At 30.0% G+C, this 72,089-nt stretch overlaps 4 protein-coding genes and 1 pseudogene across 7 annotated transcripts; 3 read left to right on the top strand and 2 right to left on the bottom strand.

Moving 5' to 3' along the window:
* The first annotated feature begins 11,068 nt into the window (after positions 1-11,068).
* Positions 11,069-11,928, top strand: LOC111315205 (protein SOSEKI 2-like; annotated as a pseudogene).
* Positions 11,929-14,769: 2,841 nt separating this feature from the next.
* On the top strand, positions 14,770-16,617 carry LOC111315206 (ankyrin repeat-containing protein BDA1-like). The gene is made up of 2 exons (XM_089749610.1): positions 14,770-15,450; positions 15,545-16,617. Exons 1-2 carry the CDS (start codon positions 14,806-14,808, stop codon positions 16,289-16,291), a joined length of 1,392 nt encoding a protein of 463 aa, XP_089605736.1. The 5' UTR covers positions 14,770-14,805; the 3' UTR covers positions 16,292-16,617.
* Positions 16,618-31,777: 15,160 nt separating this feature from the next.
* Positions 31,778-32,901, top strand: LOC111297623 (uncharacterized; the record flags this gene model as incomplete). Its single annotated transcript, XM_089749338.1, has 2 exons — positions 31,778-32,414; positions 32,678-32,901. Coding segments are annotated over 2 exons (861 nt in total), but the record flags the coding sequence as incomplete, so codon positions are not given.
* A 6,874-nt stretch (positions 32,902-39,775) lies between these two features.
* Positions 39,776-44,271, bottom strand: LOC111315065 (RING-H2 finger protein ATL7-like). Of its 4 annotated transcripts, none has more exons than XR_016330577.1 (5): positions 43,628-44,271; positions 43,474-43,556; positions 41,225-41,637; positions 40,872-40,981; positions 39,776-40,223 (listed from the first exon to the last, which is right to left on the bottom strand). XR_016330577.1 is itself a non-coding variant. In XM_089749044.1 (5 exons), the coding sequence occupies exons 2-5, from the start codon at positions 43,712-43,714 to the stop codon at positions 40,977-40,979; spliced, it is 588 nt and encodes a 195-aa protein (XP_089605170.1). In that variant the 5' UTR covers positions 43,715-43,791; positions 43,992-44,269; the 3' UTR covers positions 40,482-40,976. The 4 variants fall into 4 exon arrangements, 2 of the variants coding, with proteins under 2 accessions (XP_089605170.1, XP_022772419.1); XR_016330578.1 differs by having other exon boundaries at positions 39,776-40,208; XM_089749044.1 differs by lacking the exon at positions 39,776-40,223 and having other exon boundaries at positions 40,482-40,981; positions 43,628-43,791; positions 43,992-44,269.
* Positions 44,272-65,435: 21,164 nt separating this feature from the next.
* LOC111315066 (E3 ubiquitin-protein ligase) lies at positions 65,436-67,958 on the bottom strand. Its single transcript, XM_022916685.2, has 4 exons — positions 67,706-67,958; positions 67,512-67,617; positions 67,293-67,425; positions 65,436-65,726 (listed from the first exon to the last, which is right to left on the bottom strand). The coding sequence occupies exons 1-4, from the start codon at positions 67,836-67,838 to the stop codon at positions 65,562-65,564; spliced, it is 537 nt and encodes a 178-aa protein (XP_022772420.1). The 5' UTR covers positions 67,839-67,958; the 3' UTR covers positions 65,436-65,561.
* Between the last annotated feature and the right edge of the window lie 4,131 nt (positions 67,959-72,089).

Raw genomic sequence — 72,089 nt, 5'->3', positions numbered from 1 at the left:
AGCATCTTGCCAGTATTTCTTATTTCATTTAATTTTAGGTCCCCAAATGGATATAAAGGTAATCATGACAATGATCAGGGAATTAATTTTGAAAACTCAATTAATACTAATGAACTTAACACTAAAGAGGATTATGAAGAATACACTTTGCCTCTAGATTTAATGAGATTAATTGAGTAGGAGGATAAATCTATCAAGCCTCATCAAGAAGTTACTGATATTATCAATTTAGGTGATGCCGAGAACAAAAAAAAAGTTAAGGTCGGTATCTTACTCTTAGTAGTTGATAGACAATGATTAGACGATCTACTTCGAGAATTTATAGATGTGTTTGCTTGATCCTACCAGGATATGCCTAGCTCAGCACTGAAATAATGGAACATAGGCTACCCCTGAAGCCTGAATATAAATCGGTCTAACAAAATTTAAAAAGAATGAAGCAAGAGATGTTGTTAAAAATTAAAGAAGAGGTGAAAAAATAATTTGATACGGACTTTTTACAAGTGGCCAAGTTTTTTGAATGAATGGCTAACATAGTACTTATCCCTAAGAAGGATGAAAAAGTATGAATATGCATGGATTACCACAATTTGAACAAAGCTAGCCTTAGATAATTTTTCTCTACCTCTCATTGATACATTGGTGGACAATACGGCCCAGCATGCAGTGTTCTCTTTTATGGATGGATTCTCTAGCTATAATCAGATAAAAATGGCTCAGGATGATATGAAAAAAATCACATTCATAACTATAGGGGAACCTTTTGTTACAAGGTCATGCCCTATGGACTGAAAAATGCTGGGGCAACTTATCAGAGGGCTATGGTGACAATCTTTCATGATATAATAAACAAAAAGATTGAGGTATATGTGAATGAAATGATCACAAAATCTTGAAAATGAAAGGACCATGTAGCTAACCTTAAAAAATTGTTTGAGAGGTTAAAAAAATTCCAGCTTAAGTTAAACCCGTCCAAATGCACGTTTGGAGCTAAGTCAAGGAAATTATTAGTTTTTGTAGTAAGTGAAAGGGGAATAGAAGTTAAACCAAACAAAATCTGGGCCATTTAAAACTTATCCCCACCAAGTACGCCAAAGGAGGTTCGAGGTTTCTTAAGTAGATTAAACTACATCTCTCGATTCATTTCCCAACTTACTTTTAAATGTGATCCCACAACTTACTTTCAAATGTGATCCCATCGTTAAACTCCTCTACAAGAACAATCCTGGTGAATGGAATAAGGAATGTCAAAAAGCTTTTGATAAGGTTAAGTAATACTTGTCAAACCCTTTAATATTAGCACTAAGTATTTCAGGAAAGCCATTGATTCTATACATAGTGGTGTATGAGAAGTCGATAGAATGTGTGACGGGATAACAAGATAAATCTGGCAAGAAAGAAAAAGCTATTTCCTACTTGAGTAAGAAATTTATAGAGTGTAAGTCCAAGTATTCATTACTAGAGAAAATATGTTATGATTTGGCTTGGATAGCTAAAAGGCTCAGGCAGTATATGCTTTATCATACAACTTGGCTTATAGCTAAATTGGACCCAATCAAGTATATCTTTGAAAAGCCATCATTATCAGGAAGTATATAGTCTATATGAGCCAAAAGGTGATCAAAGGAAGTATCATTATCAAATTTCTTATAGACTGGGCCACTGAAGATTATAAGCCCATGAAACTTGATTTGTCAAGTGAAGAATTAATGGCAATCTCAGGGTTAGAAGAAGATAATGATGATAACAAGTCATGGAGAATGTATTTTAATAGGGTTACCAATGCCATAAGGCATGAGATTGGAGCAGTTTTAATATCTCTAACAGGACAATACTACCCTTTTACAGCAAGGCTAAACTTTAACTGTACTAATAATATGGCTGAATATGAGGCCTGTGTTATGGGATTATTCACTGCTTTAGACAAAAAAATTGAAGTATTAAAGGTGTTTGAGGATTTAGCCTTGGCTATATATCAGTTGAAGGGAAAATGGGAAATGAGGGACTCAAAACTCATCCTATACCATAAATACATCTTAGAGTTGTGCAAGCAATTTAAGATCATCCAGTTTGAACATTTGCCTCATGAAAAAAATAAAATCATAGATGCTTTGGCCATTTTGGCTTTAATAATGCGAATTGGTAATACTGTTGAAATTTAGCCTATCAAGTTAGATGTCAAGGACATATTAGTACATTAGGCCAGTTTAGAAGAGGAAAAAGATGAAAATCCTTGTTATTATGACATTATGCTATATCTAAAGGATTAGTAGTACACAAACCAAGCAACCGAGAATGATAAGAGAGTCTTGAGGAGATTGGCTATAGAATTCTTTTTAGATTGGGAAGTTTTGTATAAGAGAAGCAGAGATCAAGTGTTATTGCCTTGTATAAGAGCTTATGAGGCTAAGAAGATCATTGGTGAGATGCATGATAGTATATGTAAAACATATGTAAATGGACATATGATGGCAAGACAGATTATGAGAGCTAGTTATTATTGGTTGACAATAAAGAGAGATTGCATTGATTATACTTGAAAGTATCATAAATGCCATATTTATGTCAATAAGATTCATGCTATACCCATTACTTTACATGTTATAGCACCACCTTGGCCATTTTTTATGTGGAAAATGGATGCCATTGGTCTCATTACCTTGAAGGCATTAAATGGGAATAGATTCATTTTTGTGATGATTGATTATTTTACTAAATGGGTTCAAGTTGCTTCCTTCACAACTATAACTCTATTAGTAGTTTACAAGTTCATTAAGAAAGAAATAATATACAGATACAGACTCCTGGAGAGGATCATTTTAGACAATGCGAAGAACTTGAATAGCAAGATGATGTAAGAAGTATGTAGTCAATTCAAAATTAAGCACCATAATTCAACTCTATATCACCTAAAAATGAACGGGGTAATAGAGGCTGCTAATAAGAGTGTTAAGAGGATTCTAGAAAAGATGACTGAGACATATAAGGATTAACATGAAAAGTTGCCTTTTGCTCTGCATGCTTATTGAACATCCGTATGTACTTGCACTAGGGCAACTTTATTTTTCTTGGTTTACGAGATGAAAGCCGTATTGCCAGTAGAAATAAAAATCCCATCTCTGAGGTTCCTAAAAGAAGTGAGGTTAGAAGAAGCTAAATGGATTGAAGAACGCTATAAGCAATTGAACGTCATTAAAGAAAAGAGATTAGCAGTGCTCTGCTGTGGCCAATTGTACAAAAAAATGATAAAAGCTCATAATAAAAAGGTTTGACCTTATCAATTTCAAGAAGGAGAGTTGGTGTTAAAAAGAATCCACCCCGAGCTAGCATGATAATAAAAAAAAAATAGACTTCGAATTAGGAAGGCCCATATGTTGTGAAATGAGCTTTCTTAGGTGACACATTGATATTAGTTGAGATGGATGGAGATGATCTTTCTAATCCAATAAATTATGATGTCATGAAGAAATACTTCACTTGAACAAAAAAAATTCAAGTTAAAAACCCAAAAGCACGACTTGAGAAAAAAAAAAGAGTTCAAGTTAAAAACCCGAAAGGATAACTTGAGAAAAAAAAAGTAGTTCAATCTGAAAACCTGAAAGAGCGATTTAAACCAATAAAAAAAAAGAGTTCAAGTTGAAAACCTAAAAGGGTGGGTTGAACTAAGAGGGGTTGTCTAAGTTAAAAACCTATAAAATGGCCTAGATAAGGAGGATATGACATCACTTGATATGCATACCAAAGTCAGTGAATTTAGAAGAGATTTGAAGTGTTTGGGGCATTATATGGTTGAGTTTTTGAAAAAAATCTAAGATTTGTTGTTATGATTATCTAATTGTTTATCTTGGGGCATCGCTACCCTGAATAGCCATCCCTATACACCTTTAATCTATTCTTTTGCCATCATTTGTAATTTGCTTCTTCTTTACATAAATGATATTCATTTCACCCTGTTCATGTTCCACTTTCAATATTTGCCTTTTCTTTTTACCTTGCCATGAATAGAAAAAATGCATGATTTGCATCTCATATTTTGAAATTGAAATAATGATTAATAATTAAATAATGTCATAAGAGATTGTGTATTACTTTGAGAGAATTGAATGGGATGAGGGCCAATGATGAAATCCTTAAAATATGATAAGGTCATTGACTTCAAAAGCTCCCATTGGGATGGAGATAAGTGCTTATCTTGAGTAATGAAGAATGGTTTGTAATATCCCTACAAGAAATATGCAAAAAAAAGAATGCAAAAAAAAGTTGTTATAGCTTTAATACCACAATTGATGTTTCATTTGCATCTTAGATAGGGCATGCACTTGCATCATTGCATTATCATTCATCACTTGTTTTGATCTCAGCTCAGTTTAGATTATCTTTTTGACTTATGGTTCAATCGTTTGATCTCAACTCAATCCAGATCATTTATCCAAACTTGTGGTTCGATGTTAATCATTTGATCTCGGCTCTGTCTAGATCATCTTTTGACCATAGTTTGACCATGGTCACCTATTTTTGACCTTGACTCAATCCAAGTAAGCTTTTTAAACTTGCAGTTTATCTCGATCGTTCAATCGCAGCTTGGTCAAATCGTTTTCCAGACTTGTGGTTCAATCTTAGTTGTTCAATCTCGACTCGATCCAAATCATTTGTCTAGACTTGCGATTCAATCCCAGTCATATGATTTTAGCTCTATCTAGGTCATTTTTTTACCATGGTTCAACCACGATCATCTAGCTTCAACCTCAACTTGGTTTAGGTAAGCTTTCCAGACTTATGGTTCAATGTTGATCATTTGATCTCGGCTTAGTCTAGGTCATCTTTTTGACTTTCGACATAGTTTCAATCATTTTTGCTTACTAATTTGATTCTTGTTTTTGGACTAGAATAGAGTGGATGTCTAAGTCTTTGCATCATCCCTATCTAATAAGGATGTGCAAAGAGGGACACCTGTAAACATCCATCTATGTCCAGAGTCAATCAAGGTCAATTTTTATTATTACTATTAGTAGTATTATTTTTGTTATTAATAATAATTTTATTTGTTATTATTGGTATTATTAATATCATATTATTATATTATATTTTTTATATTTTTTTATTATTCTTCTTTCCTTTTCTTTTTAATTTGTATTTGAATAAGGAAATTGAATCTTTTGAATTAGAGGGATCCAATTTGCATGGTCAAGGATCACAATCCAAAATAAAATCAAAGGTTTTTAATTCAATGCAGACAAATCAGCTAAGACCTAGCCTAAAATCATGTTCAGGCAAAATCTAATCTCAAGATTCAAGTCTTGATTGGTTTTGTCCAATCCCTAAAATTGTTATTAAAGACAACCTATAAATTGGACACCATATGGTAGAACAAGACATAGTGGATTTTTGAAAGAAAATGGCTTTATGTTTAAAATTCTAGAAGAATTCCTCTAGTAAGGGTTTCTAAAATTTTGGTTTTTGGAATTTTTGGATTCAAAGTTTTGGTGCTTTAGAGGGGTTTGGGTTTTTGGTTTTTGTTTTGAAGTGTTAGGATTAAGGTTTTAAATTTTTGGGATCAAGGTTAGATTTCTGGAAATTTCTAGAAAATTTTGGGTTTTGAGGTTGAATGTTTGAATTTTCTGGCAAGTTTTCCAGTGAGGTTTGAATTTTTCGGTGAGATACTGGCCCATTTTCCAGAAATCGATGAATTTTTTCAGTTTTTGGTAAGTGTTCTTGGATCTTTTTAGAAAAAAGGCAGAGGATTTTTTAGGCTAAAAAGAGAGAAGACTGAGGGTTCTGAAGCAAAAATGAAAAGGCTTGCCTCTTATAAGGCTCCAAAATGACACAATTTCTGCGTACCCAGGATTCACATGAATCTGAATAGGATCTACACGCCATCCGTGGTTCGATTTGACCTGATCGTAGGTTTTTTTCTTTTTATTTTTTAATTTTAATTTTATTTTATCATTTTATATTTTAAGTTTTTATTTGATTTTTATTATTTATTTTATTTGGCTGATTTTTTTTATTGAGTAATTTATTATTTATTAAATATTTATAAAAATTCTTTTTTATTTATGAAAAATAATAAAATAAAAAAATCTTTTCAAACAAATTCATGAATCTTACCAAACTATTGGAGAATTTTTATGGATTTAAATTTTATGGAATCCACCAAAATATTGGGGAATTTCATAAATAAATTTCAAAAAAATGAAAAATAACTTTTATCTTACCAAACTATTGGAAGATTGCATCTTAAGTTAAATTTCACCAAACTATTAGAGGATTTAATGAATTTTCTCAAAGAAAATAAAATTTTATAAATGTTTTTCAAATAAAATCTCACCCAACTAATGAGAGATCTACCTTAAAGTAAATCCTACCAAATTATTGAAGGATTTTACTAATTTTTCTGAACAAAATACATTAATAAATTTGATGATGGAGCCTTTTTAGGGTGTGATACTAGTTTCCATGAATACTCCCAAGGTGAGAGAATTATCTTAAATTGCTATCAAACTATTGGTAATTTTAGGATTAATTTTTAATTTTAAATATTTTGATAAAATATAAACATATATAAGGCTTAGATAATTTGAAATCAAACCGGTATCATCATTTGGATGGGCGTTGTAGGGGTGCTATAATCTTTCTTACAAATAACTATACTCTCGAACCAAAAATTTGGTTTTGTGAATCAAAATCTACTATTTAAAGATACATAAGTCAATCTTAGGACTCCTCTTTAAATGGGCTAGATTCGATCAGGTAGTCAATCATATCTTAACAAAAAAGATTGGTGGTGACTCCTTTAATCTATGTTTAGTGGTAGGTCCATGGATTTATACATTATAACATTAAAAATAGGTGTCTATATCATTTCCCAAACCTTTCTCCCTCGAAATTATCATAGATAAGATAAATGACTGTTGCTTCAAGGCAATCCATTATGGCAAATTGCATGGAATCAATACGATTGGCCAAGTACTATAAAAAGTACTCAACATTTTGAGCATATTGAATCCGTCAATTGCTAGTCCACGCATAACATTTTGAGGATCAAAAGCAAAGTCTGAAAATCTAAAGTATCATCCATCAGCTTATCATGATGCCACCTCATAGAATCCATAGTTTTGAAAGACATGAAAAGTTGTTGAAAACTCGGTATTAATGGAAAATACTATAAAACTTTTACAGGCTTCTTTTTTACATGGATTTCATCATCATTCTCATTCAACCTTTTTTTGAGATTTGTGTCCACCTAATAAGAATTGCCACACACATGACAAGATTGTTGATTTTTTCTATCACCCTAATACAACATGCAATCATTGGGACAACTATGAATTTTCTCATATCCAAGACCTAAGTCCTTAATCATTTTCTTTGAATCTTTACAAGATTCAAGAATTTTTGCAAAAGGAAATATTTCTTTCATAAACTCCAATAATAAAGTCAAAGAGTTTCTCATCCATCCACATAAGCATTTCAAGTGAAAAAGATGCACACAAAAAACCTTGAATGCTTAGATCCCTCATAAAGTTCTTCATTCATATCTTCAAGCAACCTATAAAAGTTTGATGATTCTCCACTAGGTTGTTAGTCACCTGTACCTATCCCATATTCACCAAATTCATTCATTTCAACATTTGACTCATTAAATCCATCATTTTAGGAAAATAGATTATGGAAATGTTGGTTATGAATGTTGAAAGCATCTCACAACATGCCTTCCACGTCATCTTGTCTAATAGGATCATATTATTGTTAGAGAGCCCTTGAAGTTGAAGGAACTCTAGTTGATAGCCTTGATGGTTCAGATTCTCCATGAAAATATCAAGTAACATATCCTAAGAGAAATCCAATACACTCTAAATGTTTCAAAACAACTTCACAAATTTGCCAATTGATATTAGCACAACTAAAACATGGGCACAATATCATATTATCTTCACTTGCATTCTCAAATGCAAAATTAAAAAAATTTTCCACTTTATCTCAATACTCTTGACTCAATCTTGACTTTTGCATCTAGCTCTTATCCATTTAGTACTTGCTACATTATCAAACCAAAGTTATATAATTAATTATATGAAAACGAACTCTAACATAATTAATTAAACTAACCCTAAAACCAAAAATAATAACAAGTCTATATTACCAAATAAGATATTAAAATTTTTTGTATATTCTACATGATTTAAAGAAATGAGTTTGCACATCTATATTAAGCATGTAACATGACAAAATATGAAATGAAAACAAAAATATTATTCTCAAATCTATGAAAGAAAGTATATGTTTAAACTAACCAAGTATGGAATTTGAAATTTGGAAAACTGAGCAAATACCTGTGAAGACTATAAAAGTTGCACACACCTATATTTGCCTTAAGTAATAAATACTTTCAATTTGCCAAATCTAGATTAAGTTGCAAAAGGAACTTGTACCAATCACTTATTTGGGACAAAAAGATATTGTTTGTGACTATGAAAAACGTTGATGAACAAAATACTAGTACACATACTTTTGTTTTGCATTAGAGTTAACACCAACTTTTGTAAAAGTAGTACCTCATCACTCTTTCCCCTTATAAAAAAAGAAAAAGAAGAAAAAATACATAATTATATATACAAACACATGCAAGATTAATGTATAAGGAAAGTAACATAAATATATACAAACATATGCAAGATGAACAGACGATTGAACGATAATGAGATATTTTGTTTGACATTCTAAAGTTAACATCTGATGTGATTAGCAAGCTGGACTCCTTTTATCAATGGCTATATCTTTTCTTTTCTCACCATTAACTTTTTTTTGCCTTAGTTATTAAAATAAACAAAGAGGAATGCAATATACAAGGGAATCCTTTGCTTGTTGGCTACAATTCTTTCAAAACACTGATATTTATTGAAAAAATGATAAGTGTTAATTAATGTATTTAAAACACTGATAATTAAACATGTCTTGCTTTTACCACCATCACTTATTGTTAACACTCAATTTAACATGAATTTTAGTTAAATTTAACTTTTAAAATATTTTAAAATATTAAATATTAAAATAATAATTTTTATTTTTTACTATCATTTTGAATAATGGTCATTCAAACTTAAGTATATAGATTGATCCAAATCTTGACCAAGCTTTGAAAGTAAAAAACAAGTCTAATCTAACTTGACCCAATTCATGAACAATTTTTTAATTTCCAATGCATAGAAAAATATTGTTTAATAAAGTAGCATTAAAAGTACCTTTAAAGCATCGGTAAGTAAAATCTTTTGAGTAATTTATAGATTGATATGATCATGATAATATTTATAATAATATTCAACATATAAGGTAAAAAATTTATTCTCTTATTAAGTTTGCCTAACATATGTATGCATAGTTGTTTAAAAAATGTATTCATACTTAAGTTTAATAATAAAACCATTCCAAACCCAATTATAATGAACCAAGAATAATCATAAAATCCATTAGTATAATTAGAATCAAGATTGTATGAAGGAATATATAAGAAAAGAAATGACAAGCAAAAACGAGTGGTGGGTAGCTAAATAACAATAGTCACAAACATAATATTTTGTCAAAAATATCATTTGATCCTTCTTTTTTTGTCTTATTGTTTTTTAGTACATATGTGTTTCATAAGCATTATGATTATCAAATAACTACAATCTACGTCTAAAAGCTCTTGTCTTAATATAAATAAGATCAAATGGAATCTGGAAGTCTCAAATAAATCCAAAACATTAAATTCCATTTCCTTTTTGGCACTTTGTTTCTATTGCACTAATTCTTTCTCATAATTAACATAATGCATTTTCTAATTGTGAAAACCACCCTTTTGTCGTATCATGGCAACATGCTTAGCCATTTTCAACCCATTTTCAAACCCATATCTATGTCCTCTCATGCAAATGAAGTACTCTGGTAGTTTATATAACACCAAGCATTGAAAATACATCTATAAATGCAACATTTTAAGTGCTTGTTTGTAAATATTTTTAGTAAGAAAACTTACCCTTTGTTAATTGGAATAAGTACATATACTTTTTGAAAAATATTGATACCTTTCCACCACTTTCTAAACTTGATGAATAAATCTTTGTTACTCACTATATAGTATAAAGGATAATAATCACCTAGTAAACATGAGTTGGAGAAGTTCCAATCATAATAATCAAATAGTTTCAAAGTTTAGAGAATGATACATAGACCTAAATTAAAATCACTGATCTAGAGGAAGTATCCAAAGTTAAAACTATTTTTTGCACCTTTTAATGACCCTTTTGTCCCAGTTGTGCAATGAATGAAATAAAGAATTTGTCAAGAGCAAAGAGGAAGGAGTAAGTGGGTGAAGGAAACATAGATGTGAAAAGTAAAAGAGCTAGAGAAACTAGTCCAAATAAGGCTAAAGTATGCATACAATCGAAGGTCGTGAAGCCCATAAGAAAAGTTCAAGTTGTTTACTTTCTGACTAGAAATAGCTAGCTTGAGCATCTTTATTACATGGAAGTCACCCATTTCACTAATCAACCACTTTGTTTGAAAGGTAATCCACACATTCATCTGCCCATTTGGCTACTTTTCTCTTCAAGTCTAAAATGATCACCTAATTGATTTTCTCTTATTGTTTCATAGATGTAATGGACAGACTTACAGCTTTCAGAGGCAAAGGAATGCCTTTTCTTTACTATTAGTCTTGCAAAAGGTGCATTTCCATTTTTCTTTCTAAAACCATTAAATGACTTTCTTTTCTTTTTTGTGTTTGTTTTTAACTAATTTTAGTGTTTGATTATCAGGAGTTACAAGAATGGTTATTTATGGAATGACTTAGCAGGCAATGACATTATTCCTCTATCAGATTGAGCTAAATATGTACTTAAAGGCTCAGATTTAGTTGATGGTTATATATGGAATGACTTAGCAGACAATGATATTATTTTTCTATTAGATGAAACTAAATATGTACTCAAAGGCTTATAATTGGTTGATGGTTGCTTTAGTAAACTACTTAATTTCCATACCTAATTTACCTTGAAAGTTTAAGAAAACTACATTATTAATCCAAATGTATGGTTGAAGGGATGATTTGTTTGTTGCAAAAAGATTACAACAACTGCAAATTAGCAATAGAGGGCCATATTTTCAAAAACCAGACCTTTATGCCAAACAAAAATCCTTAATTTTTACTTTGACTCAAAATAGGGGAGCCCATGAAGTAGAAAAGACAGCAACATATAAAGATCAAGAATTTGATGAAAAAAAAGAATGAGAAAAAGAAAAGGAATAAGAAGAAGAAGAAAAAAAAGAAAAAGAATAAGAAATGGAAGAGTATGAATTAGATGAGGAGAAAACATGTTACATAAGCTTAACAACTCCTCACTCTTGTTGCTCAAGAAGGGTTTCTACTAATGAACTTGAAGACCAAGAAACCAATAGCTAAGGACCCCAATAAACCATTTTTGAGATAACTCAATAGGACTTTTCCCTTCTATCAATATCTTCTATCCTCTATGAAAAACAAAACCAAAGCAAAAACATTACTTCCAAGTGGATTGAAGATGGTAACCCAGTTGCCATTGGGTCAACACCAAGTCGTAACTTGGTTCTACTTCAACTTATTGCATGTGGGAATTTAGCTATTAACAAAGCAAAGAACGTGCCTACTATAAATTAATCAGTAACACCAAACATTTTGGTGAAGAAGGGTGAAAATTTGCATAAAGGGGTTCTTTATAAAGTGCTATAAAGGTTGCTAAAGATGATCAGATGATAGGTTGCATGTATGAGAATCTAAGGTTTAGTAATTGACAAGCTGAAAAGAAGTAGTATTTCAATGGCAGTATTGTGGGGTCAATGAAATCAAAGAATTGAGTTATGGCTGATCAATTAGTGCTCAAAAAATCCAATTCCTATAATAAAGAAAGGTGACTAATTTGGTTCTTGTTTAACATGTTTGAAAAATAAATGCAATTTCTAGCTCATAGTGTAAAGAAAAAGTATGATAAAAACTTAAAATATCACATACATCTCACAGATACTGTTCTTTCTGAATTAAACATTGCCTTTATTCTCAAGTTGCTCTATCAAGTAATAAAGCTAAATGACTTAAATAGTGAAGTAATGAATTATAAAAATGTTATCTTATTAAAAAAATTATAACAGTATAACAATTCAACTCAAACACCTAGTTCAACCAGTTCAATTTGATGAAACTAGCTAAAAAATGATCCAAGAAATCCCAAATCAATATAATGTATTCATCTTACACTGCATAGAAGGTAATCATTTAAAAGAGAACAAGAAAGATAAAACCTTGTATGATATAGCTTATTTCAGGTTTTGGTATCATTTATAAGAAAATAGGACAAAACATAATAAAATTTGTTAATGTCAGCTTAGCTTAATACCACATTTTTCAGCCTTATAGCCATGAAATTCTCAAGTTCACCATTAAAATCCAAAAAGAAAAATCTCCCAAATTCTAGGGTTTTCAATTTGAATAGAACAAAATCTTTTCTCTTTTGTTTCCTCTATATTCCATTTAAATTGGTGGAATGGAAAGATTGAGGGAAGGGAAATTTAAAGTGTGGGAAGGGAGAGGATGATTTAAAAAGAAAAATTTATGGTCATTTAAATTGTGGGAATGGAGAGGGAAAAGAAATCCAAATGAGAAGAATGTTCAATCCAACAACAATATTAATACAAAAAATAAAAACTATAAAATTTGATAACAAACTAACTTACATTATTACAGAAGAAATCTAGCAAAAAGAAAATGGAAATGAATTGAGGGGGGAAAACTTAGTTTTTAGGGCAAAAATGGAGGGGTTGGGTGTATTTTAGATTTTGGGACTTATTAGCTGTGTTTGTAGAAACAAATGCCACTAATTTTCACAAATTAGAGGCCTTTCTTTTTAAAAAATGCTGCTAATAGATCTAAATGGTGCATATGGGTTAAATTCTGAAAAAATTTTACTTCTTAAATTTTAGTAAATTTAAAAACAAAAGTTATTTTGTGACATTTTAAACATAAATGCTGCTAAATTTTAAAGTTTAATGGTGTTTATAACTAAAAATGTTGCTAAATATTTGAGATTAGTGGCGTTTTTACTATAAATGCCACCAAAATAAAAATTTTGTGATGTTTGTACAAAAAACAATGCTAAGTATATAAAGGTCTATCAATTGGCGGTGCTTGTTAGAAAATGTTGCCAAAAAAAGACCACCAAATCTTCATTTTCCTGTAATGCATCAAACATATAATTAGTAATTAAATTCTTAAGAATTTTTTTTGTGCATGTGATTTTAAATTGTACTATAGAAAATAATCATCTTTTATTCATGGTCTCACTTTTTTTTTTAATTTTTAAATTCAAATTCGAAACATTGAAAATTAAAATTTCAAGCTCTCAATAAAATAATTTAGCACTTAGGAAGATCATTGTACATGCTACAATTGAGGGGTGATAGATACTAAAACTTTTTAGTAACAGGTACTCATGCACAACACGAGTAAATTATTGAGTTCTTTTCTTAAGGTTTGGGTTATGAGATCGTACGACAAAAAAAAAAAGAAGAATAAAAAGAATGGGAGTTTTAGGAGTTTCTATTAAGATTGTCTTCTAGTTAGATTGTTTCATCTTAGTAACTTGAATTTGAATCATTCTTTTCCCTTAAAGTGGAGCAACTAATGTAAAGTATGAATATCTTAAATGCATGTATTTACAAAAGAATTAAAATGTAGAAAATCATACCGAACTGGGAAATTAAATTAAATTAAGTTAAATGTTGAATTGAAGAAAACTTGATGAGAAGATCATGGCAACAAACCAAAGAATTGGAGACGAGAAGAATACCAGCTAGAGACATCTCCAATATTGAACAGTTCTTAATTACACTTAGCCTGTTTTCCTTTTAAATATTTTTTACTAGTATATTTAGTATTAGTAATAAACTCAATCTATGATAGTTTCCAAGTTCTTAAAAGTTCATGCAAATACAATTATCCTTTTAATAGGCTGTATAAAATTTATATGCAAAGGTGGGGAATATTGCTTTTGTTCATGTATACAGGAAGTCAGTTATATTACTGATTCTTTTGTTAAGAAGGGGTTCAACGAAATTGGAATCTAGTGCCTTGCTTGTAACTCTGTTTTTTCTATTATTAATAAGGAAATTTTTTAAATGAATTTTGTGAATTTTTTTGTTAAAATGATTAATTAAAAATTCAAATTGAAAATTTAAATCCATAAATTAAAAGGTCTTATTGTATAGATTAAATATGTAAAATTTGAAAACAATAACAAATTTTTATATTTTTTTTAGATAGTTATTTTTATTATAAATTTTTATTAAACTTTTAACATTAAGTAAATATGAATCAAATTTAAATTATAAATGATATTTTAAAATTTATATATTATTAATTTTATCATTGAACTTTATCAATCTATGAATTTAGATATTTTATTAAATTATTTTATTAAAAATTTCATCAATTTTATCTAATATATCTTTATTTAAAAAAAAACTATATTTTCCAAGAATAAGGAAATAAAAAATAGTAAAGGTTTTACACGAAGATGTACTGTAGATGCAAATTCTTGAGGGTTTTAACTAAGAATGAAGATAAACACCTTAATATATATATATATATATATATATATTTTATATTTATTTATCAACCATTTCCAAGGCCAATTCTTATATAAAGGAAGCAACTCCTCTGTCTTTCTCACTCTCGCGTATCACTTTAAACTCAAGCTAAACCCTTTCAATCGTCGAGCTTTTACTATCTCTTCGGCAATGGCACAGCCAGAGAGTGTTGCCATAACAATTCATCCTCCCTCAACGGAAGACAAACTGATGGGTGCTGCTCGATCGGGTGATATTGGTACTTTGTATCAACTTATCGGAGAGGACGAAGGTGTCTTGAGGCGGATCAAGAAGAGGGAGTTTATGGATACTCCACTACACATCGCTTCAGCTGCAGGCAAAACTGATTTCGCCATGGAAATGATGTACTTACAGCCATCATTCGCTACGAAGCTGAACAAAGATGGGTTGAGCCCTTTACACCTTGCCTTCCAAAACGGCCACACACGATTGGCGCTTTCACTGCTGAAAATCAACAAAAGTCTCGTCAGTGTCAAAGGGAAGATGGGTTATACTCCTTTGCATTACCTAGTCATGAAAGAAACCGATGGTCGTCTTTTGACTACGTTTCTTAATGATTACCCTCGCTGTATCCATGATGTGACAAGTCGAGATGAAACTGCCCTACACGTAGCAGCCCACCACAACCCAAGAGCCCTTAAAGTTCTACTGCGCTGGCTTACGAAAACCTCTAAATGTAGCAAGTGGCAGAAACAAGGAATCCTTAACTTCAAGAACAGGGATAAGGAAACTGTGTTGCACGTAGCTGTGTCGAACGACCAACCAGAGCCAGAGGTCAACTCTATTTTCTTTAAGTAAAAGAGAATCATTTTAATCTCCTTTTCTGCAATACATTTTACATTTTTACTTTTTTGTTCTTTTGATGCAGATTATCAGGCTATTAACAGATCTTCGGATCGACACTAAAGTTAAGAATTCGAAGAGTTCAACAGCTTTGGATATCTTGAATGGCCGAACTCAGGAAGACAGTATCAATATCGAGAAGTGTGTGGACATTTTACACCATCCTTATGGTCTGAAGGCATCGGCTCGCAAAATACGATGGGTTCTTCGTGAGCTGCTTAGTCAATTGGCATATGAAATCACACATATGTCAGTTGAAAGGGGCAGCGCTTTGCTAGTAGTAACAGTACTGATTCTTACAGCCACTTATCAATCCGCCCTAAGCCCCCCTGGTGGTGTTCTTCAGGCCAGTGCTGAATCCAACGACCAAAAATTTTCGGGATTGCAAGTTTACCTAGGTTCCAAAAACACCAGTCATCATATAGTGGAAAAAATCGAATTCAAAGGAAATAACACTGCGGGATCATCAGTACTGACGACGCAAAATTTTCTTTGGTTCTTTATTCCAAACATGGTGGCTTTCTCTACTTCTTTCCTCATAACTTGTTTCGTTCTACTGACTATCGTTAGTGGTTTCTTCTCGTTCGTTCTCGCGCTATCCCTGTTGACGTTACTCTTTTGCTTTCTGGATTCTTCACTGATTATCGTATCACCAAATAATCAGTCCAGCAGAATTCTTCTCCGTTGTGTCTATTTCCTCGCCTATGCCAGCTGCCTTGGAATTGTCCCAATAGTAATTCCCAAATTGAGGAGATTTTTTCGTCAAGAGTAAGTCAAAGAAAGGATGCAACGTTGTCGTTTTTATCCATATAAACAAATTTATGACAGAAGCTAATGGATGAACCTTTACCATGTGAGGGTAACTTTTAAGAAATATAGATCTGCATCCATTCGTACCATTAACTTCTGTCATCAATTTTCTTTAAATGGATAAAATCGACAGAATCACACTATATATTTTGAGTCTATTTTTAATATTGCGAGTTTGTATTCAACTTGTTTATTTTTAATTAATAATATTGAGTTTATGTTCAATTTGAGGACCTTTATGACACATGCATTTAAAATTTTTATGAAAGGGATTTTTTTTTTTTTTAAATCTCAACCTAGGTATAAATGAAGGACTGTAAGTGCTGAAATTTAAAATTTTAAGCTTATTAGATGTTATCTTTTAAAGACATAATATAAATCATATATTTATTAGTTATGCACAAAATTACTTTTATAAAGAGGTTGACTTTGTTAAAATGCAATAATCATAAATTTTTACTGAATTGATTTATTCTCATTAATTGTCGGAGCATTTAAATTTTTATGTTAAATTAAATAATCTTGTACGAAGAAAAAGCACTACTCTATTTATTGTCATTGCAAGAAGAAATTCACTATGAATAAAATAAAAAATTTGAAGATTACAATGATGAAACTCACACATAAATGCCATCCTAAAAAAGAATACTCATCTAAGATTCTCACATATTTTTCAGTACTTAACGATAGTACACAAACAAAACCACAAAAATTATTGATATGCAATGCTTAACAATTAATGTGATATTCCAATCTTATGTCGAGATATTTTGAAAATCTATTATGATATATAAGTTGAGATTTAAATTCAAGCTTGTGAGGCACCTTTTGTAAGATAAAATCATGAGACCTTTAGGTTAAAATGGATAATATCTTGTAAGTTAGGTGCAGATCTCCATCAATAGTATAAGAGTGATTACTAGTCAAATAAAAACTAAATGCTACATTATGGGAGCCACCTTTAGAATCCCAAGGGAGTTAAATGTTACACGGTAGGAACCATCTCTAGAATTCTAATGTCTGGTCCTGATTTTGTGGTTCTATGTGCACTATTTTAGATTCTATGTGTGCTTTGTACAGGGCTTGACAGGGATGTCAAGCTTTAATGAGAGAGTTTGTGATACCCAATCCTATATCAAGATGTTTTGAGAATCTATTATAATATATAAGTTAAAACTTTAACCCAAAATTGTGAGACATCTTTTGTGGGATAAAATCATAAAAGTTTCATATCAAAACAGATAACACCTCATAAGTTAGGTGTAGGCCTCCATGAACTTATTGTCATGCCCCAAACCCAAAGATCTAGAATGTAATAACACTACATACTCATAAGAGGAATCCCACAAGTATGTAAAGTAATAGATTTCATACTAATCAAACTTCAAAATACCATACTAATTCAAAATCAAACTCCAAAGAGTCTTTAAAAATTACGGTTTACAAAACCAAGTCTCTAAAATTCACGTGTTATACTTGATTAAAAAATACAACAATATTATAATTTTAATGTATCGAGGTACTCACATTACAAATTATATGATGACAAAGGATAGATGAAGTCTTACAACATAATCTCTTATTAAAACAAAGTCCCAAAAATGCAAATATCAAAATCTGAAAGTGAGAAAAATCGAAGGAATGAATACGATGAATCAGCGAGTAACCGACATCCACTAAGTTGGATTAAACATGCCACAAAAATATTTACGCCAAAACAATAACTAAATGATTTTGAAAATATTTTGACTAATCTTGTATTTTCAAACATATTTTCACAAATCATATTTTTAAAATCAGATTTTCATATTTCAAAATAGAATAAAATATTATAAATTTATAAATTTTATTAATCTCCTCTAACTTACTACGACCACACTTAACCCCGTGGCACAGGTTAGAACTAGAATTTCCCTTTTAGTGCAATAGGACAAAATTATATCAAAAGCAACTAGATCATCACATTGACAATCAAAATTAACCAATTAGTGCAGTATAATAGAAAAAAAATCATACTAAGTCTTTTAGTGCAATGGGACAAAAGTATATCACCGATGGTACAATGAAAAAAAACCACTATTCTTAATTGGTGGCATGATTTGAAATCAGTATCTATATCATAAAGTACATATCGACATGGCTAACAGTTAACTCCCACTCCATATTAGGAAACAAAACCAAAACATATTTTCATATTACATAACATAAACAAAATCAATATTCATATACTATCTCAAAACATAATTCGTATACAACAATTTTCATATGTTATTCCAAAACAAAGTTTCATATGTCAAAAATCAATGGATATGTCAATATATTATTATGAAATCATATTCGGAGATCAAAGTAATAACAAAATCATATCTAAATTCATAACAAAACAAATCATATATATATATATATATACTACATGGTCAACCCAATTTATAAAGCATAAATAAACAAAAAAATATACGTTATATATAAACTATAAACATACTGAAGTTGATTTTTAAAGAATGAAAAACCAAAGGGATATCAAGTCATTTACCTGAACTTGCTAATGATCGAAGCCAAAACACAAAGCATTCAAAACTATTCATAACTTATTAATCCAACAATATTTGAAGTCACAAACCAAAACTTATCTATTATCAAAATAATGACATGGTTTTTTTGGTGGACATTCTAAGGTATTAAAGGTTAAGCATCCTTGTTCATTAATTAAAATTAGATCTAAAAATATATTTTTGAAGTAAAAAGGATTTTATTTAATATTTCAAAGAACACTAAAATTATCCAAAAATTAAAAAAATAGGCTAAAACTCAAAATCAATATTGAACTTAGTATTTGGATGAGATAAATCATGACATTACTTTAAATTTAGCTTTGTAAAATTTTTTAAGAAAAATCAAATTTTTTCTGTAAATTGACACCTCAAAGAGAAATTTACAAAATATTTTAATTGATGAAAAAAATTGAATAAAATTTGTAAATTTTATACAGTTTAAAACAAATTGGATCAATTATTAGGCAAAAATAATTTTCAAAATAATTTATAACTAATTTTTATAAGTTCTAAAATTTTGAATTTTCAATCATTTTACTCTACTTTGAGCAATTGTATCTAATATATTATATTAGATCCAGAGGTGAAACTATTACTAATTCAAAGTTCATATGTAAAACTACAACTTAGAATTTTGTTTCACTCAAAAAGACATTAGAAATCATAAGTTTGAAGGCCTAAAGTTTGAAAATCATCACAAAAATGCCTAGAATGTTTGGGTTTCAGAATGATTTGGCTATCTTCAGGGCTTTGATTCTTTTGGCACAAAAATCCCTTAATTGAGCCATTTATACCAAAATCAAAATGACATTTCATACTACAAAAACTCTTAAAGAATTGACCAAAAAGCTTATCAAAAAGTAGAGTTTTGGCGACCTAAATTTGGGCTATCAAAATTGTCAAATACTCATTTTTTTTCAACTTAAAAAATATTCATACTTTTTAAAATACAAAACCAAATGAGGAGTTGCAAAGTGCATTGAAAAGGTCTTGAAGAAACTTTTCCATAGGTACTAAATATGCCACTAAAAAACCACCAAAAGTTGTGAAAAAATTGAAAACTTGAAACCCAAAATTGAATTATGAAGAAAACTAACAAAATATAAAAAATTTCATAAAAAATGAAATTTAATCTTACCTTTAAACTTGACATGCAACCTTAGAATCTTAAGACGGCAGCCTCCATCAATTGTTGCTCTCCCTTTTTTTTTTATCTTGAAACTATTTTTTTGAAATTGTTTATTTATTTTTTTTAGGGTTAGAGAGAAAAGAATATATTATAATAAGGTTAAAATTTGGTAAATTACAATATCACCCCTTAAAGTGTTCTATTGTTCAAAATAATCTTTGTTGCCAAAATCATTCAAAATTTATTTTCGTAATTTAGTCACTTTCACAAATTCATCTAATAACACAACAAAATTAAAAGACCCAAGGTAACTGATGTTATGCTAAGCATTGAGTCGAGTTTCCATGATGGGTGACTTTACCTCATAAGCTTTAGGCCAATCCCTATTAAGGTCTTATTTTCTTTTTTATCAATTCTCTAGCAAAACTTTTGGTTAAAAGATTCACCAAGTTTTCACTTGATCTTACATAATTTATAGTGATCACTCATTCTGAAACTAATTGTCAAACATAGTTATATCTTAATCCATTATGTCTAGACTTTCCATTATATACTTGGCTATATGCCCTTGCTAGAATTGCTTCATTATCACATCAGATAGAAATTGTAGAAATTGGTTTAGGCCAAAAAAATACTTCATGTAATAAATTTCTTAGCCATTTAACTTATTTAGCTACTGCGGCTAATGCAATAAACTCGACTACCATGGTGAAATTCATTATGCATGTTTATTTCTTGGAACCCCAAGAAATGGCACCCCCACAAAGTATAAAGATCCACTACCTTGTAGAAGCATGATCTTCCATATTAGGTTTCGAACCAGCATCAGAATATCCTTCTACAATTGAAAGATATAAACCATAACAGAATCCATAATTGATTGTTTTCTTCAAATACCTAAGTACTCATTTAATTGTTTACCAATGCAAGTTAGTTGGGTTACATGTGTCCATTTAACTTTTCAATAGCAAATGCTATGTATGGCCTTGTATAAGTCATTACATATATTAGACAACAAATTACTCTTATATATTGCAACTGATCAATTGTCCTACTAGTATTAGATACTAATTTTTGTTGAGAATCCATGAGTGTAGATTCTGGAATACAATTGAAAAAATCAAACTTTTTAAGTACTTTTTCAATATAATGTGATTATGATAAGGTTATGCCAATATCATTCTGGATTATTCTAATTCCAAGAATAACATTCGTTGCACCCATATCTTTCATTGAAAAGTTATTAGATAAAATTTTCTTTGTTTCTTTAACTTATTCTAAATCAATGCCAAATATTAGTATATCATCCACATATAAGCAAATTATGACTCTTTTGCCATTTTTAAATTTGCTACATATGCACTTATTAAACTCATTAATTTAAAACCATAAGCAAGAACAATTTCATCAAATTCTGGTGCCACTGTTTTAGCATTGCTTAAGTCTATATAAGGTCTTTACAAGCTTACAAACCTTATGCTCTTAACCTGGAATAATAAATCTTTTCGATTGTTCCATGTATACTTTTTCTTCTAATTCACCATTTAAAAATGTTATATTTATATCCATTTGATGTATAATCAAATTATAAATAGAGGCAAGTGAAATTAAAAGCCTAATTGTAGCAATTCTCGCTGTTGAAGCATAAGTATCAAAATAATCAATCTTTTGCTTTTGTGTAAAACCCTTAGCTACTAGCCTTCCTTTAAATTTATCTATGGTTTCGTCCATTTTCATTTTCTTTTAGAAAATCCATTTATAGTCTATTGGATTATAAGCTGGTGGAAGGTCAACCAAAATCCAAGTGTTATTTACCATTATTGAATCAATTTTGCCATTTATTACTTTTTTCCAAAAGGCAGAATCTTCAGACTTCATTGTCATTTCATATGTAACAAGATTAGACTCTATATTAAAATAATAAAGAATTTTATTGTTTATGTTTTTACCAATCCCTTCCACAAAGAACATAAAGAAATTTGGTCCAAAATCTGGTCCAAAATCTTTTGCTTTCTTAACCCTTTTGCTTGTGCTTATTTTTTGACAAGGTTCATCATTAATTTCAATTTGTTCTAATGGATTTGGAATTTTTTTTTCCACTTGTAAGATGATTTGTTTGTAGTGGTTGTAGTTGTCTTGAAATAGATTTAAATCTATTTTCCTAAAAAATTGCATCTTTTGATTTAATAATGTGTTAACTGAATTGAATCATTCGATTCAATAACAATAAACCAATACGCTTTACTATTTTATGCATATCGTATAAATTTGCATTATATTCCTCATTCACCCATCTTTTTCTTTTTTGGATTTGAAAATTTAACTATAACTCTACATCCCCAAACTGTTAAATAATAAAGATTTAGTTTTCTTTTCTTCCATTGCTCATATGGGGTTATTTTTGTTTCTTTGTTAGGAATTTTATTTAGTATATGACAAGCTGTTAATAAAGTTATGACAAGCTGTTAAAAAAGTTTCACCCCAAAATCCTTATCCAAGACCAAAATATGAGAAAATTACATTTACCATTTAAGACCCTATTCTTTTTAGCAAGTTATACCATTTTATTATAGTGTATAAAAAGCTAAAACTTGGTGGATTATTCCGATGGATTCAAAGAAGTTTGGACTATAATATTTTCCTCCCCTATCCGACCTCAAGCTCTTGATAAAAGATTCACAGTGAAGTTCAACTTCAGATTTATATATTTTAAACTTATCAAGTACTTCATTTTTGGAATGTAATAGATAAACATAATAATATCTAGAGTAATCTTCTATGAATGTGACTAAAATTTTCTTTTTAGATAATATAAGAGTGCTATGCATATCACAAACATCACTATGACTTAAGTATTTTGTATTTCTTTTAACCTTAGGAAAAAAATTCTAGTGAACTTAGTCAACATACGTGTATTACATTTATTCATGTCTTAACTAAGTTCAGGAATTCATAAAAGTTTACTTATATCATGCAATATTTTTGTAATTTAAATAACCTAATCTATAATGCTATAAATATGAAAATTTAACCATGAAAGCAAAAACAACATTCTTATTCTTATCAATAATTTTAGGGTCGAACATTTCCTTATACATATATCCTTTCCTAACAAAAATTTCTCCCTTAGATAGAATAAACTTATCTACATCAAATATAAGTTTGAAACCAACCTCTGTTCAATAGACTTCGAGACATTAAATTCTTTCTAACTTCTAGTACATAATAAACATCATTCAAAATTTGAGTTTTTCCAAAAATGAATTTGAAGTCAACATTTCCTTTGCCTTTGCTTGTTGCAGTTGAAGAATTTTCCATGTAGAGGACACTACCATATTCACTTGATTTGAATGTTGTGACATGCTTTTGTCCTTGTACACATCTTTTATTGTCCCAGAATCAACCCACCAAGATTCATCATTTCCATATATGTTGATCTTGAAAATCATGACAACAAATTTTTCAGAAGAATGACCTTTTGAGGAATCAGTTTTCTTTGTAGCAATTGATATTTTTTCTTGAAATGTCACGACTTACCATAATGATAATATAAGCCTTTTTGTCCTTTCTAGTTCTTGAATTTAGGCCCATTATCAACTTTTTGAATTTGAATTTTTTTAGCAAGCTTAATAACCTATCTTTCCTCCATAACATGAACTTTGGCATCACTAGAACTAAAATTCTGTTTTTGCTTTCTATATTCCGCTTCAATTCAAAAATGATTAGCTAAAGCCTCAATACTAATATCTTCTTTTTTATGTTTCATACTTCTTTTAAAGTCCTTCCATGATGGAGGAAGTTTGTCTATTACAAAGAACACAACAATTATTTCATCCATATTCATATATATTATTTAAATTGATTATGCATTTTTTCAATTTCACGCAATTATGCAATCACAAATCGTCCATCAACCTTATGATAATTATTGAAATGACTAATAAGAACTTTCTTACTTGTTGCATCATCGGTCATATACCTGGTCTCTAATTTGTCTCATAACTCTTTTGCAATAATCTCGTTTTGGTATGTATCAAATAGGCTCTTAAACAGACCATTAAGAATATGGTAGTTACACATGTAGTCCGCATTATCCTATTTCTGCCTCTCTTTTGTTGGAGTAATAGATTCTTTATCAATTGCTTTTAGCCTAGAAATAGTCAAAACATATACAACTTTCAGGGTTTAAAGCATGAAATGCATATTCTTTTGCCATCTTAAAAAATTGCCACCATTGAAACGATCCAATTTAACAAAAATAGAAGCTAATTCCTTGAGCGTTGCTTTAGTAGCCATTGTTCAACCAATAAAACCTTAATATTATTAGTGCAAAAATTGTAAATTTGGAATTATTGTTTTTAGTCAATTTTAGAATTTTGAAGAAAAGCTCTAAGGTGCCCAACATTGCCACTTTTCTTAAGGTTTTATTCACCCCCACTATATTATTTATGTAGTAGGTGTGTAAAAAGATTGCAGATGACAAACCTCAAGGATACAATGAAGCACAGTGACTTACTATGTTTTGTACTGATGAAATCAGTTCACCAAGCATTTACAAACGTATTACAAGATCATAGAACTTCTATAAGGTTAAAACCAGCAAAATTGTATAAAAGGAAATTTGAAGCTTAATGAAAAAGAGGGAAAGTTCTGAAAGTTCTTTCTATGTCTTACTCAGAAAACCAGAGGAGTTTATATAAACAAATAAGTGTCCCTTTATCCTATAGACATAATTGTTTATTTTGAATAGATAGAAATTGTCTATTTTTGAACAACCATAACTGTTAATTTGAATACGCTTGTTTGTCTATTTTTGTACATAATTAACTCTCTATCTATTTTTGGACAGACTTAATTAATCAAACATTTAATTAAATTTAAATTAAAATAAAATAATATTTTATTTACAAAACTCTAAAAAAAATACTTTATTTATTGCGGTGCACGTGCCAAGTACCAAGTGCCATTAATTAAATACTAATATATATTAATTATTTAATTAATGCAAGACCAACCAAGTTGAAAAACCAAGCCTATAGTCTATTAGCCACTTAAGTCCAACTATAATGGATTTTTACTCCTTTTAATTTAAATGACTATCATATCATTTCTTTTTCCAATTTGGGATTATTTTTCATATTTTATTTTGAAAATCTCTAAAAGTTCTAGCTATAGAGAACTTTATATTCTCATTATTTTGACAGTAGAGATTATTTGTTGCTGCCCGTGGTTTTTACTTCTCATTTTGGGGAGGTTTTTCAGATAAATTGCTTGTGTGCTTGTGTTTGTGGTTTGAAGATTTATTTGTTAGTTTTATTTGTTTAATTCTTAATAGATTCACACAAAATAGGGATAATTTAATTTTTTTTTATGTTATATATTCAATTTAAATATTGTTTGAAGTTATTTTATTCCATCAAAATGATATTAAAGTTTAGGCTATTTGATTTGTGCCTTGTCTTGAATAATGGAAATCAGTTCAAGTAAAATGATTAATTTGAATGGTTCAAATTACCATGTTTAGAAAGGAAAGATGGAAGACTTGTTTTATGTGAAAGATTATTATTTACCTATATTTGCCACTGAAAAACCTAAAAATGAAATAGATGTAGAAAGAAATTTGTTTCATCAACAGGTATATGGTTATATTAGATAATGGGTAGATAATTATATTTTGAACCATGTTAGTGGAGAGATATGCACACACTCTTTAGCGTAAACTTGAAGAGTTGTATGCTCAAAAAACTTGAAACAATAAACTGTTTTTAGTTAAGCAGTTGATGAGTTTAAAACATCATGATGGAACTCCTATGACAAATCATTTTAATGCATATGAGGTATTATTAATCAATTGGCTATGTATGAATCTCAAGTTTGAATATGGCTTCTTGATACATTAATGGACTCATGGGAAATGTTTAGAACAACATTATCTAACTCAACCCTAAATGGTGTTATAATTATGGATTTGGCTAAAAGTGGTGGTTTGAATAAAGAGATTAGAAGAAAGCCATAGGGTTCCTCTTCATAATCAGAAGTTTTAGTCACAGAAAATAGAGGGAGGAGTAAAAGCAAAGGTTCGAAGAACAAAAACAGAAGCAATAGTAAGTCTAATAGATTTGCCAATGTTGAGTGTCATTATTGTGGTCTGAAAAGGCATACAAGAAAAAATTGTCGAAAATTGAAAAGAGATAACAGTAATGACAATGATAAGGAAAAACAAATATGGATGGTAATGATGTTGATAAAGTTGCTACTGTCAAAAATGACTTCTTTAATTTATATGATAATGTTATTAATCTTTCACGCCATGAAACTAGTTGGGTGATTGATAATGGTGACACAATTCATGGTACATCTCAAAAAGACTACTTTGCATCTTACACACCAAGTGATTTTGAGAGTGTTAAAATGAGTAATAATGACTAAAATGAGTAATAATGACTCAACTAAAGCCATTCGTATAGGAGATGTGTTCTTGGAGACCACTAATGGCACTACATTGGTCTTAAAAAATATTAAACATATGATCGATATTTGCATGAATTTGATTTTTGTAGAAAGCTTGTGATGGTAGTGAAAGCTCACTAAAGGATCTATGGTTGTAGTTAGGGGTACAAAATGTTCCTCATTGTATTTGATACAGGCAAAAGTATCTGATTCCATTATCAATATAGTAGATAATGATGATACAATAAGCTTAGGCAAAAATGACTTAGTCACATGAGTGAGAAAGGCATGAAAGTTTTGGCTAAGAAAAATCTTCCTTCTGGAATGAAAAATGTATCCTTGAAATTTTGTGTTTATTGCTTGGTAGGGAAACAAACTAGAGTTGCATTCAAGACATTCATTCCATCAAGAAAGCTAGGTATACTTGATTTAGTATATTCTAATGTTTGTGGACTTATAAGAATAAAAATACTTGGTGGTCATTTGAATAAGATATGGGTTTGTACCTTGAAATCGAAAGACCAAGTGTTAGATGTGTTTAGAAATTTCATAGTTTAGTTGAAAAACAAACAAGGTTGAATTTTAAATGTATAAAGACTGATAATGAGGATGATTACACTGGACCTTTTGATGAGTATTACAAACAACTAGGCATTAGACATCAAAGGTTACCTCCTAAAACTCCTCAGTTAAATGGGTTAGCTGAGAGGATAAACAGAACACTAATGAAAAGAGTGAAATATTTGCTTTCACAAGCATAGTAATCAAAATCCTTTTTGGGTGAAGCTTTAAGTACAGTTGTACATATTTTGAATCTCTTGCCATGTGTTTCTCTAAATTTTGATGTTCCAAATAGAGTTTGATTAGGCAATGATGTGTCCTATGATCACTTGCGCACTTTTGGATGCAAGGTTTTTATGCATATTCCCAAATATGATAGGTTCAAGCTTGATGTCAAGAATAAATAGTATGTATTCCTCAGTTATGGCTAAGATGAATTTAGCTACAAGTTTTATGATCTAGTGTAGAAAAAACTTGTGAAAAGCAGGGATATTATTATTGAAGACCAGACCATACAAGATATTCAAAAAACTAATACATTAGTTCCACGATGTAGTGATTGTTTGATTGACTTGAATCTAGTTCCCCTAACACATATGCCTACAAAGCTTGAAGATGTTTAGGATGATAACATAATACAGGTGATATTGATACTAGTCCTACATAGATTAAGATGGGTGATGATACCTATAAATAGTCACCAATATCAGAGGTTTTACCAGAGATTTTATTAGAAGTTCCATTCAATAGGTCTAGAAAAAATCGACAACCTTCCACGTGGTACTCATTGATGAGTATGTCTACTAACTAATAAGGGACAATCCGAATATTATACAAAGGCCATGGAAGAGAAACATAAGAAAGAGTAAGTTAATACTTTTGAAGTTTGTTATTTGATCACCGGAATGGTGATTCCCTCCACATAGTCAAAAAGGGGAAGATTTGTTTGGCTTGGTTACCTCTATGTGGAGGTGGCCTAAAACTAAAACTCATTCACCAAGGACTTTTTAGTCTTTTCATGCTTGATTATAGGGTTTTAAACACTTATATATTGTTTTATATGGCTAGTACAAAAAGCAAGAGATGAGTGGCAGCAATAGGGAAAAAAAAGAGAAAAAAAAAGGAGTTTTGTAGTTTCAATGGTTTGATTGATGTCAATCCATAATCTGATTGAGCTAAAATTTTATCAGTTTGTTCACAACTTATTATTCTTCATTGGAAATGGTGGATATTAGATTTCGAGTTCTCTACCTACTAATTTTGTGGGTGTTTGTTAATCCCTAAATTTAATGAGATTTCTCTAATTTTCTCTTGCAAGATGGTTTCTTAACTAAGATTGTTTAATCTTGAGATATTATGGTTGTATACCTCTAGTTCTAGCTAGTGAGAATTTTGTGTTCCCATTATTTTAATAGTAGATATTATTTATTGCTACCCATGATTTTTACTTCTCATTTTAGGGAGGTTTTTCACATAAATTACTTGTATCATTATGCTTATGGTTTGGAGATTTATTTGTTAACTTTATTTGTTTGATTCTTTCTAGAATTACAAAAGAGATGGATAATTTGATTTTTCACTATGTGACATATTCGATTTGAATATTGTTTGAGGTTATTTTATCCCATCATTTTGTAGTGTCTAAGCTTTTAGTTAAACATGTGAAATATAGATAGAATTAACTTTTTTTAATGTCAATTACAACACTTGTTTATAATTTGTTGTTCATAACATTGTATGTTATTATGTAACTTTAGATTTTTTTTTTTTTTTTGTATTTTTGTCTTACCATCTTCTTACAAACCAAATGTAAAGCAAATTGGCTTAATCCTTTGGTACCACCTTTGATCGAAAAAATAAAGCCCCTGAAACTTGATCAACCTTTGCTTCATGCCAAATAAAATCATGGTTTAATTCTTTTACATTACATAATTGAGCTAGGAAATCTTGAACTTTGGCTAAACTAGCTAGTAATATACATTTTTTGTGGTATGCCCTGAATGCATCGAAAGATGCATGTTCAGGGACAGACTTTTTGCTTCCAACAAGGACCTGAAATGGAGGAAAAACGCCAAATGGAATAAAACACTTAGAAGGTCTCTATTGCTTGGAAGAAAACAATGAATGAAATGGAAACACTTAGAAGGTCTCTATTGCTTGGAAGAAAACAATGAATGAAATGGAAAGGTTAATTGATTAAAACACCAAAAGCAATGACAGTTTCAAGAGAAATCAAACATATTGTAAGCCACATGCTTTCGTATTGGAAATAGCTTGTGTATCCTTGGTAGGATTATACTCCCTCCTATTTCGATTTGATTTCTTAATAATTTTCATTTGATTTCGTTCTGATCAAATATTGAATAATTATTCTTATATCCTATTTAAATTCGACATATATATAATTCATATCTAATTTGATTCAATTTAAATTTAATCTAATAACTTTAATTTAGTTTAATATTCATAAAAATATTATTTTTACTATAAATTATATCATACAAATTAGTTTATCATCTTTACCAAAATGTAAAATCAACAACAAAGCTTAAAAATTGCAATCAAAGGGGGGGGGGGGGGGGGGAACATAGACTAATGTTAATTGTAACAAAAAAACAATGCAGTTTCCCTTTTAATAGAAGTTAACCAATAATATATACTCATTGCGATCCATTAGACTTTATATATTATAGCATAGCGGTCTATCACGTGACATAAAGTGAACACATAACAAATTTATCAAGAAAGGGACAACCATAGAGACAAAACCAACTGTTGGAGCCTATTGGAGGACTTTAGTTTCTATGGAGCTTTTGTCTTGTCCTTAAGCAATAATTTACTAAAACAATTGACTTTTTTTTTTAATCAATTAAACACTTTGACTTGACTTTCAACTTGGTGGCCAATTCGACGATATGATACTATTTTAAATTTAATAAATATTTAATTGTTTTATAATTTTATATTTAAATTAAATTTTTTATTTATAGTTAGTTGATTTTAAATTAAATGATTAACATAATATTAGAGTTCATATTTCTTTCTATTTTTATTTTTAAATTTATCATGTAATAGATTTTTTTTTATTTTCATTTACACATAAATATATTTAGATAAAATTTGTGAAATTTTTTACTAAAAATAATTAAAATTAAAAATTAAAATCGATAAATCGAGAAATTTTGTTACTCAGATGAAGCATGTAAAATTTAATAAATGTTGATACATTTTTTGTATAAATATTTTTACTAAAAATTAATTTTGACAAAATCTTAATATTGAATATGTAAGGATTAAATTTAAATTATACATTGTATTTTTAATTTTTTTACATATTATTAATTAAATTCAATATTCTTATTGTTGACATAAAGAGAGATTTACATGATCACAAAAGATATTATGCAAAACATAAAGTTAAATATAAAGATTAAAACATTTGTCAATATTTTAATTTTACTTATTGAATCTAAAAATTTTACTGTTAATGTATAAAATAACTTTTCATATATTTCTTTTTATCTTTTTAGTATTTATTAAATATAAATATATAATGGAGGAGTTTATACATGTTCACTTAATAATTATTTATTAATTTTAATAAACATAAAAATCTAATAGAAAGTTTGTCATCCCTTTAGCTGAATGTGACAATTTTAGACATTACATGAAAATGATAAAAACATAATAATAAAAGCAACAAGGTTTAAATTTGGGGAAAAGTTATATATAGATTTGACAAAAATTAAAAAATATATATTTTACATTTAACATATCGACATAAATAGTGATACAATATTCATATTTTACACAAATTGACATATAATGATATAATAAATATATTTAACACAAAACAAACATAATACAGATATATTAATTGTCAACTATTTTTAAAACTTTACTCTAATTTGGAGTTTTAAGCTTCAAGGAGCTTTATATATTTTGGCAATATTTTAGTATCAAATTAACAACTTGACTCGTGTTGGGAGCTTTTGTTCCTAAAGGGAATTTATCTATAAGCAATATTTACCAAAAATAAACAATTTGACTTGACTTACAATTTATTTGCCAATTTGAATGGTATCTTTGTCCAACTTCTAAAATAAAAAACAAATGTAAACCACTAACAAGTGGAAGTGAAAAACAAAAACCATTAGATATGTAATTGCTCTTTTCTAATCATTATTAGTTATGAATTTATATTTGATATATTATCAATATATATATATATTATATATTGTTAGTGAATAATACGATTCTATCTCATAAAAAAAAATTTAATTATATATGTTTTTAAGATTAAAAGTATTTATTTTATAGAATTTTAAACTTTTAAAAATAAATTTGTTATAAACTATTTTACCATAATATATAACATTTATTCATTACATTAAATATTATATAACATATATATATATATATATATAAACTCGTAAAAGAAAGTGCCAAAACCAATTAATAAAATAATATGTTCTAGTGCAATGACGCGGGTGTATATAAATTTTTATTCGACCACAATCATGTTTACCTTATTAGCATTTTCTTTAATCTCGGTCATTTTGTTTTCTGTCTTTTATTATATATATATATATATATATATATATATATATATCAATATTAATCTTTGTTTTTTTAAGTGTATCGACTATATATATGTGCAACTTCTTGCTCATCGCCTTAATCCTCGAAACAAATCACTCTTTCTCCAGAAATTTCATCCCTCCGATCAGTTGCCTTGCTGATTGTTGCACATTGACCTCAAATTACTTCGATCAGTGAAGCTGGCGCAACAGGAAGTATTGAGAGCTTGTACGAGATAATTCACCAGGATGCATTCATTTTAGAGCGGATTGATCAAGTGCCTTTCATTGATACTCCATTACATAAAGCTGCATCGGCAGGGCATATTGCTTTTGCAATGGAGATGATGAATTTAAAGCCATCATTTGCCAGAAAGCTAAACCCAGATGGGTTTAGCCCCATGCACTTGGCTTTGCGAAATGATCGCACCCAATTGGTTCTTCTGCTCTTAATGATTGATACAAGCCTTGTTCGCTTCAAAGCAAGGGAGGGTATGACTCCTTTTCGTTATGTGCCTGAAAGAGGGAACCTCGATCTTATAAAGCGATTTCTTGAAGCATGCCCTCAATATATCCTAGATGTGACGGTGAAAGGAGAGACTGCCCTGCACACTGCCCTAAAAGAGAACAGGGTTGAAGCTCTTGTATTCATAGTCTGGTGGCTTCATGGTCAATGCCACCAATATCTTAAAAATGCAGAAAATTGGCCAAGAAAAATCCTGACTTGGGGTGATGTTGAAGGAAACACTGTGTTGCATGTTGCAGCAACAAGAAATCAAGCACAGGTAAAAAAAAAAAAAAAAAGGAAACAGGGTTAAAGCAATTTTCCCCACTTGATAGGCTTAATTAACTGATCCCTGCTTCTGTTAACCGTGCAGGTAGTAAAAAGATTGCTGTTAACCAATCGAATAGATAAGGGTGCAAGAATTAGGAAGGTGTAGAATGCGAAAGAAGCAGAAGCCAAGTAAATGTTGATGAGATCAGGGTTATGCTATGCCGTTCTGTTGAGTATTTGTCCGGACTTAGCAAACCTAAAGCCTTCTTTGTAAAGATCATTCTCAGTTTTTCCCATGCAGAAATGAAAATAAGCCGTGGGAGTCTGAATATGAGAAACGAAACCCGAAGCGCGTTCTTAGTTGTTGCAGACCTGATTATAACAGCAACCTACAATGCTTCTATGAATCCGCCAGGCGATGTTTGGACCAGTGCTGATAGCAGTGCTAGCATGAATATTACTAGCAATCACACCCTTAATGGAACAAGTTCAGCTCCACAACACAGGCCTGGTGTCACGACCTGAGACTCAAGCTTCAAGATACAAGAATGAACTCTTTCGCGTCTTAGATCAGCCTAACACAAGAAACGGTGCATGGATACTCTAGATTGTGGGGCTTGGCCGCCCAGTAGACTGCAAAACGAAAAGGCAGAGCAAGTGCCGAAAGAAAGGCTAACAAAAGAACAACAAAATGATCAAGGCAAGAGTAAAAATGTTATTACTCAATGGTTCTGGCAAGTTTCCACCTTACAATTAGTGCTGAGATACATTCGTAAACTCTAGGGATTACATTAGTTTAAACCCTTTGATTGACATAATACAGCTTCTGATTCTAGGAGATATGATGCTACAGCATATTCCTAGCATCTTTGATCCAACCTGAATGGGAATCTATCCTGGCCAATTCCAGACCCGTGCCTAACACCACCCATGCCTGGCCTTGTACCCGTGCTCGCATTTGGCCTTACTCAATGTTGCCAACTCTGATTATCTCAGGTCTGTGTTCAGGAGTGTTTGCACCTTGGTCTAACCATGCGCCCGCACCTCGATCCTCACTGCCCGCACTTATGTCCGCACGTGTGCCCACACCTAGGTCTAGCTCAACTATGCCAAAGCTGAACACCCTGCCTAAGCCATTTGAGTCTTGATCATTATCCACCCACTATTTTGGGCTAGTTTCCCACCTCTTGGACCTCTAGTGCACCTCAAGGCCTGGTCCTGCTAGGTATCAAACTCTGTCTTACTAGAACTAGAATTATAACTTGATTCAGAAAGAACCCCAATGCCAGGACCAACTTGCAAACTGTGAAATTCTCCCCTACTCATTCTAGCAACGCCTTCGTTACTAGGGGGATGATGCACCTGCCTTACACGCCGATTTCAACTTCTACCCTCGTGAACCAATTTTTCAACATTTTAGTCCCATACCTAAACATGTACTATGATGGCTTCTGCTGCTCTCAATCCAAAGTTTCTCAGCATCTTGCTGCAATAGTCCTTTTTGCCCATGTCATCGAAGCTTTTGGAGCTTCTTCTGAGTTGCCCGCGACACCTTTTCCCATGAAAAATCTGGTTGCACTTTAGAACTAATGTTGTTTTATTTGATTGCCATTGGTTTACCCTTACCAACCCCTTGAAAGGTTCCAACCCCTCTACAGTATTGAACCCAACTACATCACCTCAAGCTGTTCATCATCACTGCTACTACTCTCACCTTTAAATAGCCTCTCTGTCTGTTCGATTACTACAAGCCTCACATACATAGGGCACTCCCTGGCCTTGTGTGGACCACCACACAAATAGCAACTCAAGGGCTTCTACTTATTGCCCTTATTCGAAATGGCTCTATCAGTCTTGGCCTTGCTAAGTCTGGGCTTGTCACTAACCTCTTCATCAGATGAAGAACTACTATTTGTGTCTTCCCCACTACTACCTTTATGGATTGATCATGGAGACATAGTGCTCTTAAACTTTATTAATGATTCTGCAATTGTAATAGCCTGACTCAGTTCTTGCATGCCTCTTTGCTACAATTCGGACTTTACCCACACTTCAGTCCATCTAAGAAGTAAAATAGAGCCTCCACCTAGCTCATGCTTAGGACCAATAGCAACAACTTTGAGAACTCCCTACATTAGTCTTGGATTCTCCCTTTTTAAACAAGCCTATAGAGCTTCTCTTAAGCTTTTTTTTTGCATATTCTGGCTTAAACTACTACCTAAGTTCCTCAATGAACTGGTCCTATATAGTGATTGCTTGCTTACCACACTTAACACCGTCAACCATGCAGCACCACCATAAAAGAGCATCATTGCTCAAATACATAATAGTTATGCTCACATTGGCATCATTTACTATCTCAACCACTTTGAAGTACTACTCTATGCCCCAAACAAAGTTGTCAACATCCTTGGCAAAGCGACTTCCTCTGAATGGCTTTGTCTTAAGAATCGCCGCCTTTGGTCCTAAACCAGCACTAGCAACCACTGTCGCCCATAATGCGACATGATCAACCTTGAGCCTTTCAAGCTCCTCTTACAAGGTTGTCATAATGGCCTTCAACACCTCATAATCCTACACAACCTCTTTTATTAAGTCATGCACAAGTCCTATGTTGTCTTCGAATCTGTCCTGCATATCCGCAATGGCCCCCCTCACATTCTTTCAATCGAGTATCCATAGACATCAGCACTTCCTCAAAACTAGCCCTTTTTTTCGTGCCAATAGGTGGGCACTCTTCATACACCTCGCTTAAGCCCCTTGTCTGGTCATCCCTAGCCATAAGCAACAAACAACAATCAAACCAAAAATTCATGAATGCAGTTTAGGGAATTTACCTTAACCTTTGGACCAACACTCTAGTGGATCAGGATCCTACCTAGTACAAAACACACAACCAACACTTTGTCAGGCACCAGTCAACACCACTACATAGCATGCCTTGCACACTCACAACACAACAATAATAATCAATCAAACACTTGGTCTACACTTTTGCAACCCACACCTTGTGCACCAAGGGCGTATCACCAACACAAGCACATAGATGACCTAGGATGCCTACACCATACAATCGAATGCTTGCACCAATACATCTGAACCTCCCTCAAGGCTAACTCTAGTTCCAGCGGCACATACACTGATCACCTCCTTTAAATCAACTTTTGCCACTTTTGAACCAGTTTTAAACATGCTCTAATATTATTTGTCATGGGTCGAGACTCAAGCTTTAGGCTTGCACATCTCCAAAACACTAGAATAGGCTTTTTCACGTCCCAAATAGCCTAACACCAAAACACATCCTTACTCTTGTTTTAAACATTATTTTGTTCTTTTGTTAGCCTTTCTTCTAGCACTTGCTGTGCTTTTTTGTTTTGTAGCGTATTAAATAGCCAAGCCTTGTAGTTTAGAGTATCCATGCACCATTTCTTGTGTTACATTGATATGGGATGTGAAAGAGTCTATTCCCGTGTCCTAAAGCCGCGTGAGCCTAAAGCTTGGGTTTTGACTTGTGACATTGGCACATTAATTATGGATGGAATAAAATTTTTGTTCTATTATAGTTTATTAATACTGGAACCTTCTAGGTTGCATTTATGATAGTAATGTTTCTCCTTCCAACTGGGTATCCCTCTATGTCTTTTCTCTTATCCCTTGCTTTTTTTGGATGTTGCTACATCAATTCCATGAGAATTGCAAGTCCAACCTTTGTTTAAGGTTGACGTTGGGGTTAGATGAGTAGTTACTTCATAGTAATCAATGTGCTAATTAACAACCTCAATCATCGTCATCCATATTCTTTGCATTGCCTTATAGAACCTTTCCCTAATAATTCCTAAGCCTCATCAACCTTCTGCATTCAATTCCAACATTAATTTTGTACATGCCATTGTTTGAGAAAGAGTTGCCATTGTAAGTCTCTCATATATATTCATCACTAAAAATTTCTAGAATAGGAAAGGAAAAAAGGCTTAGCTTGGCTTGGATTGGATTGTATAGGATTACAGGTGTAAATGAGATGTCTATGCTTATAAGCTACTTAAGTTCAACTAAAAAAAATTCAAATTCAGCTTGATTGTTATTGAGTCAAGCTAGAGCAGCTCAAGTTATTAGGTTAGTTGAGTTTGAATATTCCAATTATTCATAGCATTATTGGGTCATAAAGGCATAATTGCCTTTTACTCTAAGAAAGTATTCACAATTGGATCAAGGGTATTTTGATTATTTAGTCCAAGCTGATGTGTATAAATAACCTTTCACTCCCTCTAATTAAGAAAGGTTAATTCTTTTTTCAACTCTCTCATTCTCTCTTTTGAGCTCTTTTACTCAACTCTCTTATTCTTATCTCTAGGCTTATTTTTGAGTTATTCAATTTAGTATAAACTTAGCACGAACACTTATGTTCAGCTTGAGTAACTTACGAGCCTAATTAATTTTTTTATTTTTTAATATATATTTTTATATTTTATTAGTAATTTATTATTTTACCCTTAATATATTTACCTACGTAAAAATCCTAAATTCCTAATCTTCAACACAACACTCAAAACATTTTCTTCCTTTCTTTCCCCCTAGTGGCACTTATCTTTTCCTCACTCTATTGATTCATCCTTCTGCTTTTACCAACAAAATTTTTTTCTTTTCTTGCCAATGCTTATTGTCGATGCCTATGTTGGGAATAATGATTCAAATCCCATAAGAGATTTGTTTGGGATTTGTCAGATATTGCTTGATGGACAAGAAGACTTGCAAAAAAAGAATTTCAAGAGAAAGAGGATTCTTAATAGGTAAGTTTGACTTGCAAGAGAAGAATTCTAAAAGGAAAGTGATTCTTAATAGGCAAGTTTTACTTACAGGAGAAGAATTCTAAGAGGAGAGGGATTCTTAATGGGCAAGTTTGTATGGTTATAAATAGGTGAAGTCTCTACAGGGTTAGGTATGAAAAAAAAGATGTAAGAGAGTTGTAGGGTTTTGTGGGATAGACACCCCATAAGAGTATTGGGGCTCTACGTCTTATGGGTGTGTATGCTTGTTTGTGAGTGGACTAAAGGAGATTGAGAGGGTCCACATAGGTATGATGTATGGGAACATAGGGGTATGTGTTTGGTTGTGTTGAAAAGGTGCACAAGAGTTTGGGTTTGTGTTTGTTTGGGTTGAAAATACTCCATAGGACTAGAAGAGATTGAGAGTGTCTTATGACTATTGATTGTTGAGTGAGATTGATGATTTGATGTAAGTTTGTAATTCTCTACAACTAGTGGATCTTTTTTCTCATCCGTGAATGTAGGTCAGTTGGACCAAACCACGTTAAATTATTGTCTCTTGTGTGTTCGATTTATTGTTTGATTTTGCTTCCGCTGTGTGTGATTGGATTGGAGGCTTTTAGCTTAACAGCCTACTCCCAACATCGACCCCCTTTTTTTTCTTAGTTAGTAGCAACAATTATGGAGCTCTTTAAAACTCGAGCAATGGTGAAACACCTTTAAGTCAAGATTGAGCAATGAGAACAGTGACACCATAACTAGCGGCGACAAGGGTCAAAAGCAACAACCAAGATCTGTATTTCTATTTTATAGAAAGTGATTTTTTTTTTTTCATTTTAAGTTCAGCCAAGGTCTATAGTTAGCTGATGCTCACCTGGATATTAGTTTGTTTAGATATAATTTGAATAGAAGTTTATTGCTTTAGGGGCTATGCTTTAGGCTATTTTGAACTTTGTCATTTTATCTGCCGTTTGCATATTCAAGTTGAATTGGTCACAATTTGTATAGTATGATTTGGTCATGTTAACAACCAATACAAATTTGAAAATGAATAGAGCCTTAGGAAGTATTTGGTTTAAGAAAATAAAATTATTTTTGTTTTCATTTTCTTAGAAAATAAAAAATATGAGTAAAAATGTACTTGGTAATTAAAAATAAAAATAAATTTTTAGAAAAAAAAAATAAAAATGGGTTCAAATATGAAAACAAAAAAAAATTATTTCAATTGAGAAAATAAAAAATGTACGGTACTTTTTTTTTAAGTTACTATATTTGAGTATTTTTTAATGTCATTAATTGATAAATATATATTATATTTATAATTAGATGCCATTAATAGTAATATCATTGAAAATTTTATTTATTTCTTTTTTTTTATTTTATAAAACACTTTTATTATTTTTACCAATACCTTTTTTAAAAAACAAAAAATAGAAAACAAAAACTATTTTTTAGAAAATAAAAATAAAAAATATTTTCTCAAACCAGAGCAAAATTTTTCATCATGAATCATAACAAACATTTCATTTCTTTTTAGCAAAGAAAATGTGGCTAGCTACTTCATTTCATAAATTAATCAACTTCTTACCCCCTCCCCCTCCCCCCCTTTTTTTTTGTGGTATATAGGCTGCTTCAATCTCCAAATTAGGATACAAAATGGGCAATTTTCTTACTTGCCGAAGCTTACAGTCAGGATACCTTTAATGAAGATTCATAATATGAAAGTGACTGATTCTGCCAGAATGATAATTTCTTTCCTAGCTAGCAACTTGCATTCTTTTAATAATAACGGTTGATTTCCTTTTGCCGTTGCTATGTTCCTGCTCTGCCAGGTCACATGGAGATTCTTTAAGTTGCAATCTCCTCTCTGAAGCAAATCTTTCATTTACCAGAGATAAAGAAATACATGACAGACTATTTGAGTTTACAAGTGAATAAGAAAGAAGCTAGAGACATGCTTTGGCTATTGAATAGAACCTTAGCTTTTAATGTTAGCTTTTCTTTTCTTTTCTTTTTTTTTTCTATCATTTTCATCATATTTGATTTAAACATGATTTCTACTTTTTTAAGTACTAATATAGTTAATATGCATCTATCTTTATTTGTTTATTGAAAATTTCGAATGAAGTTCAGTTGCTTTGAAGAAAATAATTGTGCTTCAATTGTTTTTGACATTTGAGTTTTGCAATTTTACTTCTCTAAGGCAGCTATGGAAACTTTACCAGCTTTGGAGATCTTAGGTGCTTAATAATCTTGCTTTTTTTTTTTTATAATTCATCTTTATATAATTTGTTATCTTTTCTCATTGTTTTCTTTTTACTTTAATGTAGCTCGAGAATCGAAGGGATATTCTATCTGAAATGGCTTCCAATCAACAATAATAATCAACCTTTACTAAGCTTGAAAGTAATGTTGTAGTAGTGCTCTTGTATTTGGTTAATTTGATTGAGATTTTGTGGTTAGAAAATTTTATATTTGGTTATTGGGTAAGGTTTTAATTTATTTATTTATTTATTTTTGTGATGTGATTTTAAAAGATATCATTATTTATTAAATTTAACTAATACGAATAGTTGTATGTGAAAAAAATTGAGTTCGAGCTTGAGTGTCAATAATTGAATATGTAATCGAATTCATTTGTTACTGAAAAATAAGTTTAATCAAATAAATTCGAATAATCGATTTCGATTACAAATTGAATTTGAATTAAAAAAAAAATAAAACTTAATAAAACTTGAATCAAATATCAAGTCATAAGTTTGGAATCGAAGTTGAACTTCTCACCATATCGGCTTGACCAATTACATACCTAGGATTGGAGATTAAAGATCATCTCATTCCGGTAGAATAGAAGAGCCTGCCTGGAAGTCATACATACATATATATATATATATATATATATAAATATATTGAGGGTTACCACCTCTTCTAGCTCTATCAACTTCAATCATCCTGTACCTTTTCATCTTGATTGCAACAATTTTCTTCTCTGGTGATCACTTGCAACTGGCTATAGCGTTGGAACTTCACAATGTCCCTCTAGATTAACTTCAACGGCAGATTCTTCCACTGGCAATCAAAATCCTGATTATAATCCATGGCAATGTCAACATCAACTACTTATTTGATGAATTCTCTCATCTTTAATGGATACCAGTCCTATCTTAACTTGTTGGCTATTAAACTTCACATTCTCCATCTCCGGACTTCATTAGAACGTCTCTTTCCTTATCAATCTAAGAAATCCTATCATGTAACTAAGATTGGAACTCCAAACTAGCAAGAAACACATCCTATCTTTTATTTTTAATTAATTTTCATAAAATATTCTACACATATTAATTAGGGAAAAAAAGAAGATTATGATTAATTTTCACAAGTTTACAGGAGAAGAAAGTCAGAGATCTTTCTTCCTCCTATTGACCCAAAAACAAAGGCATTCATTTCCTTTGCTCAAACATAGCCTACTCCAGTTACACATAAGCTTCCAATTCCCTCCTACCAAATCTGACTTAAATGAGCCCAAGTTATACATTTTTACTGATTTCCACAAAAGAAAAACAAAAAAAAAAAGATGATTGATATCTAGCACCACCTTTAAAAAAGCACTCGAAGTTGACAGACTTCATTTTTCTAAGCAGTTACGCACAGCCTAGGGATGCCAATATCAGAAGCAGCATCAGCTTGTTGATGATTTGTTTGTTTAAAGTACAATTCGGCTGGAATACTCACAGAAGTTTGTTATGTCAGAATCTTCTGATGACTCCTTTGTGTCTTGGAAAATGGTACATATGGAATCACCATTCTCAACTTGATGGCCTCACTTCATGTAAAATATCAAGCTGTTACAGCCAGAAACTCAATTACCAACTGAAGAAATTTTCATGTATTCTTGTAATTTGATACCATGAATAGGCTTCATTAATTATCAGCCAGCAGCAATTAAAAAGTAATGAAGTAAGAACTAATCTAATAAAAATTCACCAAAACTGCATGTAAAGAAATATATTGAAGGCAACATTCATCAGAAAGCTACGAGGGAAAACTGTGAGATTGGCTAAACTAGTCACTAGTAAAAAGTTTACCAGATATTCCGCTGCTACGCTCATGCTCTCTGGTTTCATTCCTTGTATTTCTAAACTCTCTTCCCTGATTCACACATTCCTGTTCGTCACTGTTGTGTTGGGAAATTCTTGCATCTCCAATTGTTGGCTCAGAAGGTTGTACGCCTTGTGTTTCTTCATAACTTTGGGACACCAGTTGAACGGCTAATCCATTACTATTCACTGGATGAGATGACTCCTGATCATTTTCAGCTTGAATAACAGGCAATTTATCAGGAACCTTAGGAGAAGCAAGGACAGAAAGCCGGCAGAGTGGACAGGTGGTGTGGTTGGCAAGCCAATGGTCAATGCAGTCCACGTGAAATGTATGGCCACATGTAGGTATCTGCTGAAGCTTATCCTCTGCTTGGTAGTCCCCAAGGCATACTGAGCATCTGCAATAGTAAAGATGATACTTTATCAGAAAGAGGAAAAGTTTGAAAGTAGAAGCTTAAGTTTTCTCATTTAGAATCTCCGAATTTCTGAACTGCAATGGCCTGAACCAATAAGAAGGCAGCCATCAGTTCTATGGTATTTATGACACTAATCCAACAGTCATCATTGACAGAACAGAAGAAATGACTACTACAATTACAAGGCAGATGATCTAACTCAACGATTAGCTGGCTTTTGGAGAAAAGTGCTCTTCAATTATAGAGAAGATCACCTTCACAGCATCAAGGGGCTTCTTATGCATGAAAGATCAGGCAATCACTTTTCCTGTTCCAGTCTTTGAATTAACAGTCATTCTCAGTGGAAGTGTCTATCTATTTTAGTTATTTTATGCAGCTTACATATGGGATATTCATGGGAGATGAAATTTAGATGTTCAACAACAATGTGTGAAAGTAACATTATAAAGATGACATGCATTGCTTTTTGCCATACTGTATTTCAAGAAATCAATTCATCCTAAAAGTTAAATAGAAAGGCTGAAACTTAAATTTGCTTCAAGAAATCTCAAAATTACTACAATCTCGTCAATGGAAAATCGAGATGATATCACCAACCTAGCTCCAAGACTATAATTTTTTACAACTGAACATGCTTTTTTCCGATTATATGAAGTCAACTTATATCAGGGAATATATTGTATCACTTCTGAATGAATAAAAAAAAGTTGATTAATTTTATTATATCCACATTCACACAACGATGCAGATCATTTATCCAACAATAGCTTCATCCCCGTTAATTGATAATGGCTAAATGTTCAAATTAAAATTTACACAACTTTTCATTTGAGGATATAACTAACTTATCATTTTTTATTAATTTGAATTTTAACTTTTTAGATTGTCTAATGAAAGAAAATCGATAGCTTAAGTTAGTAATCCCAATTAATAGGACTAATGGCTGCCATGTAAACATCATGTGTCAAAAAAAAAAAAAATTACCAATTCAGTTGTTAATCTCACCGACTAATCACTACCTTTGGTGATTGGAAGTTCACTAACTTCCATTTCAATTTCCAAATAAAAACAAAATCCATTATCAATTTCCTTAATTATCGTTAGACAAATGTAAAAGGGTTAATTACACATTGTTAGCCAAACTACAGTTAAATTTTTTATTTGGCATCTAAATTTTAAAATTTTAAAATTCAATACTCAAACTTTACTTTCGTCCATCAATTTGCACACAAAACTAACACTATTTGTCAAATGGATGTCGCATCCAAATATAACTAATACAAACATGCCAAGTGTCTCAAAAGTCAAAACACCATGTCAACATGTCACATGTCAGAATTTTATTAGATTTTTTGGATATTTTATCCATTTGATTAACGGTGTAATTCTCAATGAAGGCAAGCAAAGTTTTAGTACATTATTGCAATTTTTTTAATTTTAGATGTTAAATTGAAAATTTTACTATAATTCGAGTATCAAAAGTGTAATTATCTATCTAAAAAGTTAAGATCACAACAATAGGTTAGATCTTCAAAAAAAAATTTGTGCAAATGCTGAATTATAATTTGAGGATTTAGCCAACTAATGACCAACTTCTCATAAACACCATAAGTGAGAAGCATCAAGAAGTAGTATAGATATATTTATGAACATAAATTAATTAAATATTAAATGGACATATGAAGATTGTGGTGTTTATAGAATAATACTCCAGTTGGACGTAAAAACGAAGAAGCAAAATTTACATGGAATTGAGTGAGAGCAGTAGTAGTAGTAGTAGTAGGTAGAATTGGGAAGAATAAAAGAAAGGTAACTCACTGAGTATCTCGGATGGAGAATGTCTCCTTGTATATAACAATGGGTAGCATCTCTCTTACTTCTTTCTTGAGGCCCAATTCAGCCTGTCAAACCACAACTAACAAATATGTAAATCATCATTGACTGGGAAAAGACAAAACAGAAAGAGTCATACCATGGAGAGGTGATTGTCGTTGTCGGTTCTCATTCTAAGAGATGACCAATCTGCTCGCCGGCGCCGAAGATAGAACAAATAGAACATGAAGAGCAGTATGAAAGCGAAGAAAATAGGGACAGAGAAGATGAAAGCTTGATACAGCTTAAGCTCTGCTAAAACACCTGAAGATAAACTGCTCTCAGACTCAGATTGAGACATCACCGAATAATTTTACCTTTTTCTCAACACAAACACCCAAAACAACAGAGAAAAGAGGATGAAAATGGGCCTTGTTCAAATGCAGATTTCAAGGAAAAATCCCGACAGTTTAATTTTATAAGAGGAAAGAATTAAGGAGAAATGAAAATGGAAGAGATCATACCCACGAGTTTCACAAAGCTCAGCTCGTAAATGTTAATACAGTATGTAATAAACAAATAAAAAATCCTACAGCATTTGACAAGTTGGAAGTAGATCTCTTCTACGACTCACTCCTAATAAAATCAAATCTCTAATTATTTTACTGCAATATGCCTCACAAAACAAAAAGAAAAAAAATCAAGACACCTTTTATAAGGTACAACTAAGTGAAAATGTATAAAAACCAAGCCATAAAGTAAAAAATAAAGTACAAAAATGCTGAAAATAAAACTTAAAAGAAAATGCTGAAAATAAGATAATTATGGAATTGCAACCTTGGTGTGGTTTTCAAAATCCACTTACATATGGAAAACTCATATTGCCGGTAGCCGTACGATTTTGTTAGGTCAAAGAGTTAAATAATCGAGAAGGGATAAATTAGCTAATTAAAATTTTTAATAATTTAATTACCAAATAACAGTTATAAATATAAATTTTTAAGTTAATGGAGACAATATATATGCACAAATAAATAACTTGAAAAAGTAAAATATTAGAGATAAAGAAGTAAATACTAAAAATTATAGAGATTTGTTCTTTTTAAAAAGATATCTATATTCTTTTATTTAATCTCACTTGTCTATAAGCTCAATCCATTATTTGTTGAATGTTAAAACCAATTTTAACGAAACTATTATTACAATCAACCAAAGAACTTATCAATGACTTTTTCAAGTTTCTCAAAGGACTATGTAAAGGTTACTTTATCCGTCGAGCTTATAATCTTAAAACTAAATACAAATATTTTGGCAAACTTAATAACCTCATTAAGTAAGGTTGGGTATTTGTTAATCTAAAACACAAATAAAGGGTATCAATAATAATTGATTAGAAGATATGTTCTTAAACTTATTAATTGCTTTTTGAATGTTTAAGGAAGATGAATAAATACCAATAAATTCTATTGGCTCTTGATGCTTCATAATGTGGTGGGAGACCATTTCATATAGCTAGAAATGAGAATAAAGTTGTTACCTTCATTAAATGCTCAACAAAACTATTGAAAATGTGATCGTTTATAGTTGTCAAGGCCAAACTGATTAACCATATACATGAGAGGATTGATCGTGCATATTGCTAAATTTAAAATTTTTATAACATTGAGGAGGATCGATCAATCCATTTTAGAGGGGATAGATCCATTTTGGCTTTAGAGGCAAACCAAGCTCTATGGATAAAAACCAACTGATCTATTTTGATAATGGATCGATTTTTTTTAAACCAATTTATTCATTTTTTGAATATATCAATCATTTTTGAAAAATTTCACTCTAAGAACATTTTGTAAGAAAAAAGATTGATCCTATAAAAAAGGACCGATCCATTTTTTTGCAAATCAACCTAGGGAAGCTTTCTATTTAAAATCATATTGATCCATTCTTCTTATTTTAAGTAAATTTTATTTAAATCAAAAAAGAAAGGTCGATTTGATTCAAAAGTGTTTTAAAACCAAAAACTAGGTCACAAAATTTGTTTTTTGTCATCAAAACATTTTTCAAAATATTACTAAGTACAATATTTTGTTTTTATTAAGTAAAAAACTATTTATCAAATTTAAGACATAGTATTAAATAAACTAATTTAAGCTTAATGTTTTTTTATTTCAAAATAAAGATTAATCCAAAATTAATAATATCACCCTTTTTTATACGATAAAACTTAAAGGTAAATTTGTTTGAGTAAAAAAAGTTCCCTCTTAGTTTAAGAACAATTTTGAAAAATGATTTTTATGAACAAGGAAGCTCTTCCTTAACTAAAGCACAATTTCACCAAGAATGATTTTTAATGATCACAATTCACACAGTTTCAAACAACTTATATAAACCTTTTAAGCACAAATTATATAAATAATTTAAGCACAATTTATCAATAAAATTTCATCATTTCTCCATATAGTACATGCACATCAAGGCAAATTTAATGTTAATATTATCACTCTTTTTTTTTTTTGTCATAGTAAAAAAGGATCAATTCATAGCACAAAACCACATATTACGCATACAAAAGTAGAACACTGTGCACAAACATCAAGATACCACATTATGCAAGCATTTAAGCATCAATATAAGTTAAGACGATCTTATAAAAAGACTTCAAAGCATGAAATGTTATCATAATTGTGCATGCAACCCTTAATCCAATCAAATTATAGAGCAACTTAGACACAAGGTAATAAATGATAACAATATCAAGCAAATAGCCATAAGTAAGCTGCAAATTAAAGAATACCATGTCATTAGAGTAGAATAAAAGTATTTTGCATAAGGAACTAAAACAAATGCAAAGTTAAAAGTTTACAAAAGAGGTTCAAACTAAAATTTAAGGAAAAAAGTTTTATACATGTATGAAACACAAAAATGGCTAAGCAGTAAAGAAGAGTCATGATGAAATGGGAAAATTGAAATTGCCAAATGTGTTAGTCCATGTTTTCTTAAGTTGCTCTTGTTTCCTGAAGTTGATTAAAGATTTCATTTTTCCTATACTCTGTTTGTTCCATCCTAGTGTTCAGTCCCTTAACCATAGAAGTCAAGCTATTCATTTAAGCTATAAAAATCTTTAAAGCTCTTTGACTATCAAAAAGTGGACTCAAGGGACCTTTTTCATTAACATCTTTGCTCTTTACTCCTTGTCTTTCTCTTTATGCTAGCTTAAAGGTATCAATAAGTGTAGGCACATTCTTCTTTGGCTATGTACCATAATTATTTTACATAATCTCGTACTGTGTAAAGAATGAAGACTTAGAATGGTGCATGGATCATTAAGAGTTCTGGCATGGTCACACCTAATGTCAAGGACTAGTTTCTAAAGAAAACTGTAAATGGCTATCTCATAAACCAAAGTGTGCTCTCTCATTTGAACAACTTTCAACATATCACTGAAAAAATAGACTAAGTTCGGAGGTTGTCTATGTTTGATCTTATTCATATACTAATAGTCTTATTTTCTAAAAGAGAAATATTGAGTGCCAAAAGATGCAAGGACACGAGTCACTATAAGATAGAGTAACCTATTGTGCATAGGCAATCGAGAGGCAAGAATGGGTGCACTTATCATAGAATCATCACCAAAAAGATCTTAGACTAGTCAAATGATATTACACCTAGTATTGATGTTGCCTTTGTTATGCAACATAAAAGTTTTAGCTAATAAGTTTTTATTCACAATAATTTCTCTACCCATAACATAAGTTCTAAACCTATCATCATAAAACTTGTTTCCACTATTATCGATCTCAACATAGTCTACATTATTGTAAATACCATAACTAGATTCTTATAGATTACTCCATTAATGCTCAAATAAGGCATCCAGCCGAAATACTCAAAGGCACTAATATAAAGAAATTGAATGGAGTGTAGGAAATCAAAATTCATTACCCTTCCAGCCTTAATCTTTGATGTGTAAAATGAGTGTCGAATCGGGCCTTAGCATCAAGTTTTGAAAAATCTTATTGCATGAAAGCTTTACAGCTTTTAAAGATTGCATGAAGGCAAATTTTTAATCAATTAAAACTAAAAAATTTAATTATAATCTACAAATTTGTTTAATATATTTTAATTTCAAATAATTTAATATTACTTAAAAAATATACATATGTTAACAATTATTGTATCTTTATTAAATAAAGCCAAAGCAATTGTATAAACTAAATACAAATTTAATCTTAATGAATAAAAACTCAATATAGATAAAATTTCAATTAATTTTATATGTTTTAAAAATAAAATTCAAACATGATCATTGCTTAGTGTCAAAAAATAAGATTTAGGATGTTCTGTGTGTGTCAGTTTGTGTCTCAGTTTATCATGCAATTTCTCTAATATTTAAGGATAAAATAGACTATAAAAACCATTTATCTAGGGCAAAAGTGAGATAAATTTTACACGCTGTTAGGAATTTTAAAAAACTTTAAGGAGATGAGCAATTTTTCCTCTTTTTGACATTGTTAGAAATCTTAGAAAACCTCAGAGAATTATATTACAAGAACCAAACATATGAATCACACAAAAAGTAAGATTCCTTCCAATACCAAACACCCATAAATATAAAACTTTGATTTTATTAAGTAAGAAAATATTTATCAAATTCAATTCAAACTACTAAATAAGCTAATTTAACCTTAACGTTTTGTTATTTCAAAATAAAAATCAATTCAAAGCTAACAAATCTATTGGTAGAGTGATGAACTTTTAGTTTTCATGATGTAGGATTAATCTAAGTTCTTAGTTCTAGTGATGTAAGAGTAAATCACAGTAACCTTAATTAACAACAAAGAAAACTCATATTTGTAATTACATGAATGGTAATAAAACAAAAATTGTAAAAGGTTCTTAAGTATAACTATTGTATACTATTGTTGTAAATATCCTTGTTAGATTGGTTATTTTTTAAAAATATGTTTAGAAAGGAAAAGATCCTAGTTGGGATGTAATATGATTTAGCTACCTTATGGATAACAAGTCATTCAAGGGTTATATCCGACCAGTTATATATTAACATTTGTTATATATTTCAAGGAAATCTTCAAATCATGAATTAATAAAATAACCTTCATGACATGATTCTATTTTACATGCATGATACAATTTGAGTTATTATATAGAGCCTCCGATCTTGATTGTGTCTTTGTAACTATTACTTAATAGGATCACTTTAATGAATGGTGTGAATTTGAAAATAACCTTAAACGTTGGTCACTTTTCATTCCCACTTTTAGGAGCTTGATTAGGGATAAAATAACAATGTCCTACCTAAAGATATACTAGAATTGTCTGATGACATATAGGTATACCATTAATAAGTTTAACAAATAGTGTTCTACACATTGATAATTAGGGATGTCATTAGAGTCAACTTGAAAGCTTTCATAAGGTTAAAACATTGAACCACATAAGTTGTTCACCACTACCATATTGGATAGGATAGGTGATTTTTGTGAGTACATTTTGAAAATGACCAACGTTAAAATAAAGGACAAGTTCCTATTGTGGTAGATATTTAAATCACTTCCTTTTAGGGATGATAGTGTAAAATCCACCCATAAAGTACCAAAAGAAACATGGGATTAATATATCATAAGTGCTATAAACATTTAAAAAGAGGAGATATTATAAGCCGACAATCTCATTCTGCCCTCTAGATGATACATGTTAGCACTATTGTCAAATGAAACATCATTGAGAAGGCTCTTAACAAAAAATCATTTAAGAAAAAGAATTTTGTGAAACTTGCTTCTTATTTTGATTCCACTAATGCTTTTGAACTTTAAAATTAAAGAAATTTAGAAATGTATGCCATTTTTTTATAAATCAAGTAAAGAAGACAAATTATAAAAGTTTTCTAGATTGAAAAGAAAAGTGAGGCATTTTATTGCCCTTTTTTGTTTAAATCCACTCTAAAGAATATACCATCTAACCTTTTATGGTGGGATACTAACGTTAGCTATGAACGTAGGCAATCTTTTTTAGTTGTTCATATACTAAATGATGTGATCATTGGTTCTTATGTTAGTAAAACAGATGAGAAGTCTACCACATTATGGCATAGAGATTAAGAACATGTTGGATTTGGCACATATATAAAATGCATTAAGAGGAATCTTGCTGTTAATATACGATTATGATTAATAGATATAGAAAAGTTTAGGAATTGATTTATATTGACAATTGTGTACCTTTTTCACTTATTGCTTTTAGTGGATATAAGCATTTCATCACCCTTAGTAAAGACCATTTAGGTTATAGTCATTTGAAGTGAGAAGTTTGACTTTATGAAAACCTTAAAGTTTTTAAAATCGACTACTGAGTTTCAACAATACAAAATTAGAGCAATGAGATCATAAATAAGTGATCAATATTATGGTAGATATGATGAAACTAGGTGTAATCTTGGACTATTATGTTAAGACTTCTACATGATTGTGGTGTTGGCACCCAATATGTTATGCTTGGAATACCGAAAAAGAATGAAATTGCAATAAAAGAGACCCATACACTTCTATATATAGTGTAGTATATGTTGAGTCATTCCACATTTTTGGATTTTATGTGGAATAAAAGCCTTTAAAACTACAACATTCAGTCTATATAAAAGCTCCAAGCAAAATTTTTTTAAAGTTGCTATAAATTATGGTTAGACAAGTGTAGACATTCATTTTATCCATGAATTTTTTTAAGAATTGAAGTGAGCCTTCGACCGTAAATTGGGTCTTGATTGAAAAGCTTTACATCAAATAAGATAAAAGCCCAAAATTTTTAATTTTGAGTTGTAATGTGATTTCGATATTAATATTGATATTGATTTTAATTTAGATTTAAGTTTTTTTAATTCTAATTTTGTGGTCTATTTTGTAAAAAAAAAAAAAGTCAACGAAAAAAAAAAGAAATGGAACAAACATGGGATCTTGCAAAAATCTTAGATTCAATCTTAATTCAATTTTGTATGAGGAAAACATGGGCTTAATTCATGAAAAATTAATTCACAAAAAAAAAATCAAATCAAATAAAATCACAATGAAATCATAGATTTGGTGAAATTGATTTTTTCCAAATTGAAAAAACATGAATCCTTATAAAAAAAAAAGTCTCAAATAAGTGATCACAAGAGAACAAAATTCAATGGGGAACAATTGGAAATAATCACAAGTAATTGCAAAAGCTTAAAAAATTTTATAGGTTCCAATCAATTTCTAGGTTTGCTCTAGGAATTCAATGTTAAAAGTTCTGAGTTTTGATTCTGGGTTCTGGGTTAATATTTTAGTGATTTTTTTTTTAAATCATTCTGACTATGGTTCTATTCTAGAATTCGATTTTAAAGATTTTGGATTTTGATTTTTTTAGTCCTGGGTCCCTTATTGAAGTTAAATTCTACATTTGGATTTTTTGTTCAATTTTGGATTTTTTAGAGTTCTAAGAATTTTTTCTAGGATTTTTGGTTTGATCTTTTAGGTCTTTTGGATTCAATTTGGATTTGATTTGGATTTCTATTTAGGCTAATTCTGAGATTCTTTTGGAATTTCTAAAAAAAAATTAATTTTTTGGCCTTGGTTTAAATTTCTAGGTTTAAGTTAAATTTTTCGGCAAAAATCACAATGATCAAATTCTAAAAATTTAGGGTTGTTTCTAGGAAAATTTAAACTTTTTGATGGCCAATTGAATTTCCCAACGCCAAAATCTAGGTTTAGGGTGGCTGATTGAATTTTTCGTTTGGAGTTTTTAAAGAGAAGTCAAAGAGATTTTATCCTAGAAAGAGAAACAAAAATCAATTCTTAGAAAAAATAAAGGTTTTAAGGCTTTTATAACTACATAAGACTATGTCATTTTGGGACCTAGGATTTACATCCTAACTTATGATGACTCACATGGCTGCCTACTTTTGACTCAACTCGTAGTACAAGTTTCTTCCTTTTTTTTCTTTTTTTCTTTTTTTGAATTGATTTTATTTACTTTATTTCATTTTATTTTAATTTTTTTGGGTTTCTTTTCTATTCTATTTTTTATTTATTATTTTAAATTGTTTATTAAATAATATGATACAAAAAAAGAAAAAAATAGTTTATTTTTGCGTGATACTTTTATGAATTTAGGTTTTTTCTTAAAAAAAGGGTTTTCAAAATAAATTCATAAGTCTTATCAGACGATTTAAGGAATTTCGTGGGTTTAAATTTTTTATTTATTAAATTTTCATTATAGAATTTTTTTGAGAAAATAAAAAATTTTCAATTCTATCAAATTATTGGAGGATTTAAATCTTGAATTAAGTCTTACCAAACTAAAGACTTAATGAAGTTTTTTGAAAAAATAAAACAACTATTTGAGTAATTTTAAAATCAATTTCCAATAATTAAATTATTTGATAAACAATAAAGATGTTTTAAGACTTGGATAAGTTGAAATCATATTGGTACCAACCTTTGATGGGCACTGTGAAAGTGTTATACCTTTTTCATGCGTAACCACACTCCTGGACATAAATCTGGTTTCTTAGACTAAAATATACCATTTAAAGATACTCGAGTCAAGCTTGAGACATCTCTTTAAAATGGGATAGATTCTGTTAGGTGGTCAATCGCACCTAAATAAAAAAATTTGGTGGCGACTCTCTTAAATCTATATCTAGCGATGGTTTATGGATCTAAACATTATGATAGTTTAGTAACTCTATTGAGGATATTAAGAGTCAGGCTAATAAATGATTTCATGTTATTCAAGCCTAATTTAATAAATTTTTTGTTTTGCCTATTGTGTTTTATTTTTAAATCATGTTATATATTGTCATCCATTTGTATGTGCATAATATAAGCTCTATACCCAAGCTCCATATTTTAGGGGAGATTAAAGTACCTATACTTTTGTGAGATTTTATGTCTCTATATGGGCTAACGAAATAATCTCACTTAAATTGAACCATTTTTGCTGTAGCCTATGATGGACGAAGATTGAGGTGCCTTATTAGTTTATAATGGACAATGATGTGAGAAACAATTTGGGAGTCGTTAAACTATCAAACCTTTGAACCTAGCAAGTAAATAAACTCAAAGGGTCTGAACCTACATTAGAGCCCTACCCTTCTTTGTGTTAGAAAATCGTAAATAGGTTACATGATGGGACATTTATTACTATTTTGATTGTAAATTTATATATTGTTCTTCTATATATTATGTGTATACTAACCTTTTTCTTTTACTATGCATGCATTTACATCATTAGATTTATCATAAGAAATGATTATCATAAAATAATTTTAATAAAAAAAATCTTAGTTACATCTATGGAGAGCTTAGCAAAGTTTTCTACTAGCCTAAAATAAGAGCCCAAAAAGTTGAAACTTGTAAACAAAAGGCTAAAAAGGAAGTTTAAACACTTAAACAAGAAAAGAATGAATGGAAGAGTTTGTTTGCCGACCTTTATATAGCACAATCATTCACCACTCAAAAGCTAGCTCAACTATTGAAAAAAATAGACAGTTGCAAGCAAAGTTACAAGAAAGTGATGAGGCACTCTTGAGACACATAGGCACATCCAAATGCTAAATGAGGTTATGGTTGAAATTAGAACACAAATGGAGGTTGTGAATGAAGTATGTGAGCAAGTAAAAGAGGTATATGTGAGAAAGCATGACCAAATGGAGTACCTGTTTGACCAAATCATTATGGCTACCTACAAAGTCAGGGACATGGTAGAAAAGATTGAAGAATGGAAGATAAGGGTGCCACCAGTGGAAGCACATAGCCAAGAACTGTTAGATTTCCTTAATGAAGTTTAAAGCCAATATTGACAAATTAGGGATTTCTTTCCTTAATAAACTTTAGACTTTTCATGGATGTAATATTGAATTTGATTATAAATAACTTTTAATTCAATAAAGATTTTCTTTGTTAACAATTTTTATATGATAAATCCTCTTTATTGTATTCATGCATTTCTATATTCATTCTTATGCATAATTAGATGGTTTCATAAATATCACTCTAAATATGCATCCTAATTGCAGTGAATTAAGATTTAAGGGTAGCTCGACCAACTCACCACTAATATAACACCTGAGCTCGAGTTAGACAAATGGAGTAAGAAAACACAAACTGCTTTAAGAAGTTAGAGAGGGCTCAAGAGGAAATTAAAAAAGAGTTAAGCAAAATTCTTAAAGCACTGAGCAAGCTAAACAATAAGAATGTTGTAGAAAAAGATGCTAACCCTAAAGGCCATCCATTTCAAGATGTTGTTAACCTTCTGTATCCTCTTAGCTATGGCCCATATCAAGCTTAATCCACCTAAGGTATTTCACTATAACAGTTCACATTCTTTACAAGGTATACTTACTCAAGAATGCCACATATACCAAATCAAGAGAATGTTCAAAATATATCAATCTAATCTTCACTAAGAGCCAATCCAAATCTTTAATTTGGATGATCCAAAAGAAAAGAAAAAGTTAAAGGTGAAAGTAGTTGAAAGTTTAAAGGACTCAAATTTGAACAAATGATAAAATTGTTGGAAGAGAGATTATGGGCCATTGAGGGTATAAACTTTTATGGTTCCATGAATGTAGCCAGCCTCTAGTTGGTCCCATATGTTGTAATCTTATCAAAATTTAAGGTTTCAGAGTTTGAAAAGTATAAGAGTATGAAGTGTTTAATAACTCATGTCATTATATGCTGTCAAAAAATGGCTGACTACATAGTGATGAAAAGTTATTGATACATGAGTTCCAAGATAGCCTTATTAGTTTAGCTATAAGATGGTACATCTAATTAGATAGAACTCGTATTTACTCTTAAAAAGAGCTTACTCAAGCATTCATTACCCAGTGCTGGCATATTATAGACTTAGTTCCTAATTATTTTTCTTTACAAAACATGGAAAAGAAGATAATAGAATCCTTCAAAGAATATGTCTAATGGTGAAGGGATATGGCTGCTCAAGTTCAACCATCTATGATTGAGAAAGAGATTATGGTACAATTTTTATTAGCATCCTGAAGGCACCAAATTATGAAAAGAAGATAATAAACGCAACAAAGAACTTTACTAACATAGTGATCTTATGAGAGATTTTTGAAAATGTTATCAAAAGTGGCAAAGTTTAAAAAATGAGAGACTACCAATACAAAAAAAGAGGATACCCAAACAAAAAGAAGTTGAAGACCAAGCTATAAGTTTTGAGGGGTAATAGTTTAAAAGTTATATTCCATATCCACAACTTGTTCATCTTGCTTTCTAAATCGCTGTCAATAGTATTGTACAAATCCCTTACCAATCTATTCCACAACTAGCTTACACACCCGTTTAGTAACTAGTTTTTCAAATACTTGCATATAGGCCTAGTCCTGTCACTACACCAGTTTCAAGGCTTAAAAATCAAGTGAGTGATTTGACAAGATCTAGGAACAACCAAGAGAGAGCTTGTATTAATCTTATTCTTGTAACATATATTGAGCTATTCCTAGAATTGGTCAAGAACAACTTGGTATCTCATTTCAAAACCATTGAAGCCATCTTATCTCAAATGGTACAATGTTAATGCCACATGTGATTACTATAATGGGAATATGGGTCAATCTATAAAAACTTACGTTGCTTTCAAGCACAATGTGTAAAGTTTGATCTAAATAGACTCGGTGAGTTTTAATAAATCAAGGGAGCTAAATGTCAATAAAGACCTTTAACTCGATCACGTTGGGATATAATTTTGGAAAGGATACAAAAAGGTTGACTGAAACTATTTGTCATTTTAGGATTTTTTTTAGAATAATGATTTCTTTTATGTAATAGGATTTCATTTTATTTTTCATCATTTTAACAAAAATGGCAAATATGATGTATTTTTAAGATATTTTTTCTTTCGTGTAAATCACCATTATATGTTTTTACTTTCTTATATCTTTTCTTATATCCATTTTTAAATTCCAAATAATCAATATTAAGACAATCATGATAACAATTCAAGACTTAATGTTAAAAGCATCATTTTTGTTGACATGATTAACAAGTTGAGATTGTTAATTTATTAGGATTACTGAATAAAAAAAGATAAATTTGGCAAAGAATTTTGCTATTGAAAAATGAAAACAATGCAATTTGTGATCTTTATTTTTGGTTGATAAATGTATTTCATCAAGAGTATTCATGATTGAGATGAGAAATGACCATCTTTTTTTTACCTTTTACACAAATAGTAAAATTATCCTTTACTATCCCATTTAAGCCTATTGAAATTTTCTTTCAAAAAATCCTAACTAAGGATCACCCTCACACTCAGGGTAAAGTTTGATAAGCTTGTTCATAAAAAGAAAAGTGAAGATCTTTAATGATTTTAGAGGCAAAGCCCTTTGTACTCATATCTTTTTTAGAAAATGATGAAAAGTGAAAAATAAATAAATAAAAAAAAAGAAAAAGTAAATGAAAAGAAAAAAAAGAAAAAAAAAAGAAGAAAAAGAAGAAAAAATAAAAAAGAAAAACAAATTGATGGGTAAAATGTTAAGGTGTTCTACATAAAAGGAAATGATCATTGGTTTAATTACCCTTCCAATACATTTTGGATCTGTTTTATCCATTTTTTTTATAACCCATCACCCTAGCGTACATTACATACCTTAAAAGGTCCATTTTAATAAAATGTGAATCCTTGAATTAAAAAATTATGAATTGAACTAAGGCATATTTGCAATTGGATTGTTTGAGATTTTGATCGAAATGTCACTAATGGATTAAAGGGAAAGAGAAATAAGAAGAAAAGATAAGAAATAGATGTGCAAGCAAAAAAAAACAAAGCCAAAAGCAAAAAAAAAGAAAAATGAGAAAAAAGAAAGACATAAACTGAAAAACCCAAAAGTGTGGTTTAAGTAAAAATAGAGACTTGGAAAAACAACTTCATTTGAGTATCCCAAGGATATGGATAATGTTTGGCTCAAAGATCAAGAATATCAATGAAATGTGTTTTTAAGAAAAAAAATTATGAATTCAGGTTCAAAATTGCCTGAACAATCATTATTTTGGATATTGATGTCCCATTTAAATAGTTATGGTATTTTACTTTTATTCATCTTTGATTTATTCTTGATCAGACTTCTTTTTGATAATGAATATCCATATTTCTTGTTCTTTACCAAGTGTGCATTCCCTGAATAAATTAAGAAAATGTATGATTGAATCATATTTTTCATGAATTAGAATAATAATAAATAAGTGAATGATAATGTATGTAAAAGATTTTTTTCATTCCTTTGAAAGAAATCTAAGATCACATAGGCAAAAAAAAATGAAAAAATGAAAGAAGCTTGAGAAGATAATTTGAAAAGGGCAAATGAGGTGACCCAATGACGAATATAATGATGGATTGATCAATATAATCTGTGAGTTGTGATCAGACGAGAAAAATAATATAAATCAATTGACAAACTTTTTTCTAAGATTATTAGTATTGAGAAGTTAAAAAGGAATATATGAGATGGTGGAGTCTTGAGAACCTTGTTACCATAATTGAAATTCATGACATTGATTTAGTGACATTTGCCTTACATACATTATGTTTGCATTATTGTTTGAACAGTACATATACATAATTTGGTGAATATTTGAATATTTATTTTGATAATAACATTTGCATTATGGTTGGGGCATGCATTTGCATCATGTACTGAACATGTAATCATAAAATGGCATCTGCATTGTTTAAGACATGCATTTGCATCAATTTAGTGAGATTCTAGATTATTTCATTTGCATCATTTAGAAGGCATTTACAATATTATCATGGCATACAAGATTTTGACTTTGGTGGGAGAAAATGCTTTACTTTTGGATCCTCAAATGAGGAAGATCTTCCATAATGAGATTTTTTTTTAATATGGAAAACATTTCAAAAATTATAGAGCCTTTGTTTAAAGAAGATGGTTTTTTTTTTATCAAAAATAGCCACGAGTTATAAGACCTCTGGGCATAATCACTAAAGTTTGTTAAACAAAAATTTTTAAAATTTTGGTTGTGAATCTCTAAAATTTTTGAATGAGAATCTTTGAAATTTTGAATGTAAAATCATAAAGTTGTTTTTTTTTTCAATGAAAGGCTTTGAAATTTTGGATGTGAAATACTAAAATTTTTTGAATGAAAATCTTTAAAATTTTGGATGTGAAATCATAAAGATTTTTTAATAAGAACCTTTGAAATTTTGGATGTGGAATGCTAAATTTTTTTTTAATGCGAGTCTTTGAAATTTTGGATGTGAATCACTAAGTTTTCCAAATGAAAATATTTAATTTTTTGGTGTGAATCTCTAGAGTCAAATAAGAATCTTTGAATTTTGGATGTAAGTCTTGAAATCTTTGATGTGAATCCATGAGTTTTTCAAATGTGAAACTTCAAATTTTGGCTTTGAATTACTAACAAAAATTTTTTTAATCTAATTTTTTTAATCTTGTATGTGAATTTAGAAATTTTGGATATGGATTCCTAAAAATTACAATTGTAAATCTTTATAACTATGAAGTTGAAATTCTTGCGAACCTAAAAGTATTGTGAATCTTTGAATTCTTATGAGTCTTTGAATTCTTGCAAATCTGAAAGGCTTATAAATCTAAAAATTCTTTTGAAGCTAAGATTCTTGTGAAATTGAAACTCTTGCGAATTATGAAATCTTTGTGAATCTTAAGATCTTTGCAAAACTTGGAGTCCTTACGAATCTTGGAATCTTTAATGATGGAACTTTGTGAATCTGAAACCTTTATAAAACTTGGAACCTTTGCAAATTTTAAGAACCTTTACGAATCTTGAAGTCTTTACAAATCTTGAAATCTTTGAAAATCTTAGAATCTTTGTGAATCCAAAGACTTTTGCAAATTTGGGAACCTTTATGATTCATTGAATCTTTGTGAAACTTGAATCATTTGACGAATTTTTGAACCCTTGAATCTTTGCGAATTTTGAGTATTTTGCGATTCTTTTAGCATTTTACAAATTTTTTGAATCTTTTGCAATTTTTGGAGTCTTGGAATCTTTGAATCCTTGTTATAGAACCTTGCAAATATTTGAAGTTTTGTGAAACTTTGAATTTAATAATGAACCCTTGAATTTTTAAATTGTGAATATTTGGATTTCAAGTTAAAAATATTTTAATTTTGAATTTTTCTTTAACCTGAACAAAATAGATGTTTGTTTATATTTATACAATTCCTGTTTTATAAAAAATGCATAAACAGGAACTGTACAGCTATAGACACCCCATTTTATTCAAGAATTTTTTCGAAAATGGTGTGGGTCATCAACCATAAATTAGGCCTTGGTTGGAAAGTTTTAGGCCCATTAATTTTGAGTTGTAATTTGATTTCAATCTTGATTTTGATTTTATTTTTAATTTTAATTTAGATTTATATTTTTTTAATTCTAATTTTGTGGTCTATTTTGGTTAAAAAAAAGTCAAAGTAAAAAAAAAAAAGAAATAGAATAAAACGTGGGATCTTGCAATATCTTGGATTTATTTTTGATTCAATTGAATGATGAAATTTAGAGATCTTTTGTATAAAGAAAACTTAGACTTAATTCATGGAAAATTAATTCACAAAAAAATCAAATCAAATCAAATTACAATGAAATCCTAATTTGGTGAAATGGATTTTTTTCAAATTGAAAAAACATGAATCCTTATAAAAAAAAAAAGGACTCAAATTAGTGATCACAAGAAGACAAAATTCAAAAGCGGAACAACCAGCAATAATCACAAGTAATTACGAAAGCTTAAAAAGTTTTTTGGGTTCCAATTGATTTGTGGGTTTGCTTTAGGAATTTAGCATTAAAAGTTCTGGGTTTTGATTTTAGGTTCTGGGTCAATATTATAATGATTTTGTTTTTTTGGGATTCATCCTGGGTGTGGTTCTATTCTGGAATTTGGTTTTGAAAATTTTGGATTTTGATTTTCTAGGTCCTGGGTTAATTGTTAAAGTTAAATTTTAAATTTGTATTTTTGGTTCAATTTTAGATTCTAAGAAGTTTTAGAATTTTTTCTCAGATTTTTGGTTTGATCATTTAGGTTTCTTAGGTTTGGATTTGATTTTCATTTTTGTATAGGTTGATTCTGATATTCTTTTGGAATTTATGGGAAAATTTTTTATTTTCTAGGCTTGGCTTAGATTTATGGGTTTAAGTTGAATTTTCCATTGAGTCTTTGAATTATCCAACCAAATTCATAGTGGTCGGATTGAGGTGGCAGGATTCTAGAAATTTAGGGTTATTTTCTGGGAAAATTTAAACTTTTCGACGGCCAATTGAATTTCTTGATATTGGAATTTGGGTTTAGGGTGGTCGATTGAATTTTCCATTTAGGGTTTTTAAAGAGAACACAAAGGGATTTAATTTTAGATAGAGAAAAAAAATTAGTTTTGAGAAAAATAGAAGGGATTTTGGGCTTTTATACCTACGCAAGATGATGTCTTTTTAGGATTTGGGATTTGCATCCTAACTCATGACGACTCGCGTGCTTCACCACTTCTAATCCAACCCGCAATGTAGGTTTCTTCTTTTTATTTTTTATTTTCTCTTTTTCTTTTATTTATTTTTATTTTATTTTATATTTTTTAGGTTTTTTTATTATTTTGTTTTTTATTTATTATTTTAAATTGTTGATTGAATTAATGTGATAAAAAAAAAAAGGAAAAATAGTTTATTTTTATGTAATACTTTTATGAATTTATATTTTTTTAAAAAAGGGGATTTTCAAACTAAATTCATAAGTCCTACCAAATAAATTTAAGAATTTTTCATAATAAAATTTTTTTGAGAAAATAAAAAATTTCAATACTATCAAACTATTAGAGAATTTAAATCTTGAATTAAGTCTTACCAAACTATTGAAGGATTTAATAAATTTTTTTTTTGTAAAAATAAAATAATATATTTTTCAATTCTATCAAACGATTAAAGGATTTAAATTTTTGAGTCAAATCTTACCAAATTATTGCAAGATTTAATGACTTTTTTTAATTTTCATAAAAAAAGTTTTCAAATAAAAATCTCACCAAACTATTGGGATGTGCATCGAAATAAAATCTTATCAAACAATTAGAAGATTTTATTGATTGTTTTCAAAAATAATTTCTTAGAAAATATATTAATGAATCTGACGATAAAGCCTCTTCAGAATGACACACAAGTCTCCATGAAATACTTTTGAGGTGAGAAAATTATTTTAAATTACAAACTATTGGAGTAATTTAAAATCAATTTCTAATAATTAAATTATTTGGTAAACTATAAAGATGTTTTAAGGCTTGGATAACTGGAAGTCAAATTGGTACCATCCTTTGGATGGACGGCGTAAGGGTACTATAACCTTTCTTATGCGTTAAACCTAAATCTGATTTCATAGACTATAATTTATTATTTAAAGATACCTGAGTCAAGCTTGAGACATCTCTTTAAAATGAACAGATTAAATTAGGTGGTTAATTGCACTTAAATAAAAAAGATTTGTGGCCATTCCCTTAAATCTATGTCTAGTGATAGGTCATAGATTTAGACATTATGACAACAAAAGCCAATTTTCAAGCTATTTTTTGCATTTAGGGTTGTAATACAGATTAAATGAACTACAACCCATAATCAAAACTTGACTGGAAAGCTATCAGTGACATTGTATTGGTTGTTACATCAGCTTCAAAGATTTTAGGTTTAGTCATTCATCGTACAATATTAGAATAATCAGGTTGACTATACAATCTATTTAGAGGATAACTTATATAATGGGAGTATTAGGTCTTGAACCTTATAAAGTCATTTTGATTGTAGGATATGTTGTTATGCCAATCCCTTATGGGATTTAACTATTTATGAAAAATGCCACAAGTAGTTGAACTAACAACATATCCCAACAATCTCATTTTTAGAATTACATTTGAACTTATAAAAGGAATATAAATATGGTGTTCATGTGTTTTATGATTTTATGCTTTTCAGGAGGGTGTTGATGATCTTAACTTTTAGAGTTGAATGTTTGCCATGCATGAAGAGATTGCATCAGTATTGCACAATGATATGTGGAATCAAGTTGAGTTACCACATTATTGTAGTCCAATTAATTATTAATGAACTTACAAGATTAAAAGGTATTTCATAAGCCAAGTAAAAATATTTAAAGCTAGTCATGTGGCCCAAAACTTTAAACAAAAGAAGGAATTAGTTGTAATAAATCCTTCTATCCTATTGATTCTTTTAAACTCTTTACTGGATTGGTGGCTTATTTGGCTTTGAGCTAAATCAGCTAGACGTTAAGATGTCTAATGAAGTAACTTGAAGGTTTATAGTTTTTTGTAATGGAACATATAATTTATTAATTCTAGAAGTCTATTTGTGGACTTCAAAGCCATCTATTTTGTGATGTTTAGAGTATAATGAGATTTTCACTTTAAGGAAAATGTTAGTTAGTGATCAGTGCATATGTCTAGAGGTTAGTAGAAATAGCTATGTAGTTTGGGTGTTCTAAGTTGATGATGTCATATTAATAGCTATATACACTAACCTATTGTATGAGACAACAAATGTTGTCATGTCACTTTGAATGAAAAATCTAAATAAGGCTCTCATTTTGCTTTAGGGATTGAGATTCTTTGTGACAGATTTAAAGGAATAACTAGTTGGTTTGAGAAAACCTACATTCAATGTGTGTTGAGTAAGTTTGATATGCACTGGTGTTTTCCTAGTAAGGCAAACCTACATTCAGCATATCTTGAGTAAGTTTAATGTGCACTAGTCTTTCCCTAATAAGGTGCTTGTTGTAAAGAGTGACATACCATTGAACTCTTAGTGTTCCCATAATAATAATGAAAGAACTCATGTCAAATATTCAGTATGCTTCATCTGCGAATAGTCTGATATAGGCTCAAGTATATACACATTTCAATGTTGTGTATGTTATGGTGTACTTTGAAGACACTTGAATGTTTCTATATTAAAACATCAACAATCAGACATTCTAGATTTAGTTAGTTATTTAATCTTGTTTTTGTATGATATTGGAAGCGAATGTTAATAGTATTAGCTAGAGGAATTGTTTTTTGAAGTGTGAAATGAACATTTATAGCATTCTCGATTAATGAGGGAAAGCATACAACATGTGATGAAGCTACATGTGAGATTATTGGCTACAGAATCTCATTTTAGGGCTAGGTTTTTTGGTTCTTATTTCAAAGTTGCTAGAGATATTTTATGGTAAATTTACAGTAGTAGCTTTCTCTCGAATATTAGAAGTTTCTCACACTTCGAATAAATAGATATCATTATTCAAATTATTAAAGAGAAAGTAATAGAATCCATTATTCGAGTAAATTATAGAGCACATAATCTACAAAACTCATTCCTGTCGATACATTAAATAATTTGGGTTGCTAAAGTGTTTTGATAACATGACACTTATACAAGACTTGTAGAGTCTTTCATTGTATTAAGTTAATAGAAGCTCTGTGTAATGAAATTAGTTGCAATTGTGATGCATGAATTCCTTTATGTCATATGTCTATTATATTTAAGCACATTCCGATGAATATGGCATTCCATTAGTTAAGATTTTTAGGTTAAGTCTCATGTGCTTCATTCGAAGTGACACATTATTCAGTTCAGATGTAGAAGACCTAATGGAAATTGACATTAACTCTGTTCTTATATCATTTTCATTTCACACAATCATACTATGGTTTCTTAAATGTTTATGAGTTTATGTACACGTACCCTATTAGTAAGATGAATTCTAAAGGCTCATATATGCTTGTTATTATTGTTGTTGTTGCTGTTATTGAAGCATTCATAAGTTTATGTACATGTATCTTGTTGATACAATTCATTCTAAGGCTTATAAATACTTTTTGATTGTAAATGGCATGTAAGTCCACACATTCATACCTTATTAGGATAATGTATTATAGGGCTTACAAATATTCATTCTATTGTGTGATGATTTAGGTATTTACTTGTATTCGATAGTTTTGGTTATGACCATTTTGTTAGTTTGGATTTGGTTTTTAAACATATAAGTATATATATTATACTATTTTTAAAAATATTTGAAATTGACTTTTGTTATCGAAGTGGGAAATTGTTGTAATTAACTTATACTGTGGATTAACACAATCAATTTATCCGGACTTAGGTCAATTAATGTCAAATTATGAGCAATTACAGTGGTATCATATTGTGATATACCTGAACAAGTAGTATGGTATTAATTAAGTGTGGTCTTGATTTAATTCTACATTTGAACCCATAATTGAATAGGTCCCTCCCTTTATCTCTCTATATATGAAATCAACCCATTTGATTTCATAACTTCAGTTTCTGGAGATATAAAAAGCAATTCTTTCTTCTTCTCCTATGTAGGTGGCCATTTAAATCCCAGAAGATAGCATCGGAAAAGCATAGGACAGCAGCAACACTTTTATGGACCTTGGTTTAGCGGAATTGGTCTCTCCCACATCTAGATTAATTTTAGTTTTGATTTAAAATTATGTTAGTGACCGGGTGAGGTTTCGACCAAATCCAACATTAAATTATAGTTTCTAAGACCAACTAAAATTGCCTCGATGCATGAAGATAATCAAAATTGATTAATTATAGAACATTTGATTATTTATTTATTTGTTATTCCTTTTGTATCTCAAATATTGTCTTAGTTTGACCTTTGATGATGAAATTTTTTTAATTTTAGCTTTATTTTATTTTAAATGTATTATTAATAAAAATATGAAAATATACTTTCCAAAAATCTTGAATGAAGAGGTTTTAAAATATATTTTATAAAAATTTTGTTTAATAAAATATTTAAAATATTAATTGTCAAAATTAAAAAAAAAAAAAAAAAGCGACAACTAAAAAATCAATTCGAGCATTATTTATAGGGCGCAGGGAGTATGAGTTTGAGATAAAGATAAAAAATAACGGTCTACTTAAACTGATAAACCAAATTTATTGTTCATCTTTGAACATTGTAATTTTAACATTTTATTCTTAATTTGGTAAAAAATTGTCAATTATATATAATACTGTTTGTTTTCAACATTTGTTTACTAAATTAAAAATACAGAGTTAAAATTACACAAAGATACATGTTATAAATTTGAATTCATATTATTAGAGTTGTAAATTTTAGCCTTAAGTTAAATTTAATTGGTAGCTCCAATTTTGGCTCTCTTTGAATTGGCTGAAAGAAACAATACTTTTTCATCCGTTCCATGACAAAAGGCATAGGCCGTAGGGCTTATCTTTGGGTTTTTGGAGTTTCACAAAATCAATTAGAAAAGTCTACACCGAATGAGTTTAGCAGCCCACTTTTTTTTTCTTTTTAAGCTTTACGATAACAATCGAACTCAAGTTTTATTTGAGTTAAATCCGAATTAATTTGTTAGTATTAATATATCATTTACATCTTTATATTAACCTTTCCATCTCTCAGTTTCCAAAAGATGTATAAAAAACACACACAAGCTTAGTTCAGCCGTTACTTAACAAGTGAATTTTAATCCTTTACCTATCGTTTCCTGAAGGACTCCCATGCCATTTTTCTTTTCTACTTTGAGAGAGAGTTCAGCCACAAAGAATACATTCTGGAAATAATCATCAGCATTTTTTAACTTAAAAGTAACTAAATGTTGGGAAAGGCAGGGACCCTAACCCAACTGCTAAGCCAAATCAGGCCTTCTGCCCACCTGGATAACCCATTCTGCTTTGAAAATACTAGCACCCCCTCAATTTTCAGTCACTGGAATGGAGTAAAGGCAAGAGCATATGTGTGTGTGTGTATATATATATATATAATAAGACACTCAATAATGCACATAATAGGAGGGTTTCCAGTTCCAACATTTATGGTCAACCTAGTTTTCCTATTTTCATATTCTTATCCTGATGCAATCTCAGCTACAATACTCAACACAATAAAGCTCATAAAGCACAATCTTTATAAATGAATTAAGCTTAGAAAAACTTATATACAACAGGTATTATTGTGTTAGTTGCCAGTCAATGTGCTCCGTATAAGAAATATACAAATTACAACATTAATCAAACATCCCTCACCTTAAGCCTAACTTCTGAATGTGAATGAAGTTGTTTCTTAGGGCTCAAATGAACACTGCTGAACTTGGGGACTAGAACCTTGAAAATCGGCAAAAATAGTATGTAGAGCGTGGCCAAAATAATGGGTGCCGCAACAAGCCACCCCAACAGCTGCAGCAATTGTATAAGATGATTTTCAAATGTGATTCCAAATTGATGAAAAAAGCTTCAGCTAATGTATAATTACATAAAGTCTACAATGCCATCTTTGACGAATTCCATCACCTTAAGTCTACATAAATCATATTGCAGCATAGCAGTAAAATGGACCTTTCCACCTCAAACTACACTAAAGTCAACCTAGTGAAGGAAGGGAGCAACTTATTTAAAGCGACAGTACAAACAGAATGAGGAAACTGAATTATAACCAGAGATAGGTTGTCTGGGGCTCATGGCTTTTGGACTGTTCGATATTAATGCTGATGTCACAGTGAAGATAGAGATTTGGCAACAATGATAGCAGTATACCAAGGAGAATTACATCTCTGTGTTTAATGCAGAGTAGGTGGAAGGAGATGACAAAACATCCTTTTAGAGAAAGGAAAACTCCTAAGCACAAACTTAAGATAGTGTTCTAAATCAGAAGATTCTTTACAATCTGTTTCTAACAGATTTGGCCTTTTCTTCTTCAGAGTTTTTTCATCTTTAGTTATAATTATTTTGAGTGGTGATGCCTTTACAAATCATAAAGCTGTGGTCTTTTTCTTCTACAAGCTGTGCACATTGGATACACCTATGCATTATTTATTTAGTGGATCTTCACAAAAAGATGAGTATTATCTTTATGGGGTTAGTTACACATTTGGTACTACCTAAACTTTGCTTCCATTAAATAGTTTGCACCTGAGACTATAATCAAATTAGTGATGTGGCAAAAAACAACCAATAGGAGAGTGCCCTGTGTCTAACTCCTATTTTCTAGTTTTTGCTATGTCACTCATTTGACTAATGGAGCTAGTGAGGTTTGCAATTTGCTTAAGGGAAAGAAAGTTGAAGTACTTAATTGCAAATTTTTTGCAAGTAGCAATGACAATTTCACTATAGTCCGGGTACTAAATGGGTAATTAACCTATCTTTATTTTATGGTGGGAAACCATTGAAAGTGTCCATGATTTGCAACCTTAATCCCATATTATGAAACCTCAACAACATACTAAGCCATCGTGTCAGAAACAGCAGTAAGAATTTTCTTTTAAAAATGTTTAGTGTCAAGTTGTTGGAAGATCAAATATAATAAACTTGATTATCTCAAGGGCTAGCTCCAGCTTAAGCTGAACAAGGAAACCCATGTTAGGAAAATTGATTCAGTCTGCAAAGAGTCTTACCAATCCCCTATATTAAAAGGGTTTGCAGCTCAGACCAGACAGATGCAGACACGGGAGTCCATTGTAGAGGTAATGAGCGGCAAAACAAGATTTAATCATACCAAACCTTAAAATCTATATTAAGTGTGACAAATTCACTCATCTCTACCTCCAGATGGTGTTATGATACATGCCTCAAAGATAAGGTTTTGGACATTCTGTCAAGGAGATCAAAGATTTATAGTCACAAGAAAATCAAATAAATAAATGTTTTCTCCAATTTTCATAAGCGAATATTCATCCATAGAATTATGAGCCCAACTTGGTTGTTAAAAATGCAAGCAAATATAGACATATGAAATTGGATACTTACAGCATGGGCAATGCTAAGGAGGAGATCTCGCGAAGCTTGGCCCGTCAAAACTTTCTTCAAAGCATCTGAAGTTAATGGAAAATGAGTTCCACCAGACAGCGCCTCACCAAAGCGCAGGAAGGGCACCACCAGACTAGATGATATGAGAGAACAACATCGATAAAAATGGATTCCAAAAACGCAGGGCAAAGGGAAACGGTGAAAAAGAAGGAAAATTACCTCAACTCAATAGGAGTAGCAATGAAGTTAGCAAGCATGACAGTTGGAGAATGGGAGAGGGATCCCAACAACGCTATTGCCATTCCACACAGCAACACTGTAACCCCTGCAGCCATTTTTATTTTCTTCAAATCAAACCAGTTTTATGAATCAACCAAAAATCCAAATGAAAAAGCAAAGAAGAAATCAATCACCACATATTGGGAATATTCCCAAAGTAAATCCCAAAGCAGCGGAGAAGGCCAATTGCTTGGGTTCTGCTCCCTTGCGGAGGATTTGGAGGAGAGGATCCACGATCTTTTCTTTCAACCAAAGCGTCACTGCCATTGAAACAAACAAACAAACAGACAAATTTCTGTGATTCTTTGCAAAATTTGCGGTCTGCCTCTGATAGAGAAAGATGAGTAGAAAAGAGGGCGAGGAATCAATCTTATATATATATTATCTTTGACGTGGTAGAGCTGATTAATTTTATATTATTATCATATAATTAATAGGAAAACTACGCCACAACAACGTTTCATTTATGTGCCAAAAAAATTAATTTTAATGTTTAACTTTTGAAAAATTGCTATCAAATAAAAACAACAGTTAAAAGTAGTGTCATAATTGATTTCAAATATATGAATAATTAAAATATTGCATTAATTAATAATTATAATGCATTTAGTTTATATAGATTAATTTAATTTTTGTCAAAATTAATTGAAATATATTGCAACTCAAAAAATTTAAATTAATGATATGTTAAAATAAACTTTCAAATTTATATTTACAATAATTATTATTTTATTTCTCAAATAAAATACATATTAAAATTCACAGAAAATATAAAAATAAAAAGTATAAATTTTTTTTTTATTATTTGGATATATATAAAATGGTGAAAATATTTTTTATGTACTAATGTGTTACTTAATAGTAGGTTAATTATTTGTTGGACTGAAGCCAATATGTTTTATGAGTAACTAAAATATATTTTTAATATGTATTAATAATAGTACTATGTAAATTAAAAAATAACAAATAAATCATGTATTAGTAAAAGTATTATTTGGTAGCGTTTTTCATCTTTACAAATACAACTCATAGCAACTATTATTTAAAGCTTTTGTCATAAAAAAAACTAAAAAAATAGTACATCAAAAAGAATAAATAAAAAACTATTTGCACCATCATACCACACTCATCAAATTCAAAGTTATGGGAGAAATTTTTTATGAAACCTTTCTATTACTTAGTATACTTAATTTGTTTATGTTTCAAGGAATTCAAAGTTGCAAGTTAAAAAATCTAAATGAAATTGAATCATTAATTATTTATCTATAAAATAAATTAAAATTGTCTCGTAACTTTAGTTGTATTAATTTGCTTAACACCTTTTTAATGTCATAAAAAAAATTTGAGGATAAATTTAAAAAGAAAAAAAACTATGCTTCCCCATTTTTTTAATGACTTTATTATTGTTGAAATAAATCAACATTGAAGCTATCCAGAAGCTTTTAGAGATGGATAATTAGGAAAAACAAAAAAAAAAATAAGGGAACAAGAAAGAGAAGAAGCAACGAAAGAGGAATAGAATCACTAACCAACATCAACATAAGTTGCAATTAGTGTTGAATGACTAAATTGAAAGGCAAAGAGAAGGGGAGAGATATAGGGATAAGATGTGCTAGTCTCTGATTCAAATAGAGATTCAAACAAATACATCAATATTCGATATGAATGATGGGTCTTTGAAGTTTACCTTTATCTTTCACGTGAAGATCATATCTTTCATGTGTCAAATTTGAATTTGTGATTTTTGTTGTTTTTGTTTCTCTTAATTAATTGGAAAAATAATATAAGGTTTTTTATTGTCCTTTTTTTATTAAAGAAAGAGTGATCAGGAATTAAAAGAGATTTCGCATGTGCTTAAGGTTATAAAAGCTAATATGATGGTAGAATTGAAGAATAAAGAAGCTTATCTTTGCAAATTGAAATTAGGTATGTATATTACCTCTTTGATATTTGGTTTTAATTTTATTTTATCCAGTTATTTGTTTCGGTTTACATGATAACATATTTAGGTATGTGTCTATTTTAACTTTAGATGATTGAAATCGAAGGTATACACTTGCACTATATCATTTAGGTAGAGTAGCCCAGGTAAATAAATGCATTTTCACATGGTAAATTTGTAAACCTATTTGAAATGATGGATACCAGTTCTTTGATTTGTAATATAATATTTAGCTTTACCTTTCAATGTACTTATAATTTTATAAAGTTAAAAAATAAGCTTTATTCATGGGGAAATGATTAGAGGGTAGAGGTAAGACAACATGTTGGTCTTTACTTTAGCATATGATTAGGTAATATAAAGCTCATAATGATTTCTATGGCTAGATGTTACTTTATATATTTGGATCGATTATTTTATCTATGTACAACAATCAGACAATAAATTAGTAGTACCAATATGTCTTCGACAGCATATAAAAGTTAAAAATAAGTAAAATAGAAAGTTTGGAAGAAAAAGCCATGCTATAATTACTTAAATAATGGAAAGATGATAAGCATTAATAGGATCATTTTTAAAAAAGACTAAGAAAGTGCATGTGAGGATAAATGGCCTTTTTCTTCAAAGATTTCCAACCAATCCTTGTAGAAGCTCAACATAAACTTATAAAACAATTTTAGATAAGCTATATTAATAATTAAACGAAAGGAGTATTTAAAAATATAGCTTTGTTTAATGAGTAAAAAGTGTCAAAGAAAAGCTGAAGCTAAATTTTAGATTTAAATACTATAAAACATGACTCTTTTATATATGATGTTCTAGAAATATAACTAATTGTGTTATACTTTTGTGAGATTACCTCAATTGCATTTGCTTCTAATTATTTTTTCTATTTTAAAAGTTAATATTTACTAAAGGTTGCTATTGTTTATTCAACTACTAAACGTGTCAAGAAATCAAAGGTTTTAGTTCTTTTGGTCATTTTTAGTTGTTAAATTTCATGATATGAGGTGTTTAAATTCTCTGAAATGTTATTTAACTATTATTATATAGGAGTTGAACCATTCAATACATAATTTACTTTACAAAAAATTTTAATATAGTATTGATTTAACATTTTTTGTGATCTTTTCAATAATAATCCTTTTGTGCTTTATTAATTCTATTTTGTTTGCTGATTTGTTTCACAAAATGATGGTTGAAAGACAAAGTTTTCTAAAATTATCCTTTTACAATAATGTACTTTTTGTTGGTTTGTTCTTTTAATTGGATTTAAAGATGTCTTTGATCTTGGCAAGGCTTTGTTAGTTTGAAAAGAATCATCTATTTTTAATTTAATTTAAACATATATACTATGACAATTAAATTTTCATTATGTATGAAAATAGCAACATTATTGTTTGTCTTTGAATATGTCAAGGCATCCAAGATTTTAAACAACTTATGATCAAATGCAATTAAACTTTATAATATTGTTTCATGAATAATGTTTTTGCTTGCAAATTAGTTTTGACATTAAACACAAGCTTAAGAAAAAAAAAGTATGGATGAACTTGTTAGATAATGAGATAAAAGGTAAACTAAAAATAAGATTTTGTTGATTATAGTTAATTATTTATGTATGATTAGTGAAAATTTATACATTTTCTACTAATATTTCTTAAAAATTTGTGCTTGATTTGTTTTTCACCTGAAATTTATTAACTCCAATGATTAAATCCTGCAACAAAGTGCATGCCTCATTCTTAAAGACTAAATTTGCTTTCATTATTCTTTTGTTTGCAAATGAAAAGTCTTAATTCCTTATAGTGTTTACCTTCTTTAGCCCATTCTCTTGGCCTTAATTTTTTTTTTTGTTTGCAGGATAAGATTGAAGAATTTTTGTTATTAGGCAGCTTTCTCTCAACCAAAATTTCTCAAAATCCTTCTCTACTAAAGTTCACCGTATTATTGTTGTCCATAATCGAGAAACACCATTTGTTTTCATCATCTCAGATAATCCATCCCTGTATGTTATAAATCTATGAACATTGTAGCCTCAATACTTCTATAATTCTTTGATTGATTCCTTCTGCACTAAGCTCTTCTGTGAGGTGTAATTCTTAAATTAATACTGTTAAAATTATTTTTATTTTCTTTAATTTTTCATTATAATTCATTGCATAATTAATTAATTATAGCTCGAATGTGTTAATGGATTGGGCACCATGTGTCCTGAAAGAGCAAAATTAGTAGTTCCTGTTGTTTTAAGCATAAGAGTAAGTGAAAGCCTTGTGGTTGGAATTCTGATTATTGGGTTGCATACTAGTTGTGGCAATCTTTATAGCACTAAAAAAGAAATGGAAAAATGTGTAGCAAACATTATGCCAATTCTTGCCACTTCCAACTTTCTATCTATGATTCAAAATGTGCTTTTGGTTGGGGTATTCAAACTTTTCTTACATTCATTTTATTTCTTTATTTCCACATAGATAAAGTGCAAAAAACAATACAAGTTGAAATCATCTTTTCTCCAACCATTTGACATATTATTTCTTATTGTTGTATCTTTCATGTTTTGTATTGGCTTAGATAAA

The sequence above is a fragment of the Durio zibethinus genome, chromosome 20, assembly GCF_047325235.1.
Source record: "Durio zibethinus cultivar Kanyao isolate XHJ-2024 chromosome 20, ASM4732523v1, whole genome shotgun sequence".
NCBI lineage: Eukaryota > Viridiplantae > Streptophyta > Magnoliopsida > Malvales > Malvaceae > Durio > Durio zibethinus.
Note: the sequence above shows the minus strand (reverse complement) of the source record. Positions and strands in the feature narration are given on the sequence as shown.

Bases quoted from the DNA above. Each gene is read 5' to 3' on its own strand.
- LOC111315065 (XM_022916684.2), bottom strand. From the start codon at position 43,828: ATGTCTCAATCTGAGTCTGAGAGCAGTTTATCTTCAGGTGTTTTAGCA. The intron at 43,557-43,627 runs GTATGACTCTTT...GTGGTTTGACAG, and splicing joins ACGACAATCACCTCTCCATG to GCTGAATTGGGCCTCAAGAA. The intron at 41,638-43,473 runs GTGAGTTACCTT...TTACTATTGCAG, and splicing joins TTCTCCATCCGAGATACTCA to ATGCTCAGTATGCCTTGGGG.
- LOC111315066 (XM_022916685.2), bottom strand. From the start codon at position 67,838: ATGGCAGTGACGCTTTGGTTGAAAGAAAAGATCGTGGATCCTCTCCTC. The intron at 67,618-67,705 runs GTGATTGATTTC...AAATGGCTGCAG, and splicing joins GGGAATATTCCCAATATGTG to GGGTTACAGTGTTGCTGTGT. The intron at 67,426-67,511 runs GTAATTTTCCTT...CATATCATCTAG, and splicing joins GCTACTCCTATTGAGTTGAG to TCTGGTGGTGCCCTTCCTGC.
- LOC111315206 (XM_089749610.1), top strand. From the start codon at position 14,806: ATGGCACAGCCAGAGAGTGTTGCCATAACAATTCATCCTCCCTCAACG. The intron at 15,451-15,544 runs GTCAACTCTATT...CTTTTGATGCAG, and splicing joins ACGACCAACCAGAGCCAGAG to ATTATCAGGCTATTAACAGA.